The sequence below is a fragment of the Mytilus trossulus genome, chromosome 1 (genome assembly GCF_036588685.1).
Source record: "Mytilus trossulus isolate FHL-02 chromosome 1, PNRI_Mtr1.1.1.hap1, whole genome shotgun sequence".
In the NCBI taxonomy this organism is placed as follows: Eukaryota; Metazoa; Mollusca; class Bivalvia; order Mytilida; family Mytilidae; genus Mytilus; species Mytilus trossulus.
In genome coordinates, this window is record NC_086373.1 from 34,943,593 (window position 1) to 35,015,681 (window position 72,089).

The 72,089-nt window shown below is 35.7% G+C and overlaps 2 protein-coding genes across 4 annotated transcripts; one reads left to right on the forward strand and one right to left on the reverse strand.

The window, feature by feature from the left end:
• The first annotated feature begins 8,226 nt into the window (after positions 1-8,226).
• Positions 8,227-40,902, forward strand: LOC134722540 (uncharacterized). 3 transcript variants are annotated; one of them, XM_063586180.1, is made up of 3 exons: positions 8,227-8,417; positions 34,931-35,772; positions 40,349-40,902. In XM_063586180.1, the coding sequence occupies exons 2-3, from the start codon at positions 34,955-34,957 to the stop codon at positions 40,815-40,817; spliced, it is 1,287 nt and encodes a 428-aa protein (XP_063442250.1). In that variant the 5' UTR covers positions 8,227-8,417; positions 34,931-34,954; the 3' UTR covers positions 40,818-40,902. The 3 variants fall into 3 exon arrangements, with proteins under 3 accessions (XP_063442250.1, XP_063442242.1, XP_063442234.1); XM_063586172.1 differs by lacking the exon at positions 8,227-8,417 and adding an exon at positions 8,722-8,853; XM_063586164.1 differs by lacking the exon at positions 8,227-8,417 and having other exon boundaries at positions 34,523-35,772.
• A 3,844-nt stretch (positions 40,903-44,746) lies between these two features.
• Positions 44,747-54,444, reverse strand: LOC134707628 (acyl-coenzyme A thioesterase 13-like). Its single transcript, XM_063567580.1, has 4 exons — positions 54,264-54,444; positions 47,806-47,990; positions 45,978-46,126; positions 44,747-45,015 (listed from the first exon to the last, which is right to left on the reverse strand). The coding sequence occupies exons 1-4, from the start codon at positions 54,381-54,383 to the stop codon at positions 45,002-45,004; spliced, it is 468 nt and encodes a 155-aa protein (XP_063423650.1). The 5' UTR covers positions 54,384-54,444; the 3' UTR covers positions 44,747-45,001.
• Positions 54,445-72,089: the final 17,645 nt, after the last annotated feature.

Below are 72,089 nucleotides of genomic sequence, written 5' to 3' on the forward strand. Positions count from 1 at the left end.
ATTATATAATTGATATTCATGACAACACCGAAGTGCTGACTACTGGGCTGGTGATACCCTCGGGGACGAAACGTCCACCAGCAGTGGCATCGAACCAGTGGTATAATAATTATCAAAGATACAAGGATTATAATTTAATACGCCAGACGCGCGTTTCGTCTACATAAGACTCATCAGTGACACTCAGATCAAAACAGTTAAAATGCCAAACAAATACAAAGTTGAAGAGCATTGAGGACCCGAAAAATCCTAAAAGTTGTGCCAAATACGGCTTTGGTAATCTACACCTGGGCGTAAGAAAATCCTTAGTTTTTCGAAAAATTAAAAGTTTTGTAAACAGACAATTTATAGAAATTACCATATAATTGATATTCATGACAACACCGAAGTGCTGACTACTGGGCTGGTGATACCCTCGGGGACGAAACGTCCACCAGCAGTGGCATCGACCCAGTGGTGTAAATAGTCATCAAAGGTACCAGGATTATAATTTAATACGCCAGACGCGCGTTTCGTCTACATGAGACTCATCAGTGACGCTCAGATCAAAACAGTTAAAATGCCAAACAAATACAAAGTTGAAGAGCATTGAGGACCCAAAAATTCCTAAAAGTTGTGCCAAATACGGCTAAGGTAATCTACTCCTGGGCGTAAGAAAATCCTTAGTTTTTCGAAAAATTAAAAGTTTTGTAAACAGAAAATTTATAGAAATGACCATATAATTGATATTCATGACAACACCGAAGTGCTGACTACTGGGCTGGTGATACCCTTATAAACTTAACTAAGTCTATGTGAAAAAGAGACACATGACCAGATGTAGAGAAAATTTATATGTACCGAATGAGATATTCCAATTGTAAACAGGAAATAATTTAAAGAAAGCCATATTGTGGTTGATAGATGTCTTGCCCTCCATGCCTCCAAAATGTGTAAATGAGGAAATTGGTGTCTCTTTTGTAGGCAATTTCCACAAACTGCTTCCCATGGACAAGTCAATACACCGGTATTACTGACTGCTTTCTTCACAATCAAGACAACTACAATAATTTAAACATTCAGTAGACAGAAAACATTCGTACAGCTGGTTCCTAATACTTTTCCAATCCTGTAGTCTGCCATCCTTCTTATTTTCATATTGATTCTTTCCTTAAACAGAAATAAAGAATTTTGCTTGCTTTACCCTTGTCTAAAAATTATTTCATTACCTACAGTTTCATCAATATGATCAATCTCAATGTCATAATTCAGTTCTTCTTTCAATGACAATGCTGTCTGTGTCCGACTTGTTGGTGGTACAAAGGGTGACAATATTTCAACTGCGTGCTTGTCAGGTTTAATGCGAAAAGGATCTGAAAGCAAACCTCTTCTTCTACCTCTACTCGTGTATTGTGTAACTGATTTAGAAAATTCTTCTCTTTATGGAAACCATGCTGGTACTATTCAACGCGCTATTTTCTTTGAATTAAAACAACCCTTGTCAAGATTTTTGCTGTCCCCGAAATTTAACATACTGTTGTTAGTTCTACCAGCACTTAACATCTATACTGTTGTTAGAGTTACTAGTGGACTAATTTTATTAATAGATTTCCACTAATAGTGGCTGATATTGAAGGATCGGTTGGTAAGACAGATCCTTCTTGATTCCATTTACTCCATTGCTGATAATGTTGACATAAATATTTAATTATTACTTTTTGGAAACAGATTATTTTCATATGATATGAATATTGTGAGGCTTTGCTATTGCGCCAGCCAATTGGCATTTCTTTTGCACCTAAAAAAATCTTCCATTTACCTGTAAAATGGCGTAAATAAAGTTTTTTTATATTAATTTTTATTGCGCAAATGAAATATAGCATTGTGGCGCAAAGGAAAGATTGTAATTTTCAAAAATTTGCGCAAATGCAATGCGCCCAAATATTGATATTTTTAAATCTGTTCAGAAATATATCAGTGACACTCAATGTTTTGAAACCTTTTTTTTTTTTGTTTCATTTAGTTTTACTTTTAATTTGTTTCTCCTCCACTTCAACATTAATTCATTTAATCTACTAAGAAGGCTAAGTGTCTCTTTCAAGTTATATATATATATATATATATACAACTCGTCTAAACATCAACCCAACAATGTTAGATCTGTAAATTTGCTTTCGCAAATTTTTGGTTCTTCCCTCGCCGGGATTCGAACCCATGCTACTGTGATATCGTGACACCAAATCGCCTGCACTGCAGCCGTCCCGCTAGACCACACGACCACCTGGGCTCTCATAAAAGAGCTTTCGGTGGCCATATGTTACCTTTCCACGTCAGTTTTAATCTAGCGGCGTACTACAGTACATGATATATAAGGCATGAAGATGTTATTGTTACAGATCAGCTAAATTATCTATAGTAAAGGATCCTACAAATTAATGTAAGATACAGTCACAGAAAATAATTATATGCATAAGTACGTCTGAGTCAGTGACAACCCTACAACAGATGTATCCATCGGATCGCCATCAATGATGGTGATACATGGCTGTGTACATAATGTATATACAACTCGTCTAAACATCAACCCAACAATGTTAGATCTGTAAATTTGCTTTCGCAAATTTTTGGTTCTTCCCTCGCCGGGATTCGAACCCATGCTACTGTGATATCGTGACACCAAATCGCCTGCACTGCAGCCGTCCCGCTAGACCACACGACCACCTGGGCTCTCATAAAAGAGCTTTCGGTGGCCATATGTTACCTTTCCACGTCAGTTTTAATCTAGCGGCGTACTACAGTACATGATATATAAGGCATGAAGATGTTATTGTTACAGATCAGCTAAATTATCTATAGTAAAGGATCCTACAAATTAATGTAAGATACAGTCACAGAAAATAATTATATGCATAAGTACGTCTGAGTCAGTGACAACCCTACAACAGATGTATCCATCGGATCGCCATCAATGATGGTGATACATGGCTGTGTACATAATGTATATACAACTCGTCTAAACATCAACCCAACAATGTTAGATCTGTAAATTTGCTTTCGCAAATTTTTGGTTCTTCCCTCGCCGGGATTCGAACCCATGCTACTGTGATATCGTGACACCAAATCGCCTGCACTGCAGCCGTCCCGCTAGACCACACGACCACCTGGGCTCTCATAAAAGAGCTTTCGGTGGCCATATGTTACCTTTCCACGTCAGTTTTAATCTAGCGGCGTACTACAGTACATGATATATAAGGCATGAAGATGTTATTGTTACAGATCAGCTAAATTATCTATAGTAAAGGATCCTACAAATTAATGTAAGATACAGTCACAGAAAATAATTATATGCATAAGTACGTCTGAGTCAGTGACAACCCTACAACAGATGTATCCATCGGATCGCCATCAATGATGGTGATACATGGCTGTGTACATAATGTATATACAACTCGTCTGGTTGTCACTGACTCAGACGTACTTATGCATATAATTATTTTCTGTGACTGTATCTTACATTAATTTGTAGGATCCTTTACTATAGATAATTTAGCTGATCTGTAACAATAACATCTTCATGCCTTATATATCATGTACTGTAGTACGCCGCTAGATTAAAACTGACGTGGAAAGGTAACATATGGCCACCGAAAGCTCTTTTATGAGAGCCCAGGTGGTCGTGTGGTCTAGCGGGACGGCTGCAGTGCAGGCGATTTGGTGTCACGATATCACAGTAGCATGGGTTCGAATCCCGGCGAGGGAAGAACCAAAAATTTGCGAAAGCAAATTTACAGATCTAACATTGTTGGGTTGATGTTTAGACGAGTTGTATATACATTATGTACACAGCCATGTATCACCATCATTGATGGCGATCCGATGGATACATCTGTTGTAGGGTTGTCACTGACTCAGACGTACTTATGCATATAATTATTTTCTGTGACTGTATCTTACATTAATTTGTAGGATCCTTTACTATAGATAATTTAGCTGATCTGTAACAATAACATCTTCATGCCTTATATATCATGTACTGTAGTACGCCGCTAGATTAAAACTGACGTGGAAAGGTAACATATGGCCACCGAAAGCTCTTTTATGAGAGCCCAGGTGGTCGTGTGGTCTAGCGGGACGGCTGCAGTGCAGGCGATTTGGTGTCACGATATCACAGTAGCATGGGTTCGAATCCCGGCGAGGGAAGAACCAAAAATTTGCGAAAGCAAATTTACAGATCTAACATTGTTGGGTTGATGTTTAGACGAGTTGTATATACATTATGTACACAGCCATGTATCACCATCATTGATGGCGATCCGATGGATACATCTGTTGTAGGGTTGTCACTGACTCAGACGTACTTATGCATATAATTATTTTCTGTGACTGTATCTTACATTAATTTGTAGGATCCTTTACTATAGATAATTTAGCTGATCTGTAACAATAACATCTTCATGCCTTATATATCATGTACTGTAGTACGCCGCTAGATTAAAACTGACGTGGAAAGGTAACATATGGCCACCGAAAGCTCTTTTATGAGAGCCCAGGTGGTCGTGTGGTCTAGCGGGACGGCTGCAGTGCAGGCGATTTGGTGTCACGATATCACAGTAGCATGGGTTCGAATCCCGGCGAGGGAAGAACCAAAAATTTGCGAAAGCAAATTTACAGATCTAACATTGTTGGGTTGATGTTTAGACGAGTTGTATATACATTATGTACACAGCCATGTATCACCATCATTGATGGCGATCCGATGGATACATCTGTTGTAGGGTTGTCACTGACTCAGACGTACTTATGCATATAATTATTTTCTGTGACTGTATCTTACATTAATTTGTAGGATCCTTTACTATAGATAATTTAGCTGATCTGTAACAATAACATCTTCATGCCTTATATATCATGTACTGTAGTACGCCGCTAGATTAAAACTGACGTGGAAAGGTAACATATGGCCACCGAAAGCTCTTTTATGAGAGCCCAGGTGGTCGTGTGGTCTAGCGGGACGGCTGCAGTGCAGGCGATTTGGTGTCACGATATCACAGTAGCATGGGTTCGAATCCCGGCGAGGGAAGAACCAAAAATTTGCGAAAGCAAATTTACAGATCTAACATTGTTGGGTTGATGTTTAGACGAGTTGTATATACATTATGTACACAGCCATGTATCACCATCATTGATGGCGATCCGATGGATACATCTGTTGTAGGGTTGTCACTGACTCAGACGTACTTATGCATATAATTATTTTCTGTGACTGTATCTTACATTAATTTGTAGGATCCTTTACTATAGATAATTTAGCTGATCTGTAACAATAACATCTTCATGCCTTATATATCATGTACTGTAGTACGCCGCTAGATTAAAACTGACGTGGAAAGGTAACATATGGCCACCGAAAGCTCTTTTATGAGAGCCCAGGTGGTCGTGTGGTCTAGCGGGACGGCTGCAGTGCAGGCGATTTGGTGTCACGATATCACAGTAGCATGGGTTCGAATCCCGGCGAGGGAAGAACCAAAAATTTGCGAAAGCAAATTTACAGATCTAACATTGTTGGGTTGATGTTTAGACGAGTTGTATATATATATATATATATAAGTACGTCTGAGTCGGGGAAGAATAACAAATTTTGCAAAAGCAAATTTACAGATCTAAATAAAGGCAACAGTATTATACCGCTGTTCAAAACTCATAAATCCATGGACAAAAACAAAATCGGGGTAACAAACTAAAACCGAGGGAAACGCATTAAATATAAGAGGAGAACAACAACATAACACTAAAATGTAACGCACACAGAAACGGACCGAGCATCAGACAAAATCCCACGAGAATAACAAATATAACATCAAAACCAAATACATGAATTTGGGATAGACAAGTACCGTGACACGTTTTATCGCAATGTAAATTTACACTCAAAAATAAGAGAAAACAACATTGTTGGGTTGATGTTTAGGCGAAAACTGTTCTATGGATAGAACTGACTAAATCAATTCTAGTTGTAGAAATCAACTCATCATAGAAACCAGGACTAAATTGTGTATATACGCCAGACGAGCTGATACAATCGTAGAACTGTCTAAACTTTTCTCGGGTAGAACTGTCAAACTGTTCTAGGATAGAACTGTCAAACTGTTCTAGGATAGAACTGTCAAACTGTTCTAGGATAGAACTGTCTTTAACAGTTCTAGGTTATAACTGTTTTAGCTAGAACTGTCTTAAATGTGTCATACAGTCCTAGTTAAAGGCAACAGTAGTATACCGCTATTCGAAATTCATAAATCAATTGAGAAAAAATCAAATCCGGGTTACACACTAAAACTGAGGGAAACGCATCAAATATAAGAGAACTACGGCACAATATTAAAATGTAACACACACAGAAACGAACTATAAAACTAGTATAACAATTGCCCTGTTCCTGACTTGGTACAGGACATTTTGAGAAAAAATGGTGGTTAAGAATTTGTTTTTTTGGCTAGCCAAACCTCCTGTTTGTATGGCAATGTTAAATATATTAACATTAAAATGACAACATTATATGACAGGACTACAATACAAATCAGTGGAAGAACATATAAGACAGCGAAACACATGAATAATAGCTAACAAAAGGTACCAGGTTTAAAATTTTAATACGCTGGACATTCGTTTTGTCCACACAAGACTAACCAGTGACGCTCAGATGAGAAAAATTCGAAAACCACACCAAGTACAAAGTTGTAGAGCACTGAGGACCAAAAGTTTCAATAAGTTGTGACCAATACGGCTAGGGTTTTCTGTATTGGATAAGAACAGTTAAAGCAGATTTGATGAAAGGTTAGAAGTGATCTCCACTTGTTTGTGAAATGCAATCTATAATGGTTCTTCTGATTTTCAAAAGTGGAATAAGTTTTATAGATAGATCTACTTATAATTTCTGTGTACATAAAAATGACATTGATTTCCTGGTTAATGAGGTATGTTCCTTTGTACTTTGTACTGTGGTTAGTTATTAATTTGAATAGGTTTAAGTAAGTTTTCTTGCCTTGGTTGTGGCTAGATCTATTATTGGTGAAGGGTCTGTAGGTGCTTAAATACTTGGTGTAGTACTATCTAATGTTGCTGTGTCTGTTTTTATTTGTGAAAGGTCATTGGGTTCATAAATGCTGGTTGTTGTGAGATCTAAAGTTGATGAGTTTTCTGTAGGTTCAGTATTAATAAAAAAAAAAAAGAGTCAGATGAGTTTAAAGACCGAAATATATTTAGCACTTAGCTCATCGGATGGTATAATACCATCCGGTGGTGGTGTTTCGTTCAAAAGTTGTCGTATGGTTGGCTTCGTGTGTGTCTCCACATCTAACAAGTATAAAAGTCTGGCATATGCTGGCACCCAAAATTTCAGTAAGCTCTAGCGCCCAAGAAAAATGTTCAAAATTAAACATTAGAATAAAATGCTTGTGAAAATAATATATGTTAATTTGTCATAATACGTTATTAGAACGCCAAAAGGAATAACAGAATAGAAAAAAAAGAATAAGCCTATATCAAATCTTGTTTAAATTGATTCAGTTGAATTAAAACAGATATATGTCCATAATTATTAGGGTCAATAAATCAAATGTTGTAATAGTTTAATTGTTCTCTTTTTTTTATAAGAATAAAAACGGATTATTGGGGTTAAAAGCAATACCAAAAGCATTATTTAGTTTACAATGTAAATTAAACGTATTGAACTTCATTGATAATGGCAAAATTAAATATGTATATGAAAAACATTAAAACAACACGTTTAATAACTGCGTGCGTCCGAATCGCTTTTCTGGATTTACCTTCATCAAAGCCAAACATTTGAAATCCTAAGATGTATAAGTACCGAAAATCGTTGAGGAGCTATATGTCAAAATTACCTAAAATAACTAGCCAAATCCATCTAAAGCCAACTTTGCCTAAGGGAGTTGAAACCTTACTTTCATAATAGTTTCGATATTTAGAAACGGAAAATTTTATATGTCGGCTTGTTTCTGAATCTTGGTTTTTTTATTCGTATATAGATAACGTTCTAATTTAATTATTTTTTCAAATAGATATTGTTCAAATTAAGCAGCCAACAATCAACAAAAGCCCTATATACAAACAATACAAAAAAATCATTCTGATATGGTACGTAATGAACCACTACTATGTGTCACCAAATAGTAATGTATTGGGTCAATCAGAAATACTTCTAATTCACTTACGATTGTGAAAGTATCAGTGTCTAGTTACAGTTCAATAACTCACTCTGTCTCGTAACTGTTCAATAAGAAGCAAAGTCATGTTATGAATTATTTAGTTTCAAGTTGTAAAGGATATGCTTCCTTCTATTCCATTTGAAATCGCATGAAAAAGACGGTATTTTCAGTATACATAGATGGCAGGAGTTATAAATTGAAAATTATACCATTGTAAGTACTCTGTTCTTTATTATTACTTTTAATTTAAGTCAATGCAAGGCTTGAACTTGAGCCTACATGTGGCGTTTATTTGTAATTATGTTAAACTTTTTTACAATTCATTCTTCTGTTGAAGTGGAAACTTGACTCGAATTATCATATTTTTTATCGAAAGATTTAAATAAAAATATGTGAAGTTTGAATGTGGTATTACATTTATAAGAATTCCGTATTCAAATTATAACAACACGTTGTTAAACCTTTCCTTCTTTAAATATTTAATTTTGTCATAACGTAGTAATGAAAATAAATGGAACTTTAAATGTATTAAAAGGCTTTTGACTAATGAGATAGTCTTATGTTCACTTGAAGAAAAAATTGCACAATAAACAGAAGCATCTTGTCTGTAAGCGCAATGGTAAGGTCAACAGAAGGAACGCTTTTAAGGGTAAGTTCCAATTGCATTGCTAAATATGAAATTGTGTTTAAAACATACATTCGTTTTTGAAAAAAAAATATATAGATGTGCTTTTGGTTTAAAAAAAAATATGATAATTTAGATTTTCTTTACTTGAATAGATTTGACGAAAATTGTTTGAAATTGTATTTTGAAAATACTTTTATAAAATTCTAGATTGCAAGTTCGTTACATAAACTTGTCCCTGTTTTTGGTGTCGGTCTTCGATGGGCGTAGTTGGTTGTTACTCTGTGGTTTGCTTGTTGTGTCGACTTTTATCTAAATTTGACTGTGCGTTTTTCTGTGATGTTCTTGTGTGTGTTTGTGTTGTATATATGTCTCGTAATGTTATAATTTTAGCGATATTTTATAACAGTGTCATTAAAGGGGAGGGGGGGGGGGTCAAACCATAAAACCAGGTTTAACCCACCATATTTTATTAAAATGTTCTGTACCAAGTCAGGAATATGGCAGTTGTTATCAAATAGATTTTTTGTATGTTGGTGTTTTTGTAGCACTTCCGTGGTCCTGTTGTTCCTTTGTTTTTCCTCTTATAGTTGATGCGTTTCCCTCGGCATTAGTTTGTTACCCGGGTTTGTTTTCTGTCAGTCGATTGATGACTTGAACACCGATTTACTACTGTGCCTTTATTTATATGAGAGTTGGGTAAAGATTCTATAACAAATATATTATATTCTCTATGGCGAAGGATAATTGATACAAGAATATTGAGTTTTAAAAATTTAAAACTTGCTATCAATGTGTAGAAACATTCCAGTACTAACTACATTATTTATGTGTATCTCACAGATTAGACGACTTCAAAGTCTTAACTTGCGTTAAATATTACATTTATCGAGATTCGCGCTGAAGAGAAGAAAAATAATCGAACAAACTTTTAATAATTTATTGGTATTTGGCTTTCCAAACGTCTTGTGCATGGTATTCTTAAAATCAAAAGTGTAGCAAATAAACTTAGTGTAGGTATATACCTTGCATGTGAACCAATATTGTTTTAGTGGGTTTTTCACATATAGTTCATTGTGATTTATTTTTTTCACATCCACGAAAACAAGTAGACCCCACATTAGTGTGTGTCGTATAACTTGGGTCTATCTTGCCCAGTAACGTATGCCTTGTCATTTTCTTTGTATATCGTCTCTCTGAAGGTTTATTTGATTGGTGCCGTTTCTTACATTTTCGGTAAACCGTGTTAACTTTATTCTTACAAGTGACTCGTCCTAAATATGCATGAAATATTTGTCACTGGATGTTAAGCAATCGAGCAATTTTATAATTGTATACTGGGATAACACATGGTTGCAAATTAAGATCTCATATTATAAAGAATATTTTTTCTCTTTGACTAATATTTTCCTATTTTGTTTGTTTCAATTAGGTCGAATGTGGACAAACAATGAAAATGGATTGTTTTATTATGTAAATCAGCTATTTTGTATACATAATTTAATCAAGATCATAGACATTGTCAATAAAATTCTTTAAATAAGTATAAATAATAAAATTGAAACAGAAAATCATTAAATTCAAATGTTGTTTTAAAAGGAGGGAATAGGAACTGTACATCTGAATTTCATAGGTCTATATTTATAAGGGTCTGGGTAAGGTTACTGAATAGGGAGTAGTGGGCCAAAAATTAAAGAATAGAAAGAAAAATGGAACTGTACATCTGAATTCCAAATTGCCATATGTCTTTTTTTCTGAGGGTATGGATGTGGTTACTGCATAGGGAGTAGTGGGCCAAAAATTAAAGAATAGAAAGAAAAAAAAACGTTGAAAAATAAAGGATCGAGAATAATAGGGGAGGGAAGATAAATTATAAAGAATACTAAAAAATAACGAATAGGGAAATGCAACCTCGAGATTTAAAGAATATTTAAATTGAGAAAACCTCATCCAGACACTTATTTACAAATAGTTTAAACTTTTTGTGAATCATTTGTTTGATAATCGGAATGGACGTAACTAATATGTTAAAGTTTAATAAACATCGGTTCGTTGTGAATACATTAAATGTACTTAGTAGTACTTAATCTGAAAATAAACACAAAGGAGTATCATCAACGTGTCAAAATTGACGTTTACATGTAGCTGACATGTTTGACCTTAATTGACCATTTTACACCAAGTTTAAAGATTCGTAAAATTAAATATGCTCAACAGCTTTTCAACCAATGGATGTTTGTCTGACATCAGCATAAATATAAATACTCCACGTCTTGTTAAATACTCGAAGTTGGAACGAATAATGGGGACAAAAGACATAATTTTTAAATTGAGTACTGATATAGGGGAAAAAACTGGCCTTTATATAATTTTGCTTCATCTTCCAATCAAAAAGCGGCATCCAAAGATTAAGTGCATGCAGATTTGAATATTAATATCAAGTATTTGGTGACTTTTAATCATATATTTTTATTAAAGCATTTAGCTCGCCTGTATTGGTGTGATCAGCGACAAAACAAAAGTAAGTTCAGGGGAAGGTGTTTCTAACTATCTGTCCCCATTCTAAAGTATCCAACCCCGGACCTCTCCTTTTTCCTTGCTACCCAATAGAGGAGATAGACTTTTGAATTACTTATCCGCCTAAATAACTACCAAATTGTACACTTTGCTTTTCACTTAAATATAATTAGAATATGAGTAATTCAGTAAAAAAAAAAAAGGACACGTCTTCGCAAGCTAATCAATGTTTAATAAAGCAACATTGTTTACTTCAGATGTAAATTTAATATTTGCACGTTCCTGATTGCTGTTCATTGAAGCACTATGGTATTCAATTTTGTTCCAATCAAATAAAAAATCCTTTGATGCAATATGAAGCGTTAACATACTAATAACTTGATGATTACTTAATAATCTAATTTTTATTCATGTCACATTCAAATAAAGAGAATTGGAACTAATATTTAAAAATTACCTTTGACAAGTTCTTATATATTGCGTTAAAAAGTATTAAAGAAGCAATAATCAACATACCGTGAAATTAATTTATTCGAATGTACCTTTCATTTGATAACATGACGCGTAAAATAGAAAACTATGTTTGTCTGGCGGTCTTCAAATATAACTTCGGGCTATAACTCTGGGTTGACAAAAAGACGTTTCAAAATCCTTATTTTAATCGATTGTATATGGCTTCTGTTGTTAATATATAACTACCAGGCTCAAGCTAGCAGCCACTCGCTAGCAGCCACTTCGCTAGCAGCCAGTTTTCAGATATGTCTATAAACCCAAAAGTTGCATAAGATTCAAACGTACTTTAAATGTTTTTATCTATCATATAATCACAAAATAATCTGTTTTTAAATATGAGTGAGCAGCCGAAGACATTATTTAAAGTTGTTTTTTTTAAATTAACATGTAATTTCCTGTTCATTTCTTTATTCGCTTTTCATATACCAAACAGCGTGCTGCGCGCAATTTTAAATAGTGTATGAAGAATAGTAAATAGCTATGCACTTATTTAAATGCTGGCAAAATTGTTGTTACATTTTGTACATGACATCGACTTTTCCATCAGAAATTAATTTTGTGATATTGTAAGAAACAGCTTTCCATAGTCTCAACATCCTGTCAAGTAGTTCCTAAAAAGTATCAATAGTATGACATTGCAAGAATAGAAAAGTGCACTCGTGCTTTGCTATTTTTTTGTCAGACAAATTTGTTTTCAAAACAGATTCTACTTCCGAACAAGCGGAATGAACTCACATTTGAATATACGAAAGGTTTATTTGTTGTACTCAATGTATGGTGTGCACGGAAATTATAAATTAGCAATTTATAAAAGAAACCTACCTTTCGACCTATGGTGAAATTTCCCACCTGAACCTTTTGACCCATTGGACCTTAGACCATTACCTATCATTTGCACCTAATGGGTAAACAAGTATTGCCGTAGGGAATGTTTGACAGACTTTTGAAAATTCGGGGTAGGCATGTTTGACCCTTAAGACCTAAGTTCGGACCTATGTTGAAGACAAACAATGAGTTGTCCCACCTGGACCTTTTGGCCCATTGGACCCTAGCCCATTACCTACCATTTTCACCTAGTGGATAAAAAAGTATTGCCGTAGGGATTTTTTTACAGACTTTTGAAAATTGGGGTAAGGCATTTTTTTAAAAATCTAACTTTGGACCCATGGTGAGGACAAACAATGAGTTGTCCCACCTGGACCTTTTGGCACATTGGACCCTAGCCCATTACCTACCATTTCCACCTAGTGGCTAAAAAGGTATTGCCGTAGGGAATTTTTGACAGACTTTTGAAAATTTGGGGTAGGCATGTTTGGCCCTTAAGACCTAAGTTCCGACCTATGTTGAAGACAAACAATGAGTTGTCCCACCTGGACCTTTTGGCACATTGGACCCTAGCCCATTACCTACCATTTCCACCTAATGGGTAAAAAAGTATTGCCGTAGGGAATTTTTGACAGACTTTTGAAAATTTGGGGTAGGCATGTTTAGCCCTTAAGACCTAAGTTCCGACCCATGGTGAGGACAAACAATGAGTTGTCCCACCTGGACATTTTGGCACATTGGACCCTAGCCCATTACCTACCATTTCCACCTAATGGGTAAAAAAGTATTGCCGTAGGGAATTTTTGACAGACTTTTGAAAATTTGGGGTAGGCATGTTTAGCCCTTAAGACCTAAGTTCCGACCCATGGTGAGGACAAACAATGAGTTGTCCCACCTGGACCTTTTGGCACATTGGACCCTAGCCCATTACCTACCATTTCCACCTAGTGGCTAAAAAAGTATTGCCGTAAGTTAAATTGGGGTAAGGCATTTTTTTAAAATCTAACTTTGGACCCATGGTGAGGACAAACCATGAGTTGTCCCACCTGCACCTTTTGACCCATTGGACCTTAGACCATTACCTATCATTTGCACCTAGTGGGTAAAAAAGTATTGCCGTAGGGAATTTTTGACAGACTTTTGAAAATTTGGGGTAGACATGTTTGACCCTTAAGACCTAAGTTCGGACCTATGTTGAAGACAAACAATGAGTTGTCCCACCTGGACCTTTTGGCCCATTGGACCCTAGCCCATTACCTACCATTTCCACCTAGTGGCTAAAAAATAATTGCCGTAGGGAATTTTTTACAGACTTTTGAAAATTGGGGTAAGGCATTTTTTAAAAATCTAACTTTGGACCCATGGTGAGGACAAACCATGAGTTGTCCCACCTGGACCTTTTGATCCATTGGACCTTAGACCATTACCTATCATTTGCACCTAGTGGGTAAAAAAGTATTGCCGTAGGGAATTTTTGACAGACTTTTGAAAATTTGGGGTAGGCATGTTTGGCCCTTAAGGGGTAGGCATTTAGACCACCGTCTGGGCAAAGATACCAATGGAACTTCGCAAATCGAAAGCTATGGTATGAAAAATTCCAGGTGCACTGAGTATGCATATGATTACCACAACTTTCACGGACGGTAGGATTGACAATGTTAAGATATGATTTTTAGGACCGAAAAAATTGTGTCTAATAAATTGAATTGGAGATGGTGGTTGGGGTAGCCTAAATTGATCTTTTTTATTGTTGGGATGAGGACATGGATCCAATAGCGGACATGGAGCAAGTTGTTGAAAATGTCAAAGCCCTGAGAGGTATTGCCAAAATGAACCACCTTTGATGGTACATCCGGTTTGGGAAAGATCGGTTGGTTGAGTTGATTATAACAGAAGGAACAAACCTTAAATATCAGCGTCATTCGAAACCCCAGACGAGGAAGACGAGTATTACCCAGGCGAAAAAACTTGGGTTGAAAGGTGTTACAATGTAGCAGGCTGTCGATAGTGCATCCGCCAATGAATGCCTTTAAAGAGGCATTAACTACCTGGAAGATGACCCCCATTAATATTATTGATATGGATGTGCAGACTTTCCTTGACGTCTCTCAGATGTCACTGGAGGAACTTAAAACAAATTTGACATTGAAAGGAGCAAACATCAATGTGGTGCTTCACTGTACCCTTGTGAAGATTAATCCAACAGGTAATGCAGATGATGAGAACAAGGGTCACATCACTCGAGATTTTCACCGAGGCCACGATCTTGGCTGAAACCCTTGATTAGATGGGCGAATATATCGGAGTACAGATTGCCCAGTGAACCTCTGAAAAAATGGCTGAACATTGAAAGCAACTGTAAAACTTCAAGTCAATATTAACAAACACCTGCCGCTGTAAGGGGCACATTACATTGACTTGCCGGAGCCAAGAAGGCTGTAAACCATATGAAAAAAATCCCGATGAGGATTGTTTTAAGTGGGCCATACTTTCGGCCTTGCACCATGACGAGGTAGACCCAAAACAGACATGATAACACAGTACGACCGTGGCAGGAAGAGCGTAATCTGGAAAAAGATGTAGTTATCGGTCACCCTTAAGGGTATTGGTAAGTTCGAGAAGGTCAATTCAACCCTGCCAGTCAATGTATCATAAATTAACGACAATGAAGTATACCCTCTGCGCATATCAGACGTTAGTGAACAGCGGGAGAGAGACATCAACTTGCTGTTGATAAAAAAGTCTTGGCTGGTGTTGAGCCAGACTTCGGATCATAATTGTGAGACCCATCTGTGCTACAGGTGCATTATCCAGTTCATATTAAAGAAGTTCTGGAGACCCACAAAGACTGTTGCGCCAACCACAAGGCGGTTAAGACCGAGCTGCCCAAGCTAATTAAGGATGGGACCTACCAGACCTTTGACAACACTCACTCGATAGGAGTCCCTTTTGTGGTGTTCGCGGTATTTTAGTGTTTAAACCAGAAGGTTGAAATCAGGAAAGATAAACCACATACGAAAGCCTACCAAAAGCACAAGCCTTCGTGTTTCTGCTACCACATCAAGTGCTTTGACGACAACGTGTATACCAAGGCACCGGTTCTGTATATCATGCAAAAGCCGGGAGAAGATGTGGCACAGGTCTTTGTTGAATGCCTTGATAAAGAAATCAAAGCCATTTAAACCTAAAACTATCTTATGAAGCATATGGTCTTGACGAAAAAGGACAAGAAAACCACCAGGAGGCCACGTAGCGCTGGTTGTTTGATTGTTCGCTTGGTGAGGACAAGGTGAGGGATTACTGCCACTTTACCGAAAATACAGGGGCGCAGCACATAACCAGTGTAACCTGAAGTACAAAATGTCAAAGTTTATACCTGTATTTTTCACAATCTGGCCGGGTATGATAGTTATCTGTTCATTAAGAACCTGGGATCGACACCGTGCAGCTCACATGCATTCCCAATTCGGAGGAAAAGTAAATCTCGTTTAGGAAGACATTCCAGGTGAGCGAGTACAAGATCAAAGACGGGGAAATGAAACCCCTCCATCAGAGTTTGAGGTTTGGACAGTCTCAAATTTATGAGTGCGAGCATGAATAGCTTGGTAAACTCAAGTCCAACAGCAGCCTTCAAGAATACTCCGAAAATATTTGGAAGAGGAGCGTTTGATCCCGAATTGTACCGAGTGATACCCGCGTAGTCCGAAAACGGTCGGAAAATAACACTGCGCGAGTCATAGACAGGCGTAAGCTAGAAAACATTGTGTCATAGCGCGAATATTTTTAGCTGGGAAGAAGGCTTATAAAATAGAACAAGCTGGACAAGAACGCACATCTGACATTCATGCAGGGCTACCTTGCGCAGGAGTGCCCAACCTACATAGATATACGGGTACTGTCATGACAATGGTATCAACTGCGCCGGGCTCGACGCCTGCATTGCGAAGAGTACATGGCAGATAAGATTGTATACACGGGAATTGTCTGGGACGAAGCCAAGGTACATCGTTTGGCCATCATTAGTAGGAGGCAGGCCAAGGTTACACTGAAATGGTATCAGGAGTGAGACATATCACAGACTCTATTGTTAAATTGCAACCGTACCTTTATGAGCAGGCTAAAAATTCAAAGGAATGTAGGGGCACCGACTACAACATCGATGAAAGTACGGTGAACTATGTAATTTGTAGTTTGAAGAACAAGGCACTTATGGTTGGCGTTTGATTACTTGAAAGAACTAGACATTGAAGTTGAAACACTTGTAATTGACGGTATCGTGCTTTACAAGGACAATGTGCCACCAGAACGAATTTCCTGGGTGCTCGCCGTTTGTTCATAGAGAGTCAATGAGGTCAAGTGATGTGAAATCACCTTCACCAGAAATAGATGAAGGCTATGATATACCAGTTGAAGTGCCGGCCACGGACGAAAGTTTACTCTTGCGACAGAGTGTGTACCCTGTTGATTATATAGATGGGTTCAAGCAACTTGAGGAAACCGAGCAAGACGAAAAAGCATTGATGGCAGCGTTCTATTCCCTGACAAGACAAGGTATTGAATTTGGATCGCTGGAGGTCAATGGCCGCACAATCTACAAGGACAACGAGCACGCCAGGTGCTCACACAGAGTCAAGGAAGTCATGGATGAAGGTGATGATAAACCTGTTGACGTGCCGGGGAAGTCTCTTGATGAATGTTAACTCTTGCGAAAGGGTGTGTATCCTTATGACTATGTGGATGGGTTTGAAAACTCCAGGAGACCGAGTTTCCACCCAGTGAAGCATTCTCTTTACCATCAGCGGCGAGGGAGTAAGCAATTCAGCCTGTGAACTAATACGTGCATCAAGTGTGTTAAAAGAGATTGATATCACCAGCAGGAGAGAGTATCATGACTTGTATCTTAAAACGGATGTACTCTTGCTGCGTGATGTTTTTGAGAACTTCAGAGATGTATATTTGAAGCATTAGGAACTTGATCCTGCGTGATACGTACCTAACAGCACCAATACTTGCCTATGGTGCGACATTGAAAACTACCGTGACAGTTGTGAAATCTAAACTTATCTCGTACCCTGACATGCTTCTGATGCTTGAAAAAGGGATCAGAGGTGGGATAACAGTCGTGACGCAGCGGTTTGCCAAAGTCAAAAACCTTTATATCGAAGGATTCAATGCCGACAAGCCCATCAACTACTTGATGTATGCGGATATGAGCAACTATCCACCGACAGGTGACTTTGAATTGATTAACATCGACGTAACCAACCTTGGAGACCCTTTCAGTGCAGACGACCAAGGATTTATATTGGAGGTAGACTTCGAATATCTCAAGGAACTTTATGACTACCACAATGACTACTCGCTTGCCCCAGAAACTGTACAGCTGAACAAAGTAAAGAAACTGGTGTCAAACCTCGTAGACAAACTGAGGTATGTTGTACACTACGTCAACCTAAAAAGCGTTTAGACTCAAGATCAGAAAACCACACGGTTATAAGTTTTAACCAGATCATATGGCTAAAGATATGTAGATCTAACCACCGCGCTCCGAGCCGCTGCCACTTCTAACTTTGAAGAAGACTTTTCAAGCTCATGAACAATGCGGTGTCGGAAAGACAATAGAAAATATCCGCAAGAGGGTTGACGTCCGAATGGTTACAAACGAGAAAAAAAGTCAATTTACCTAGACTTATCTAAGACCTTAATGGCGGACTATGTTTACAAGTACCTAAAGCCAACCTACCATGACAAGACAACCATCTGGTACACCGACAGTATCGTTTACAATGTCGAACATCCAGATGTATACAAAGACATTAACGAACACGGGCGCAGAAATTTGGCACATTCAACTATCCAAGTGGCCACACTTCCGGTATCAAATCAGGTCTGAACAGGTAAATTCTTGGAATGTTCAAGGATGAATGAGCCGGAGTCCCCTTGGCTGAGTGTTGGATTGCGGTCAAAGATATACGCGCTCAAGGTTGGCATGCGCGAAGCGAAGAGGGCTTAAGGGTAAAGAAGTGCATCGTCAAAAATGACCTTTAAAAACTTGATCAGCACACAGTGAGGTACCGGACTATGAATACACAACTAAAAGTCATAGGCATCAGATATGTACACTTGAGTGTCACAAGAAAGCCCTATCAGCCAACGATGACAAGCGTCATATCATGTATGATGGCATTAGCACCCTTGCCCGTGGCCACTACAAAATCGTCAACCGTAAATAAATGAGCCACCACGAAGAATCAACACTGTTGGGGTGCGGTCATGCCTACTACACTACTACTCAAGGTCTGACACACCAAATGTTGAACCTTAACCACGACAGCTGGAAGGATTGTGCAACGCACTTGTCGTGTTGGTAAAAGAACAGACCGACAAAGTATTACTTTGACTCTTATGGATTGCCAACGCCCGACGAGATGATAGACTTTGTGTAGCCTGAGATCTTTTTTCAAAACTGATGAACTTCAGACGCGAGGGGATGTGGTGTGTGATCACTTATGTCTGTCCGTGTTGAAGATGCTGACAATGGGAAAATCGTGGAAAATGCAATCTTTTTGCTCTATAAATAAATGGATAAGTTTAGATCCCATGCAAGACAGTGCATATCCGTCTGGCGGATCGTGCAGCATTTCGATTTGAACGACAATCGCATTACTAGCCTATGATATCCCAAGGACAGCTCGGATGCTGTGACAAAACGGTGGGTGACCAAGCAGTTGAAAGATGGTATAAAAGACAGCTATGAGCTAGAGGCTGCGCTAGAAGCGATCGTGAAATAGCTCTCGAGGACATGAAAAAACACCTTGTCGGTATCGAGAAAAAAGTGGGAAAGTGTCTTCATTGTGGCACATGAACTAGTGATTAAAGGATGGTATATGCAAAGAAGTATGTGGATCTAAGCATGGCGGTTCTATCAATAATCTAATCAATACCATCGAATTGAAGGTGAAGTCTTATCACACGACGGACAGGAGACGGCGCGAATCGAATCCCATATCTGAGGAGGACCTGCGCAACTTTATGATAACGCAGCAGTGGTTTTTTCCCAGTCCTATGAACTAGTCTATTGCACATCCGTAGCTTTGACCCAAGAGTTGAACTCCGTTGGGTACCCTCCACTTGACGTTAAGCTCTTTCATCCCTCTCCAGGTTCTTCTACGCAAGACATTTTCGATGCGGTAGGTGTTTTGATCAGTCTTTTGAAATTCGAGCTCATAGATGGATACCTCAATGTCCTCATGGATGCACATGGATTTGGTTGAAAAGTATTTGAACATGTTGCAGTTCCAACGGTCGACAGCAATCGACTTCTCTTCATTCTCGGTGGAGTAAGCCACGATACCATGCTTTTGAAGCAGCAGCTTTTTTACATCCTTGTTGTCGAACTCAGTACCATTGTCTGTCTGTCATAGTTTCTTTGACACACGCAATTTGAATACCGTTTGGAAGGCATTCCGCACCGTCAACACCTTCTTGTTCTTGAGTGGTATCAGTCAGACATTTTTGGAGAAGACATTGATAATGCCCCAGTTGAATTTATTTTCCTTGTTGTCCCTGCAAAAACACTCATATCAACAAGGTCGGCCGCCTAGGTCTCATCCACACCACGCTACTACACCGCGTTTTTGAAACGTGCGTCGAACTGGTTTGTGCAACTCATCCGCTAAATCATCGGTCCAGCGAATTTTTATTTTCTATATACTCAGACCAAATCGAGTTGTGTACCAATGATTGGTCCGATGACGCTGTGGTCCATGCGTTCGCGTTTGAAAGTGTTGGCAATGGTGTTAAACGAGGCTAGCATAGCTTTGCCACAGATGGAGTAACGAGCGGTTTTATCCTTGTGCTGGACATAATAGAGATGTGGTGATATGCAGCCTGGTTAACTCAATTAATGTGGTTTGACCAAGCATTTCTGAGTGCAATGGGGAGCAGGCGCTTGCTAAGTTTAATCACTGGCCCGGTAAAGTTGTGTCCGGGTAGATGCATTTCCATGGGTGATCGGTTGATTACTAGTAGTTTGTCCATGAACCCTGCACCAGTTGCAGCAACAAACTTGTTGGAGACTGCATTGCTCCGCATACCTTACAATTTCCTGTTTATTTTGTGTATATTTTATTGTAAAATAAAGAGGCTATCACACAAAGGCAAGTCACCCTACTCGTTGATCGATGTGGACAACGCCTTACCATCCCCACGACACCCGAGTGGTATCGACGAGCAAAGGAGCGATGAACTAAGCCCAGGAAGCTCGACCAAACCTCATTGTGTTCGACGACTTGATGCTTAGCAAATGAAGACTACTACGTGAGTGGTCGCCACAACATTGATTGTTTTTAATTGTGACAGAACTACTTCAACTGGCCCGCAAGTCTATCCGGGAGAATGCCAATGTCCTATGCTTCTTCTAGCATGATGCTAAAAATTTCGAACAAATCCGACGAGATCACTGCAACAATCTCAACAAGGAATAGTTTGGCATTCAGTGTAAACATTGCTCGTCAAAAACCTATGGATTTGTAACCATCGATATTAAAATCACCCAGGCAAATGGAAAATATCGATGCAATTTGATGAGTTTTATAGGTATAGTATTGTTACGGTTTAAGGTATAAGCTGTAGCTTTGTACATACGACTGTTTCAGGCTACTCAGTAAACACTCTTTTCTATTTTCGCGTTCGTCGTTTACTGTTAGCCAACGCGTATACAAAGACATTTGATGATCATTGGTTATACTTATATATTGTTATTGTATGTAAATATTGTTATTAAGGTCTCTGGGAATAATAAAATAGAGTTCGTCTTCACTGTTTGACCATGGGGGGTCCCTTGACTGAACGACGGTTCCCACCTTCTGTTTATCCTTATTTCACATGTTCCCGCTTTATTACCTTGTTATTTTATTAGCATAAGGCACGAATATTGTAACCGGGGCCCATACATGCTAAGAGTAAGCTTAGATAAGTCCCGTTTGTCCATTTCCCGACTCGACAGAATGTTAACATTCCGATCGCCGCCATTTGCATCACTATGTTTATTGACGTCAGTGACCTAATGACCTGAGATCAGCATCCAATCAGCATAACGTAATTTGCCCACCATCTCCATAGGGGCACGAGACGTTGGTGGGACAGAGATATAAAAGCAAGTCTTCAGATAGACTGCGGCCCGCTACCAGGGCAGTCACTCCTCATAGCAAGGAACTTACCAAGGCAAACCAAAAGTGCCGCAGTCGATGCAATGCATGTACCTTGCTATTGTATGCATACCCGTTGAATAAATGGACCAAACCATAATTGACCTAGATGTTTTACTACGTTTACTACGATGTTGACAAACGATTAACGTACCAAAAAGGGGGGTCTCGGTATATTTTATTAAGTGTTCTGTTGGGTTTTCATGTGATTTATACTTGTAATAGTATTGATTGTTTGTATATAATAAATTGTGAAGCTTAATTAATCTTGTTGTCTGTTGTACATGTAATTAGTAAGTCAATGTTAACGAGTGTCTGTGCTACCATATTTAGATCAGTGCCTTAACCGTTTTGCCTGCTACGCTACCATAGTATTGACCATTTTGTCAGCTACGCTACCAGTATAAATTAGTTTGTAACTCGGCACCAGAGTTGACAGCTCTATATTAGAATTTACCAAGAATATAGTAATGAGTGTTAACCTTATATAAATAACTTTTACATAGGGACAACCCCGTCCCGTAACAGTATCAATAATGGAATGTTACAAAGATAACCCCTCGAATTACAAGGATTCAGAGTTTCCTAGAGTATTCATTGTCAGAGATTGAAAAGGAACTGGAGCTAGAGTTCGATTCCCAGCCTAAGAAATACGAATGGCCCAGCAAATGTAAATTTGAGTCGGCCCCGGGCAAGGTAGGAAGACTGTGTTACAAGTGTGGTTGGATTGTGTTTCATTATTTATGTCCCGATATGGATGAAAGTCTGTTGAATTGGCTATAAACATAATGGAAGATCCCAACACCCACAACAACCCAAATGCCCGCCAAGACTATTTTCGGTCATCAGTGCAATCACCGATGCAAACTGCGTCAAGACGTATGTCTCAGACACTGGAATCTTCAGAAGATGGGCATTCGACCCACGCTTGAACCATCGCATATAATCGATCGACCTTGGTCGACTTGGTATTCGAACCAACAATATGGGGGCGTTCAAATGCGTTCTTTCAAACCCTTGAAGGCGTTCGAAGCCGTTCACACCAACGCCTAGGGGTGTTTGTTCGAACGCTATGAATAAATGACGTTCATCAAAATCCCCGTCCCAAAACAGCGGGAGGCACTCTCAAAGGAGTTGCATGTAACTAAGCGGAACATTCAATCCTGTAACACTCAGCACTGCCTTGACATGATTGGACCTTTCCAAAGTGTTTAAGTCTGAGGTTGAGGCTCCGCGGAAAGCAGTTTAAAAAAAAAATCACCAAAACAATTGAAAATTTACCTCCAGCTGTGCCAGCCCTTCCTTCTCCAACGCATGAGTTTGCTGACCCTCTACCCATTGCACCACCTACAGACACCGTCATCGGACCTCGAGCACAGAAGTATTTGCAGCTCAGTATGAATCCTTTCGCCTTCAACACCCTTGGATTGCGATCTGAAAGCGATGGTTTCTTCATCCGAAGTTCATCAGTTACTTTTGACGGCGATGATATTTTCGTAGAAGGTGTGAGGTACAGAGGAACCCTTGGCCTCTGGGAACTCAGGGTGAAAAAGAAACCAGATTCGTTCGACGATGATGACCTTGGCGACTTTACAGAGATCCTGAAAAGTTCCGGTGCCATGTATCAAGGCAATTCCACCCTCTTGCGAAGGCGAACAAGAGCTTCAAGGAAGGAAATCGTATCCCACATCTACCAGAGGGATAAGTTTGGCAGTGGGCTGCCAGCCGTGTTTCTTCCTGCCAACTTCAAGGAGCTTCTCGATCGCTTGGAACTGTGTGCTGCAGCTTACCGAGCAGGAAATAATGGTGTGCGCAACGAAATTATGTCGATTATTGATGCTATGAAAAAGGGTAGACATATCAGCATTGAGGAATATAAGGCGCTTCATTGTAGCATACTATAAATAAATGTTGCAAATAAAAAAAAGGTTACGCACGAAATTACGACTACGGTGGTAGAGGACTGTTTGACACAGTAGCCTTGAAAGGTGTTGAAAAAGGGCCTCCTAAACTGTCGACCATGTGGTTGGTAAAGTGGTATAAACAATCTACTACGTCAACGCTAACAATACATACATTATGTCTGACATCCTTACAATCACCGAAGGATTGACTTTCGATGAAAGTCTCCAGGGATTTATTAGGTTCACGAATACGAACCTCAAACTGGTTCCAACCTGAATAATCAAGGTCAAAACTCAAAACTTATTATTCCATCCCGATGAAAGTTATCTTTTATTAGAGGGGCAACTGCAAAAGAACGACAGAAGTCATATGCTGATGCAGATCTAGTGTCTCTCTTTCACAATGGAATCATGTATCTCTGTTCTCAGGCCAGCTAATCGAACATATCAATAACCCAGAAGCTGAGACAGAAAACACAGGGTTCGCAGCACGTCATGGTAAAATTATTCCCAAACCTGCCAACAAAGGAGCTTTTCCATTCACCATACCCCTGAGACATATGTTCGGCTTTTCAGACGACTACGACAAGATCGTATACGTATTAAAGCATGCATTGTCACTAGTGCGCGTGATTCAGACGCCGATGTATTGCACTGAGCCGCCGCTGTCAACGATGTGGCAAAAAATATTCTGAGTCAGATCGCTTGGTTCGTTCTTCACGTCACCCCATCAGACAAAAACAAGATGCGGCTGTACAAAACCATACAAAGTAAAAGTAAAATCGACTGCGGATTTCGCATGAGGCAGTGTGATTCTATCACCGTTCCTCAAAACACACAATTCAACTGGCGCCTATCTGCCACAAGTGGTACTTAAAAGCCTAGATATACAATCGTTGCCTTCCAAACCAACAAAAGTGTGGATAAGACCCATGACGCCGCCGTGTGCGATCACTGTCGATTGCGGAACATCCATATTACTGTCAACGCTGAACGCTACCCAGCCGTCGTATTTAATGCCGGTTTTACCCAAAATAGGGTTGCCAGAGTGTTCAAGGAGGCTGCAGGCATCAGAAAGAAACTCTACAACATGGTCACCCTACTCAGTAACGGCGGCGTCAACACCGATACCTCTGATTTCACAGGCTTTTAGCCGCTGTTTGTCATCTATGCAAGTCATCAGTCCGAGCGGCTGAAAGAATCCACGGTGGAACTTCAGATACAAGACGAATTCGAGCGCAATGTTTCCGCCAACACCGAAGCCGGTTTCACCCAAAATAGGGTTGTCAGAGTGTTCAAGGACGCTGCAGACATCAGAAAGAAACTCTTCAACATGGTCACCTTCCTCTGTAACGGCGGCGTCAACTACGATACCTCTGATTTCACAGGCTTATAGCCGCTGTTTGTCATCTATGCAAGTCATCAGTCCGACCGGTGGTCATCCAGATACGAGCCGAATTCGAGCGGAATGTTTCCGCCTACATCGAAGCATTTGCACTTAAAATCTCGGACATAATCTAATGGACACAAGATGAACGTCGTGTTTGAAGCCTGAAAATAAATGAACAACATTATTTTGCAGCAATTCGTAAGTAAAACCGATCCAAAGCAGGAGTTCTCGTTCATAGTATCCGGGAACCATAGCCAAATTCATACCCGCTTCAATCCACTAAAAATTGGAAAGGATTATGAGATGTCATTGGTAAATCATGAGACCTACTACGTATACTAGTATTCTATCCCCAACATTCACACAGGTTCCTATGGCATCAACGATAAAATACAGCGACAACTGCGGCTCAACAAACACAAAGCCAAAATCATTATCGATGCAAATCGGGAAACCCTAAGAGCAACACTAATTCTCGCCAGGCACTACGAAGTAGATTTCAACTTTACAAATAGCCGCAACACCGTCTAGGGATGAGAACGGCGAATTTACACCTACGATAGGGCTATACAGAAGGGGAACACATTGTTAGTATCATCAACATCATCAGCATCCAGCTGGCAAATAGCGGTATTATCTATGGGAGTATCCCAGTATGCAGAATTTTTAAATTCTATGCGTATGGATGCTTTGAACTTTACTTTGAAACTGATTATTTTATTAGTTAGAGGCTTGGGATACCTGATGAGGAAAAGCCTTGGTAGTTAAACCTTAACCGAAACACCTTAAAAAACAACAAATATTTATGATAAAATATTGAATTGAACAAAATAGATTATGGAATAAAGTCAAATACTAAGAATATGTATTGGTATATATAGGATTGGTTCTGGACTCGTTATATCTCATTCAAGTTAATGGAAAGCAGTAATCCACCATCAGTAGTTTCTTTCCCGGTGTCGATCCTGGTATAAAGATCCCCAAAAAACACTGGTGTACTTACCAGTGACCCTGAAAACCATCAGTTGCATGTGCACTTATCTCACTGATCAGGAAGGTGACCCAATCTAAGTCCGCGGCGAACACCTCACTATCCAATTTCATCTTCTAAGGGAATAAATAAATGACTTATCACGATAATGGTTTGAAAGGTAAAGTAAATAAACTACACTGGGCTGCCAAGAAAGGTTGTCAAGTCTCCATTTGTTTGTCCCATGCAAACTTGTAATGCGAACACAAGATGTGACTCACCTCTCGGCAGGTTCAAAAGATTATCAAACTTCTTCAAAAAGGTACTGGTGTTATAAATCTGGAGCTGAGTACCACGCAGATGAAGGAAAACATGCAAAAGTAGGTGGATACCTACCAATGTTCGTAGGGTTGGCAATGAGGGCATTCCACATGGTTACAAAAACCATTCTATCTGCCTTGGGTATTGGAGACTTGATTGCTTTGGGTGGGGTACCCGTCAACAAGGTATTGGGATCATGATTTAACCTGAAACGTAGTGGTTGCAATTGAAATTTTAAGAAATTTTAATTCTAGTATCTTTGGTGAGTTTATTTGCACAGTGAATCCAAGTGTTAACAATCTCTACCTCAAACCCTCAAACGCCCGGATCACCTATGGTGATGGACTTTACTTGAGGCGTACACGTGGTCAGCAATTAAACGACGAAGCCGGTCTGATATTAGGTGCTACCAGCACCTGCAAAGACATCCCCTCCTCGGTATTCTCCTACAAATAAATGAATGATTTAGATTATGGGTACCGGCATCTAAAGATGTCTACCTCCTCAGCCTTATTCTCTCTCTGATCAGACATACCTTGTGTTTATTATGTGGCTTTTTCTCTTTTCTTTCACAAAGGCACATTGGTAGGTAATAATTCATGGTCAAATTGGCCAATTGCCCAGGTGTAAATGAAAGGTAATAGTCTAAGGTCCAATGGATCAAAAGGTCCAGGTGGGACAACTCATTGTTTGTCTTCAACATAGGTCGGAACTTAGGTCTTAAGGGCTAAACATGCCTACCCCAATTTGCAAAAGTCAGTAAAAAATTCCCTACGGCAATACTTTTTTAGCCACTAGGTGGAAATGGTAGGTAATGGGCTAGGGTCCAATGGGCCAAAAGGTCCAGGTGGGAAAACTCATTGTTTGTCTTCAACATAGGTCCGAACTTAGGTCTTAAGGGTCAAACATGCCTACCCCAAATTTTCAAAAGTCTGTCAAAAATTCCCTACGGCAATACTTTTTTACCCACTAGGTGCAAATGATAGGTAATGGTCTAAGGTCCAATGGGTCAAAAGGTCCAGGTGGGACAACCCATGGTTTGTCCTCACCATGGGTCCAAAGTTAGATTTTAAAAAAATGCCTTACCCCAATTTGCAAAAGTCTGTAAAAAATTCCCTACGGCAATACTTTTTTAGCCACTAGGTGGAAATGGTAGGTAATGGGCTAGGGTCCAATGGGCCAAAAGGTCCAGGTGGGACAACTCATTGTTTGTCTTCAACATAGGTCTGAACTTTGGTCTTAAGGGTCAAACATGCCTACCCCAAATTTTCAAAAGTCTGTCAAAAATTCCCTACGGCAATACTTTTTTACCCACTAGTTGCAAATGATAGGTAATGGGCTAGGGTCCAATGGGCCAAAAGGTCCAGGTGGGACAACTCATTGTTTGTCTTCAACATAGGTCCGAACTTTGGTCTTAAGGGTCAAACATGCCTACCCCAAATTTTCAAAAGTCTGTCAAAAATTCCCTACGGCAATACTTTTTTACCCACTAGGTGCAAATGATAGGTAATGGTCTAAGGTCCAATGGGTCAAAAGGTCCAGGTGGGACAACTCATGGTTTGTCCTCACCATGGGTCCAAAGTTAGATTTTTAAAAAATGCCTTACCCCAATTTGCAAAAGTCTGTAAAAAATTCCCTACGGCAATACTTTTTTAGCCACTAGGTGGAAATGGTAGGTAATGGGCTAGGGTCCAATGGGCCAAATGGTCCAGGTGGGACAACTTATTGTTTGTCTTCAACATAGGTCCGAACTTAGGTCTTAAGGGTCAAACATGCCTACCCCAAATTTTCAAAAGTCTGTCAAAAATTCCCTACGGCAATACTTTTTTACCCACTAGGTGCAAATGATAGGTAATGGTCTAAGGTCCAATGGGTCAAAAGGTCAAGGTGGGACAACTCATGGTTTGTCCTCACCATGGGTCCAAAGTTAGATTTTTAAAAAATGCCTTACCCCAATTTGCAAAAGTCTGTAAAAAATTCCCTACGGCAATGCTTTTTTAGCCACTAGGTGGAAATGGTAGGTAATGGGCTAGGGTCCAATGGGCCAAAAGGTCCAGGTGGGACAACTCATTGTTTGTCTTCAACATAGGTCCGAACTTAGGTCTTAAGGGTCAAACATGCCTACCCCAAATTTTCAAAAGTCTGTCAAAAATTCCCTACGGCAATACTTGTTTACCCACTAGGTGCAAATGATAGGTAATGGTCTAAGGTCCAATGGGTCAAAAGGTTCAGGTGGGAAAATTTCACCATAGGTCCAAAGGTAGGTTTCTTTTATAAATTGCTAATTTATAATTTCCGTGCACACCATACATTGAGTACAACAAATAAACCTTTCGTATATTCAAATGTGAGTGCATTCCGCTTGTTCGGAAGTAGAAATTTTTTTCAAAACAAATTTGTCTGACAAAAAAATAGCAAAGCACGAGTGCACTTTTCTATTCTTGTATTGTCATACTATTGATACTTTTTAGGAACTACTTGACAGGATGCCGAGACTATGGAAAGCTGTTTCTTACAATATCACAAAATTAATTTCTTATGGAAAAGTCGATGTCATGTACAAAATGTAACAACAATTTTGCCAGCATTTAATGAAGTGCATAGCTAATTACTATTCTTCATACACTATTTAAAATTGCGCGCAGCACGCTGTTTGGTAGATGAAAAGCGAATAAAGAAATGAACAGGAAATTACATGTTAATTTAAAAAAAAAACATTAAATAATGTCTTCGGCTGCTCACTCATATTTAAAAACAGATTATTTTGTGATTAAATGATAGATAAAAACATTTAAAGTACGTTTGAATCTTATGCAACTTTTGGGTTTATAGACATATCTGAAAACTGGCTGCTAGCGAAGTGGCTGCTAGCGAGTGGCTGCTAGCTTGAGCCTGGTTATATAACTAGTGCATTGCCTCTTACAGATATACGCAACTTATTTATTTGGTTTTTTTTCTTACGAATTGAGAAGTGTGTCCTACAATTTTCGAACACCTTCCATTATTATCAAACGAAACTTTTCTTTGGTCAGATTAGGTTTAAAGGTTTCTTACACCAATGCACACAATTTTGCCTGATAGATAGTTTTCACAATAGGCCATATATATATATATATATATGTACTGTAGTACGCCGCTAGATTAAAACTGACGTGGAAAGGTAACATATGGCCACCGAAAGCTCTTTTTTTGAGAGCCCAGGTGGTCGTGTGGTCTAGCGGGACGGCTGCAGTGCAGGCGATTTGGTGTCACGATATCACAGTAGCGTGGGTTCGAATCCCGGCGAGGGAAGAACCAAAAATTTGCGAAAGCAAATTTACAGATCTAACATTGTTGGGTTGATGTTTAGACGAGTTGTATATACATTATGTACACAGCCATGTATCACCATCATTGATGGCGATCCGATGGATACATCTGTTGTAGGGTTGTCACTGACTCAGACGTACTTATGAATATAATTATTTTCTGTGACTGTATCTTACATTAATTTGTAGGATCCTTTACTATAGATAATTTAGCTGATCTGTAACAATAACATCTTCATGCCTTATATATCATGTACTGTAGTACGCCGCTAGATTAAAACTGACGTGGAAAGGTAACATATGGCCACCGAAAGCTCTTTTTTTGAGAGCCCAGGTGGTCGTGTGGTCTAGCGGGACGGCTGCAGTGCAGGCGATTTGGTGTCACGATATCACAGTAGCGTGGGTTCGAATCCCGGCGAGGGAAGAACCAAAAATTTGCGAAAGCAAATTTACAGATCTAACATTGTTGGGTTGATGTTTAGACGAGTTGTATATACATTATGTACACAGCCATGTATCACCATCATTGATGGCGATCCGATGGATACATCTGTTGTAGGGTTGTCACTGACTCAGACGTACTTATGAATATAATTATTTTCTGTGACTGTATCTTACATTAATTTGTAGGATCCTTTACTATAGATAATTTAGCTGATCTGTAACAATAACATCTTCATGCCTTATATATCATGTACTGTAGTACGCCGCTAGATTAAAACTGACGTGGAAAGGTAACATATGGCCACCGAAAGCTCTTTTTTTGAGAGCCCAGGTGGTCGTGTGGTCTAGCGGGACGGCTGCAGTGCAGGCGATTTGGTGTCACGATATCACAGTAGCGTGGGTTCGAATCCCGGCGAGGGAAGAACCAAAAATTTGCGAAAGCAAATTTACAGATCTAACATTGTTGGGTTGATGTTTAGACGAGTTGTATATACATTATGTACACAGCCATGTATCACCATCATTGATGGCGATCCGATGGATACATCTGTTGTAGGGTTGTCACTGACTCAGACGTACTTATGAATATAATTATTTTCTGTGACTGTATCTTACATTAATTTGTAGGATCCTTTACTATAGATAATTTAGCTGATCTGTAACAATAACATCTTCATGCCTTATATATCATGTACTGTAGTACGCCGCTAGATTAAAACTGACGTGGAAAGGTAACATATGGCCACCGAAAGCTCTTTTTTTGAGAGCCCAGGTGGTCGTGTGGTCTAGCGGGACGGCTGCAGTGCAGGCGATTTGGTGTCACGATATCACAGTAGCGTGGGTTCGAATCCCGGCGAGGGAAGAACCAAAAATTTGCGAAAGCAAATTTACAGATCTAACATTGTTGGGTTGATGTTTAGACGAGTTATATATATATATATATATATATTGCACATTGTTTTTTTCGAATAAAATCAGTGTAAGGACTAATTTAAAAAAAACAAAAAAAATCTCATTTGTACAAAGAAGGTTAAAGCAGACCAAATATATTTCACACTTTAACAACCTGCAGAATAAAATATTGAATCTATTAACTTTTATTAATGGTTTGCAATACTTGCTCTTCATATGTAATACATGTGAATACAGTAAATTCAGTTTGAAACCCGAAACTGTTCATCATCTGGCTACTGCATATTAAAAAAATAATATTTATCACACAATCCTTACCCAAACAATATTATGTTTTGTATTTTGTGCATCTTTTTATACTAGTATTTGCTGGCATAAAATGGTTTTAACAACATTTGGTTTGTATTTTTTGTTTTGTATTTTGTGCATCTTTTTATACTAGTATTTGCTGGCATAAACTGGTTTTAACAACACTTGGTCTCTATAATTTAGCAAAAGTGAACCATAGCCTTTATTTGTTATATAATGACTATATACAAACTGAGTCGTTAAACCTATAAGCTTATAAGCTCTCTAACCTTTTAATCTTCTGAAAGCTCAATATCAGAGATGGTTTCTTTTCGATTGTTTGGTAAATGAAGTCCAAATTTTCTCTAAACTGTACCTTGACCTTTATGCGCTTATAAGCGCTTAATTTTTAGAGTAATTTTTGTTTTATATAATGCGCTGTTATAAATACTGTATAATAATAAATAATGCCAGGTTAGCGAATATAACGCTATGTAATGAGCTAATGACATTGTATTTGACTCTTAATCTTAACGGCATGAAATAACGAGTGCGACATATTTTAAGGCTGATTTTCATCCCCTATTGTGAAATTGACCTAAATATATATCATAGCTTATTTTCTCCCGCTATTGTGAATTTGACCTAAATATCCGACTAGGCCGATTTTGAACTTAATCCTAGGCGCATTCCAGTTGTATGTTGTTTCTGGTACTATTATATTTGGGAATACGCTCCTGTTTGTGTGTCACCGTAATGTTAAACTAACACGCTTCTATCAGTTCTAGTCATGATCATATTGTTTGTGCACGTGAAACTCATGCATCCGTGACTTTATTTGTTTTCACGGTTTGCAGTTATCCGGTTCTCCCTTAAAACAATCAAAGCTAAATTTGGTTCCTTCATTAAAACCGGTAGAAAATCATGCTCTATCAAAATCCTTTTGGAATTTGGATCTTCAATGCGTTTCAAAAAACTTGATTGACATTTTAACTCTTTTTTTTTTATAATATACCGTCGTCACACATCAGCGTATACGACACCGACGTACGCCGAGCGTGGTTTAAAACCTTGAACGCTGCCAATACGCCAGCAATAATTTGACTGAAGAGTCTTTTAAAGACAAAACGCGCGTCTGGAGAACAATTTTTTTTACCTTGTACATATGTTGAGTTTAGTCTACCCTTAATTTCATGTTCATTTTAAAGAAATAATAACCACACTTATTTATATATACTACATGTATTACAACGCAAGAAACATGTTTACTCTGCCATAGAATAAAATTGAGAAAGGAAATGGGGAACGTGTCAAAGCGACAACAACCCGACCATAGAGCAGACAAAAGCCGAAGGCTACCAATGGGTCTTCAATGTAGCGAGAATTCCCACACCAGTAGATGTCCTTCAGCTGGCCCCTTAAAATATGTATACTAGTACTAACTTGTATCTACAAATACTTGTATGGTGTTGTCTATAAATATCATCTTTCAAAACATGCTATTGGTATGCTAATGCACCTTACAGGATTAAATAGAAATAAAATATATTTTAGGGAAGTATTGATAACAAATAAAAGCGCTTTGAATGCATTCGTCGGAAATAATTGCCAATCCATATTTTATGGAGATATAAAGTCAATACCTGCTGCATATATTTGGTAACATTAAAATTACTATAGATGATAAAATGTCTATTGAATTGAAAATAGACGTTATGGTTTGAAAAGATACAAATAAGGTCAGATTTCAGAAAAAAAATCTATAGATAATTTGATCTGAATGTATCTATATGAGAAATTTAAAATACCATTGCCAAAAATAAAAACGACGAAAAGACAAACAAAAGTTGAAATAAATTCAAACGACTTCGAAAGATCTCATATTAACACAAAATTACTAGATTGAAAAGAACTCATTACAAAAAAAATAAACGAGATTCTTTATTACGGATATTCAAATGAACACATTTTAGGTTAAAAAAAGTTTCATTTAAATCGCAACCCTCCCCCTTTTAATCCCAATTATGAAATAAGTGTACATTCGAAAAGAACGTATAACAAAAACAAGCACTAAACTCTTTAATATCAATATAATAAATTACAAACACTTATCACTAGTAAAAACAAGACTGAAAGGATAAACAATACGTTATCAAAGAAAATCCACTGAACGTAACTGCATATCAAGTGAAATTTGTGCCACTGGATGTTAATAAACTAAAATATATAATGTGCTGAAATGAAAATCAAATCGTACTTCCATAAAAAAAATCGAATGATGTACATTAATCTAAGATTTACCACGGGTTTTTTTTTAATAATCACTTATAGGAAGATGTAGTAGGAGTGCCAGTCCGGAAAGTAATTTTAAAGAAAAGCCTTGTATTTTGCACCCTACTAACGCACTCAGACATTTACGGGCCTATAGGTAAATGTCTATCTTTCATGACGCCTACGTCTTATGAACGGTATCTTTATAGCTTGATTGTTGCTATTTTACTACCAAGAAGTAGATATCGCACTGTATATATCATTACAAAGAAATCCATGTTTACATAAGAGTTTCAAAGTACCATTCATGTTAAAATAATCACATAATTTATTTTATATCAATAAATTTGACCCGTCAATGGGGCTCCTGACGACTTCTAAAGAGTCATTGAAAATTGGTTAAATGTGAAACTTAAACAACGGAAAAAGCTTTTGTTTTAAAGATTTTTTTGTGTACGAATATGGAACAGTTTTAGGTCAATTTCATTATTAATAAAATCGAATGGTTATGACACAAAATTTAATCATATGATTAAAGACTTTTCTTTAACAAATGCAGGTCAATATAATATTTCATATACTTTTGATTAACTTTAATATGAAAATCCGATAATGTGACGATAGTATAAATCGTTACTTGTACCAGTACACTATCAAATATACTTTATCTATTATTAAATGAATCGACTTAGTCCAAGTAACACAATGTAACTTAATAAAAGAGTCGTACAACGGGTGAACAACACTTTAGTTCTTACCCTTGGTTACTTAGTAAAATACGCTATTGAACCAATAAGTTTTTAAATACCCGACTCCGATTATGGTTATGATATAACAAGTACTTTATCTTGTATGTATGGTGTATTGATGTTAACGGAAAATTGCAAAGTGGAAATTTGTATATGTTCTTTTATTATTTCTTGCAATCTTTCGATTGGTTTGATCGTTGTAAAGAGATTTTTAGTATGTTAAGTCATCGTTATTGTGCGATCACTGAGTCAACAACACTTCATATAGACAGTTATTTGAGAAGTTGAACTTGGACATGAGATTTTAAGAGACAGAAAATGCCAGATGAAACAGAAGTTTGGGCTGTTCCTGCTCACATAGGAACATCCCCACCATACAAATCAGACATGAGATTTCGAAATATGAAATTAAATGCGAGATTATTAGGTAGAAAGTCGAGAGAAAGGAAATTAATGCTACCGTGTGATTCTCCATTTCAGAAACGGAATCTTACTAAATATCCAATGGAATACAGCCACACGGAGTCTAGAAAAAATGCAGATGGACAGCATATTGTTCGAAAACTAACAGCTGAGAAGGTAAGGAAAGCTCAAGCTGACAGTGAGAATTTACGGCAATACAGCTTAAAGATGTTTGATAATGCCGTTGACGTCTATACTCATCGTAATGATCAAAGAAATGTTCTTTCTGAAATTCCATCTCGTGTAATGTCAGGACATAATGGACCAACACATAACGGCAGTGTTTTATACAACAAAAGAAGCAATATTATGAACTCTATCCGTCTAAGGCCACAGTCAGAGATTCCAACTAAATTCAACCATTTGAAATCACAGACAATACAACCTCAAATAAAGCAAACATTATGTAGAAGCAATAGAGAGTATACAGTGTCGTGTGTTTCACCAAAAGTGCAGTCAGCTAGGTCTGTATCAACTATATCCAACACCAGTGAGTTTAGGCTTATTCCAAATGGCTCTATGTGTTCAGAGGAATTAAATTGGGTTAAGTCAGAAATGAACGACAGTGTATTTGAAGACAATGAAAACTGCTCAAACACATCTTCAAGTGTTTCTATGGACCCTAGTTTTCTCAAAAGAAATCTGCCTTCAGCGAAGATTCATTTTTATTCAATTGAAGAGGATTCTTCGTCAGAAGAAGACGTTAATGTTACAGATGTAGTGCCGACCGAAGAACCCAAAAAGGATCTTATACCTGAACCTCAGCCTGAAACCTCTGGACCCAAATCTGGGAAAGGACGACCGAAGAGTGGGCGATCGAAAAGCAGTGCTAGTCCAAAATCAAAAGCTAAACGTGGAAAGTAAGTAATCATATAGTTGTTAATTTCTGTGTCATTTCGTCTCTTGTGGAGAGTTGTCTAATTGGCAATCCTACCACATCCCCCTTTTTATATGCATGTTTGTTAAAATATACACTGAATCAATGATTCGCATTTCTGTTGTTAAAGTCCCAGATACAAGTCAAGCGATTGATTTGAACTGTGGACCGATCTGCTATTTATTTGTTGACCTTTATACTGCTTTTTACTTATACCCAATACTAGTTGAAGCTGAAAGTATCTGATACTGTTGTAAATAAGGAGAAAGACAATATATGTTTGCAAAGAAGTATGCCTTTGTAAATTTGAAAGATTTTATATCTCTTTTGTTAAAGAAAATGCGAAAAATGAGCGATTAAACTGTACTGTTTATACTTGATAATGTGAAGTATTTGTACTAAACATTTATTGAATTATAATACAACAATCTCTTATGTAATCAAAATCAACTATTATGTAATCTTAAATAAGAAAGACCTCTTGAACTTTAAATTGCTTTGTCACACGGTTGGAAGAAATATAAGATTACCGAGAATTAAAATAACGAAAGAAGAAGATAAAAGAATGACTTAATTGTGTTTATTTTAATCAACTTATAATTAATTTTATTCAATTTTTGTGCGACTTAAAAATAACCAAATGTTTCATAACTATCGGTGTCGTATCTTGTTCCGAAAATTTGTAATCGTTTGAAACCACTTGGTTCTCGACACAGGAGTTTTTGTTACTTGGTCTGACGTAATGTTTTGATGACTTAGTGGATTTTTTCGTGTAGCCTGATAGTGTCGTTCAACCTCAAATTAAAGAATTCTCATTATTTAAAAACATCTTAAGATATCACTTTATTCAAACTTTATGACAACTCGTTAAAATTATAAATACAATGACAGATTTTTTTCAGATGAAGATATCGTCAATATATGAAGAGCTCAAATCGACTGGTTTTACTTATAATCTTAAATCGTAAAAAAGAGTTGTTTATTAGAGATAACTTTGATTCACCTAAACTAAAATGACGGCCTTTCGAATTTATCTGACATATCCGCCTCAAACGCCAAAAAATCCTAAGTTTATACTAGAATCGAAATAATTATGTCATGCCATACTCGATGCCGATCTTAACATGAGTAGGCATAATATTTGCCCTTAAATTTACACCAAGTTTTCGAAACTTTGGCATGCAATAAGGTTTCTTAATTGCGAGACATGACCGCAAAAAAAACAAAATGCATGAAGCTGCTTTTGACTAAACTATAATAGCCAATAATTTGATATAAGAGATTAGACAACAATACGGGTCAAAACTGGGTTACACTGTCAAGTTTCTCGGTCTTACAAATTATACAAAAATCTATTTAAAACTAATTTAAAAACACAAAACCTATGTTAACAAAGGGAACTAATCATCCAGAAATATATTTTATATTGATAGCTGTCAAAACATCGAGTAACATTGAATCGGAATAAAGACTGATTTAATTTATTATTCATTAAATGCAGTGTCCTTAGGTCAATTTACCAGAACACATATTTTCGTTTCTTAACTTTACATAGGTTTACAATAGTATCCTTAGGAGCTCGATAAATGTGGACCTGCAAATAAGAGCTTGATCTTGTCCAAGGCTATTTTCTTTTTTAAATAAATGTTATTTACTTTTAGAACATCAATGCGCTGCCAGTTCAGTGAGTTCATCTTCTAAATCTTTCGCAAAATTCACTATGAAATCCCATATACAAATAGCGAGATGTGATATGATTGTAAATGATACAACTACATGTATGCAGTTCAAATGACGATTATATAAGCAAAAAAAGGTCATGAAAAGGCCTTCAACAATGAAGAAAAAACATACTACGATAGTATCCATATTATTTAAAGATTTTACTTGGAAAAATAAGTTCGTCGAGTTTTCTTGACGGATGTAATTTAAAGTGGTTGGGTTAAGATCCGCGCGACAAATCTTCGTGTTTGTCATGGTGTCTGCGTGACAAGTACGTTAAAGTGACATTTATCTTTTTAACGGGTTTAAATTGTTACTAATTAGGATAATAAATATAAAGTTTCTTTTGAAATTGGGAATTGTTGAACGATTTTCTGCTTAGTTAATATTGGTTGACTTAAACGTTTAAATTTAAAAATCTATCTTCTATTTACCACTTTTAAATTAAAGGACTGTTTATTTTTTTTCTATGTCTATTAACTAGCTTTTGGAAAACTGCACATATGTCAACTTGAAAAGGTAAACCATGTCCCTTTTCTTCATCAAAGCAGTGATTTAAATACTATTATACAGTCTGTAAATGAGATTTCTGCATATTTAACGTTGCTAAAACAAATTAAATAATAGAATAAAAAATCCCCGGTCGTATCCCAATCAGAACTTTTGAATTTTAAGACTCTTAATACCCAATTAGTTTAGAAAGCTTTATGTACTTGGCCGTCTAGGAGGCTAAACTAAAATTTAAAGATCAAGGTTAACCACAAGCCATCTGCATATTTGAAATTTGAATTTCGAAAGAGAGACCATTAACATAATTATGAAATACAATGTTTAATTAATTATTTGTTGCAAATAATCATGTGACGAAAATACTGTATGGCCCATATTATAGTGTTTCTTGACGTCTTTAGGCCATCATCATAAGATTGCTTGGTAGAAATTTATTTATCATTGAACGAATTGCCACATAATGCTGGACTTGTGTTGTCAGGCTTTTGTATGCTGAAAAACTACACCAATACAAAAGTGTTTAAGAAATTACAAATTAAATAAAGCCATCAACGGGCCCCCATTTTGTGTGGGAAAGTTGATTATACATATATAGGGAATCATTGAAGCATGACTGGAGCGGTCCCCCTCAAAGGGTAGTCAGTGGACACCCTCCCCTATTTATGAAAATTTCTGGATCCCCCACTGAAAAAATAACTTACCATCAAGTTTTTTAATAGTATTATTTGGATTACAGTCACTAAATCTTGACCCAAAAGTTTCGTCGTTTCAATGGGTTAAACTAGTAAAACTTCGAATGTAACCCAATGTGCTTTAGTAATAATATTACAAAAATCACTCTTGATAAGAGTTGGTTAAATTATTGCTTTTTTAAATAAAACAGGACAAAGGGTACCCAATACTCCTAATATATCCGGATTTTTAATTTAAATCATAATAAAATTTCAATAACATAACAAAAATCCTTTGGGTGTTAGTGTAATAGGGTTGCCGTCTCATTGGCGTATACCTTATTTATTCTGTTATTCATATATTCCAATGCATTAATATTCAACTTCATGAAATTCAATGTGATACAAATACTGATAAAAAAAAAATCGTCGTAATAACTGACGTACCTCACATGTTTTACTTTGTTCTGAACGTCACCTCTCTTGCATCCGTAATCTTGTCACAATCTCTAACGGTCTGGTGCTTTGTGGACAAAGATGTGCAAGCTTAATCTTATCGTCAAAACAGTATGAATTTGTAAAACAATAATTTTGGTCTATTTTGTTAGTGACGTCACGAATAGCACCACATAAACAAAATAATGTCTGAATTCACAGTATTCAATATTTTAACGCATTCAATTTTTAAAAGAAGATATTATTTTCTTTTAAAGAGCTTGTCGCGCTAATCTTTTAACTTTGCATCGGATTCCCACACTAGAAATTTCATAGAAGATAAATATTGAACTATTGTTTTGTCACCAATTATGGAGCAAATAGTTCGTTGAATTGTGAAAAGATGAACAATGAAAAGGACTCAGGAAAGTGTAGTTCCATAGATATATTTGTCATAAAATTGTATTAAGTGGATTATTTTTATTATAGTTTGCATGCACATCATTCATATATTCTCTCTGTTCCAATATACAATGTGTACTTCATATTGTCTGCTTTTCTTGTCGACTATATATAAGTAATGTTGAATTTCGATTTTTATTTAGCCATAACTCTAATCTCATATTAGCAACTTATGAAACTGGAAGAACGGATACATATTTACTGTTTGATTGTAATTGTTAGTGACAACGACGAAGTAATTACAGCAAATTTACCATCATGCTAAACGAAGGCGTGAAATCACAATACTTTTAATTTTATACTATTAGTCCATAATCAATAAGATTTTAATATTTCAAACATGACACAAATTGATTTTAGAATTACTTGGAGTTCTATCAGCTGTTAAAAGTCAATTATCTTATGATAAAAGTTCTCACAGGAACTGGTTAGTGTACAAAGTATTAATGTTTCACTAGCGTCACTGATATCGACATTGATCTTGTTTATTTTGTCAATAACGACATACCGTATAGCGGCCCCGATTATTTTCGCAGGTATAAAATTTCGCGATTTTCATTCAATAAGGTAAACAAAATATTTTGGCGGTTATTATTTTGGCGGATTCAAAACTTTCATCACTACCTTTGCATGTGCCGTTTAATATTGGCGGAATTCATTTTGGCGAGTTTGTTCTATTTGCGACAATAACCCGCTTTACTGTAATAACATTTGATAAAAATGATTTATCCTTCTCATATTGTCTTTCTTATTTTCCAGATCACCCAAAAGTAAAAAGGGTAAAGACAAGACACCAGTTCCTGTTACCCCACCGCCTGAACCGGAAGTAAAAGTAATTGAAACTCCTCCTCCTCGTAAACCTTTAAAAGGTCCAAAGTGCTGGGTAGACGATGCAACAATTACTAGTGAAAAGGAAATACTAAACGACGATGAAATTGTTTCACAAACTTCTAAACCTGGAAGTCCAGCGTGTAAAAGTCCTACAAAATCAAACGTTAGCTTCAAAAATCAAGGTGAAAGTCCAGATATAGAAAATGTTCAAACTTTACCAGAACCCGTGAAAAAAGAACAATGTTTGGTGCTAGAGGAAGTAGAGCAATACGTTCCGAATGGACTTCCTTCCTTTATATGTCCTAGCTCCGAAGAGAGATCTCGACAAGAAGCCATTAAAGACTGGCTTGCAGGGTGTAACTTTGGATCTGCTAGTAGATGTGTACCATTATTATAGATTTTCAATAACAAGAATCTCAGTTTGCCATGTGACTTACAATTAATAAGTAATTGTCATTTATTTAGTAAAAAGTTCATTCGTTTTGCTTTGATTTTTGTTTGGCCCATAATCTAATTAAAGTTAAATTTCTGATGTGTCGTGCGTAAATCTTTATGCACCACATATCAGAAAAGGGAGAGTAATTAAAGACATAATTCCATTTTGTTGTTCTACTTGATCGACGCATTTCGTGTCGACATGTTTTGCTGCTTCTATTCAAAAGACATTTTCTGTGTCAGTGTTTGAATTTCTAAATATTTGTTTTAGTCCCGAAGTACATCTGAGTATCAAACTCATAAGCGTAACAAAACCCAAGCAACAACAAATTTTTGCGAGGGGTTCGTTATAGGTAAAACATTCTACTAGTATATAAAAAAGAAGATATGATATGAATGCCAACAAGACAACTATATAGGTCACCGTACGGCCTTCAACAATGAATAAAGCCCATACCATATAGTCCGCTATAAAAAAACAAAATGGTACATGTAAAACAATTCAAACGAGAAAACTAACGGTCTAATGTATGTACGATAATTAAATATGTAACACATCATATAGTTCATTTTCGTCTTTAATGTCACTCTTTCTGGTATATATATTTGTGTGGAGCATAAAACTTTTCTCAAACAGTAAGATCTTTACTTACTTAGCGTTGATCTGTTCAGTTTAAAATGATGACAAGAAAAACGTGTAATGTTTGCAAGTTCTCAACTAGAATCGAACCTATATCTGAACTCATTTCAAGGCTTTGTTTTCAATAACAGTAAAAGACTTGACCGGATACTGTTTTACGTGAATTTAACATTTGTTGTTGAGGAAAGAACCATCATCAATATAATGTATACAATTGTTGAGCAGTGTTCAACAAATTCTAAAATAATCTAAATTGTTTATACGTTAACTAAATAGTTATTTCATATTTTGTCATAGAATCTTCATTAGATTAAACCATTTTATTGGGTCCTTCGCGAACTGCATGAACCAAGAAAGCAAAATGGACAAATTTAAAAAAAGCGATCGAAATATACATGTAGTGTGTAGTTACAATAAAATCTTATATTTGTAATAATTTAGAATAGGGATTTGAACATTTTAACGGAAAGGTCTAGGTTCAGTCAAGTTCATTTATTGTATTTATCGTCTTTATTGATGTATATTATCATTATCCATTACCATATACTAGTGATGCATTAGTGTGTTAACGATTTTCATTTCATAAGAAGACCAAAGGTTGAGACACTATTTATATTCGACCATATATTGACATCATCGTTAAATATTTGAACTATTGGTAGAAATCGATATGAAATTAAAGTTAAAAGGAAGATATTTATTCGTATTGAAATGAACTCTGGTGGATAGATTTGCCATAAGCAATCATACCATATTTCCGTATATTTTCATTTAAAAAAAGGTCCACTTGTGAGAGCATTAACCAATCACTCCTCGCATTACAAATGGCCAGATACGACTAACGCGGATTTCGAATCCATTCTTAATGCAAAATATATATTCCCTTTTAGAAAATAAAATCAAATTGTATAAAAACCTATCAAACAAAGTACTTAAAAGAATTTAAATTTTGAGATATTCCATCAATTTCTTCGTTTCGTGATAAACCTTGTGCAAAGAATGAACACGTGTTATTTGTGATCTGTATAAAACCTCCCTATAACCCTTAGGCCAGTTGAAAACAAAACATGGTCAGAATCATACCAAGAGAAGTTTTGTAATACACCATGATGCATGTAACCTTCACACATGACGACTTCTAAACAGATATAATTTATCCTAGTTTAAATTCCTTAATTTTCTAAACTCCAGATATATAACAGTAAATCGAAATACACTAATGATAGTGCATTCTGTGATTCAAGGTATTACAACACTCTAACAAACTTGTTCAAAAAGTTTAGTCCGGGTTCATAATATATTTCAAAATATTCTTCGATGAATAATTTCTTTTTGAATTATGAACAAATAAAAGATCTACAATGCTACAATTAAAAAAATCAAAAGCCACAGCTCTTTAGGTAGTGTTCAATAACGTTAAAGCATTGAAAATGTTTTTGTTTATTATTTTGTGGTAAAATTTCATCCCAAGATTATTTTTTTTTAAAACACGCAAATTCTTTCTAATATTATCTAAATGAATTCTTCATCATCAAAGTCGATTTTATGACAAAACAAATTGGGAACTGGTGAAGCAAGAACACTAGTTATGATGAAAGTAACAAAATCGATAGTTTTTTACATCGGTAACCATGTTCGTACATTTTGAAAGAATGTTAATTAAAATACACACGCAAATGCAAATGTCTGATTTTCTTTATTCATCGAAAGAATATTGTCTATTGACAACACCTCAAACTGTTTAAATATGGATGAGAATTGATTTGAAAAACTGAGTAAAAGAATGCTTATAAGTAATTGTTCACGCCCTTGCCATCTTAATGTCGCATTGACCTTATTTTTCTGTTTATATATTCAGTTCAACAATTAAATATTTTTATTGTTTCCAGCCTTGCCCTCTGTTTGTCGCATTCGGGGTCTTATTTTTCTTTTTTATATATATTCAGTTCAACACTTAAATATTTAGATACATCTTTAAAAAAGTTGAAGATCGCTTTTTCTGGTAAAATGGTGAAAAGTCACAGTATAACTGAAATAAGTGACCCTAAAGAGCATGTGTTGCTCACCTTGATCAATGTGCAACTTGAACCACGAGAAGAATAAACATTCACATAAGGATTCAACTGACGATTTCGGCCATGTTGAATCATTTGTAGATATTGTCTTTTTTTACATTTATTTTTTTTGTATCTCTTTCAGTTACCAAGACAATATAAAAAAAATATAAAAATTGTCCTTTTTGATGTTACAACTCTTTTAAGTACTCGTCTGACAATATTTGTCACAATAAACAATTTGTAGATCTTTAAATTCTGAACAGGCTTGTTCCAATCAGTTTTTGTTCTCTCTAACGGTTTTCCAAATTAGACAAAACGTATAGAATCCCTATGGAGGATGTAAAAATAACTTATTTGTCGACAGTAACCAAGTAATGAGATTCGCTCGAAATCATATGGAAAGGGCTAGACTCATCAGATGGACACGAAGCACAAAAAAACAGGTTGGAAATAACCTTTAACAACTTCAGGGTCAATATAAGTTGAGAATTGAAATGGGATATATGCCAAAGAGACAACAACCCGACCACAAAGCAGATAACAGCCGAAGGCCACCAATGGGCCTTCAGTAATGCCTGAATACTGTGAGAATCATTCATGTCGTTTAGAACCAGCTGATTGTACCTTCATTGTTCGCTAAAGCTCATCATTCGAATATGTAAACCGACAAATGGACAACACAAATGTATTGGAAAAATACATTTAAGAATCAACTACTTTGAATCAATTAACTAAACATCTAAAACTAAATTGTAAAGTCGCACCTATTTCAATGTTGTTATATATATTACGGTTTGAATGATAACCTTGTAGTCAAATATGTATTTTTAATTGAATTTGGTTTTTACATAGGGCTATTTCTGCGTTCACACTTAATTTTTCAATATTTAGTTTTTCTTTAGGATTCATGAAAGCCTTTTTCGATAAACGTTACATAGTTGGTAAGTTTTATAAAACCCACAAAACACTAAAGTTGGTAAATTAAGTTCGACAAAAAGGTGTACAAGGAAAATTGTCGCATGGCAGTTACAAAACAATATTATGAAGAATGCATGTTAGACCTCCCGTCGAGACAAATGAACTAAATGATTGTCATAAATAAGTTCACAAGAATGTTACTTCTTTCACATATGTATAATTAGTTATCTGATTTAACAGCCAGGGGATTAACAGGTATAAAGCGGTTAAAAACAATAAATATTTATGTCTTTATTGTCACAAAAACCATAATTTATGCATATTCATTGCCATTTAAATATAAATTACACATTAAGGGTGAGAACTAACTATGCAAAACTTTGGCTCATATTGTATATAGTCTGTATTGCGCAATTCTTAGCATTTGTTTACTTTTGATTGTGTTGTCAGTACATCTTGCCATCGTTGATTCTACATGAAAACGATGCAAAAATTATCGACCAACCTGTGAGTACAGAATTGTCAGAAATATCAGAGTTTGTTTTCTGAAAAATAAAAGAATCTGAAATTACATTTTATACATGACGATCAACTGACAAGTAGAAAGTTAAAAAAAAACTTCTTTGATTTGGACTAAACCCCCATGTTGCAGTTACCATGGTACTTTGTTTTGGACTAAAACCCATGTTGTAGTAATCAATGGTAACGGTTGTTTGTAATTCATAACTTTTAGCTGAAGCAGAGACAATAAACGCGACTTGTTTACACAAGTTTCCATTACTTTGAAGTATAAAATAATACATTGCATGACCGGATATCATCTTTCTTATTGGTCAATGGCATTGCGGGTCAGCACGAGTTCACGTGTAAGTGCATTGTGGTCACTTCCTTTTATCATCAGCATTTGCTGTGTTAACTTGTGATTCTTATCAAACAATGTGTTCAAAATTCCCACCCACATACCGCCCTTTATATTATCTTTTGAAGTAGATATGTATTATATATGTTTATTAATGGGGCAGGTTTTTCTCCCCACCTTTGCTATTCTTTGTCATTTATTCAATTGACATGATATTAGTTGATGTAATTTCGTAGTAATTATGTATTATTATTTCATATTAAATATGAACTTTTATGTCAAATGTTTTATTTGCAAAATGTATTTTTTGCATTTTATGATTTTGAATAAATGACCTTTTTTCGTCAGTTTAGTTTTTATATCATATAGCAAATCAAGCTCAGACTCTGGCTTGAGTATACGTAGTATGTTTATGGTATCTAGCTGTCCGTCTTAAAATACATTATACGTATATTGAAAGATGTATGGCAATTTATTCATTGAGAATATTTGAAGAATACTCTTTGATTTATAACAATAATGTGATTTTTAAATTCGACGTGACCTTGACCAAAATTTTATTAAGTGTCCTTAATTTTGCATATGTATTCAAAGTAACGCTATTGCTGATTTTATTATCTGTATACTGTGAGATATGTAACCTCTTACCCAAAATCAGTTTTGTATGTTTCCCTGTTGCAATAATCTTTTGATTTTTATCAAACAGTGTTGCTGTTAGAAAGGCAACCCTACCACCAAGTTTGACTGTTTTGCCTTCAATAGTTATCGTCTCTCCAAGCTCTGCTTTTCTCATATAACTACCAATAGTAAAATGCATTCATGAAATTTAATCCTATATTTTTTAGTAGGATCCGACAATACTTTTTTTCAAACCTACATAAAGGATAACTTTTTACAATTCACATTATCTGTGCATTTGTTTTCAAAACAGGAGCATTGAGAACATTTAATGCTACATTGCAGCTGGGAATGCAGGAAAAATACTGCAAAAACATAAACAACGGTCCCTTGTCGTCTGCATTTGGTGGTTTCGGAGGCCAAATTGTTCAACTCATGAGGTTCAGGAAAGGGATATAAAAAAAAGAAGATGTGGTATAATTGCCAATGAGACAAGATCAAAATGACACAAAACTTAACAACTATAGGTCAAATCTATAATACTAAAATTACGAGGTCCAATTTGTCAGCCGTCATCACGTAAAAACGACGAATCAAAGAATTCAACTTTATATACAACTAATATAGTACAAAGGTGTAGATTAAAAATTACACCACATCAGGCCCTTTTGTTTTCTTCGTAATTAATATTGCCAATAATTAAGAAGTTCCGGGTCGAGTCCGATACCGATACCAATAGTATATTCACCTGTTACCTATTACCTTATCTGTACGTTCCGCATCTGACAGGCGCACCATCAAACGGTGTATTCAGGATTAATATGCTTATTCAGGATTGATATGCTATATACACGGGTCATAATCACAGGGTTGACACTACTAAATTGCCAAATTGTTACAGGTCTATTGTAGTATTTTAATCAGTAAGACTTTCTAATATAACAATAAGAATACTAAAAATCTTGACTTAAAAATAAGGCGTATAGGTACAGTTTTCAATTTGTTAGCGGGCATGACGTAAAACAGCGAATCAAAGAATTCAACTTTATTTATAACTAATATAGGACAATGCTGTTGATTAAAAAATACTCCTTTCCAGGATTTTTTGTTTTTCAAATGATTAATATTACTAATTGATAAGTTCCAGTTCGACGGGTTCAAACAAAAAGATTTGAAAACAGAGAAAACTGTATATCTTATTAATCGGCACGACTTTATCAGATGACAATACTAATACTAAAATAAGGCTTGCGCATAGTTATATACTTTAATTCAGTCACGGACCCGCGATATCACGGGTGTGTTCTAGTGTTCTTTATTTCTCTATTCTTTTAAATTTAAGTTGTTTATTCTCTACTTTTTGTATTTGTTTGTAAATTAATCCCTATTATTATTATTTAAGCAACCAATTATTCTGTATTCTTTAATAAATTATATTTTAGCAACCAATTATTCTCTATATTCCTAGCCTCGTCCATACTCTTATGTATTGATAGTCTTGTTTGTTAACAATCTTTTTTACTGCTAAAACACTTTCAGCAAATTGTTTTACATGTTCATCATGATGAAGGAAATATATAGTAGATGTTCAGCATCTTATATGTTCAAAATAACTTAAACTGTACATCTTAAGTAATCGAGTTTTCCAAAAACAATATCAGTAAAATTGAGAATGGAAATGTGTCAAAGAGACAGAATCCCGACCAAAGAACAGAAAACAGCCGAAAGCCACTAATGGGTCTTGAACACAGCGAGAAATCCCACACCCGGAGGAATAGTCCTTATAATCGTATTGTTCATAGCAATATGTTCAGAACAGCATTAACAGCAATCGACACAAGATAAATTGTTAATTTACCTAACACTAAGATCAACGCTTATATGTCTGTGGTGTCTAGTGGCAGTTGATAGTCCCCAAGTTGACACAGCGTCTACCAAGCTGGCAATAATTCCACCATGCAATGAACCGTGACTATTGGATAAGTTCTTCGGAATGGTATATCTACATACAATATTTCCATTCCCTCCGGATATAACCTCTACCTGAAACAAGTATTCTATTATTTTATAGCAACGTCATTTGTATTGTATGTTGTCATCATCCTATTTTATAATAAACAATGTGCTATAATTTTGAGTTTTGCCATGTAGTCACAGATAATAAAAAAAAAGTCTTGCCTTAAAAGATAACACACATATATTATAATTTGACACATTTTTTTCACTTGCTTTACTACTTTTGGATGAAAATTACACTTAATGCATGCATCAGTTTTTTGTATTCACCTCCATCAGAACATATTAATTTTACATTGCATGTATGTTTCCTTATGATACGTTATTTTAATTGGCTAGTAGCAATCTTTCGTCTTTTTGAAATTGACATTCATTACACAATGAAATGCATGTAACGTTCACCTCCCAAAAAAAGAGTGCACAGGTAAATTAAAGAAAAACTTGATAGAAATCGTGTTCTCATGATCCTAGCTGAAAAAATGTAATTATATGTAAAGAATGCTTCTTTTTGAAATTTCATTGGGTTGTAAAAGCGTTGACCGTGTACACATTTGTAGAATGAAATGTACTTTGGTCAACGCTTTTACACCCCAGTGAATTTACAAAAAGAAGCATTCAATTCTTTAGTGAGTAACCATAACAGTTTGAAACCCAAGAACGTATAAATACCCGAAACGCGAGGAGCTACTTGCATATGACCGAAAGGACCATAAAAGGTTGTCAAATTCATTTGATGTCAAAGGCTGAGGTACTTGAAATCTTAGTATCGTTTCTATTTTTTAATTCGTGAACGGAAATTTTGAAATATCTAGAAGTTACTATTTTGTTTGTGACACTGCCTACTCAGTGCGTTCTTATACCGATACTTACCTCCTAAAACTAATTTCTATTCTTCTTCCGAAACTACGGAAAATGGGCAAATTAAAACGAATATTATTTTGATAGAACATGCAGTAATTGACAACCCCCACCACCTCCCCAAAAAATACATCTATTTTTATGAAGATTTCGAAAAGATATTTTGTTTTAAGATTGTAACTGCTTTTTTGTAAAATTGTTTATTTTAAGGTTGTAGCCATAGTATGACTATTTTAATTATTATGTCTGATTTGTTCCACATCGTTGTAAATTTAATGGAATTTAATGAGACTGTCGTAGAAGTGAGAGGTTTAGCGCTATAAAACCAGGTTCAATCCACCATTTTCTACATTTACAAATGCCTGTACCAAGTCAGGAATATGACAGTTGTTGCCCATTCAATTGATGTGCTTTGTCATTTGATTTTGCCATGTGATTAGGAACTTTCCGATTGAATTTTCCTCGGAGTTCAGTATTTTTGTGATTTTACTTTTCATAGAAATCCTTAGCTACTTAATCAAGATTGGATTCGAGCGCACCTGACACGTGTGGGATTGGAACCCACAACTTGAGTGTTCACAGGCTAGTGGTACAGTTGTGCGAGAACTAAGACCACTAACTCGGCCTCCGAGGCCCTCCACAGGTAAACACATATATGTTCAAATGTTATACGAAACTATATGCGTGACTCGTAATAAAAACTAGAGGCTCTAAAGAGCCTGTGTCGCTCACCTTGGTATATGTGAACAAAGGAAGCAGACAGTTCATGACAAAATTGTGTTTAGGTAATTTTGATGTGTTTGTACATCTTACTTTACTGAACATTCTTGCTGCTTACAATTATCTCTATCTATAATGAACTTGTCCATGTAGTTTCAGTGGAAAATTTTAGTAAAAATTTACAAATTTTATGAAAATTGTTAAAAATTGATTATCATGATTATAACGGACAATAACTTCTTAGGGGGTCAATTGACCATTTTGGTCATGTTGACTTATTTTTTAGTCTTAAATTGCTGTACATTATTGCTGTTTACAGTTTATCTCTATCTATAATAACATTCAAGATAATAACCCAAAACAGCAAAATTTCCTTAAAATTACCAATTTAGGGGCAGCAACCTAACAACGAGTTGTCCGATTCATCTAAACATTTCAGGGTAGATAGATTTTGACCAGATAAACAATTTTACCCCATGTCAGATTTGCTCTAAATGCTTTGGTTTTTGAGTTATGAGCCAAAAACTGCATTTTACCCCTATGTTCTATTTTTAGCCATATCGGTCATCTTGGTTGGTTTGCCCGGTCACAAAACACCATTTTATAAACTAGATAGCCTAATAATGATTCTGGCTATATTTGGTAAAATTTGGCTCAGTAGTTTCAGAGGAGAAGATTTTTGTAAAAGTTACGAAAAATGGTTAAAAAATGACTATAAAGGGCAATAACTCCTAAAGGGGTCAACTGACCATTTGGTCATGTTGACTTATTTGTAAATCTTACTTTGCTGAACATTATTGCTGTTTACAGTTTATCTCCATCTATAATAATATTCAAGATAATAACCAAAACAGTAAAATTTCCTTACAATTACCAATTTAGGGGCAGCAACCCTGTCTGATTCATCTGAACAATTTTACCCCTTGTCAGATTTGCTCTAAATGCTTTGGTTTTTGAGTTATAAGCCTTTTACCCCTATGTTATATTTTTAGCCATGGCGGCCATCTTGGTTGGTTTGGCGGGTAAAAAAACACAAATTTTAAACTAGATACATCAATGATGATTGTGGCCAAGTTTGGTTTAATTTGGCCCACAGGTGCTTGAGGACAGGATCCTGTATGAGCCCCATATAGTCCCTCCCCCCTTTTTTTTTTTTTTTTTTTTTAATCATTTATCTCAGATTTTTCGATATATATCACTTATTTGTACCATATATATACTAATATACCATATTTATACTCTAAATATGCATGTTTACTATCAACGTGAATCTCGACTATAGAGCGAAGCGAAAGGTTGCCAACTCCGTTTCAAGAAATTGGGGCAATGGTCAGGAAAAATTGTTTTAAAATCTAATAAAATGTCTCTTACCGGTCTAGTCAACGAGTACTTGCTGTTCCCATATAATTATCCTTATTGAATATCAATATCCAGACATAATATATTACTGTTTAAACACTTTTAATTAGTTTTTTTCGCTGGCGGTGTTGCAGTTTTTTTGTCCATTCAACTTCGATCAACGGAAGTTACTAAACAACGACATCTGTGTGGTCTTCAGCTCAAGAAGGATAACTCCACCTGAAAACGCGGGAAATTAGATGAGTTCCGGGGTAAATGCAGGGAAAGAAAACATACGAGAATTTCGAATGTGTACATTTCGAAAATCTCTGACTTTTTCTACCCCGGAACTCATCTAATTTCCCGCGTTTTCAGGTGGAGTTATCCTTCTTGAGCTGAAGACCACACAGATGTCGTTGTTTTGTAACTTCCGTTGATCGAAGTTGAATGGACAAAAAAACTGCAACACCGCCAGCGAAAAAAACTAATTAAAAGTGTTTAAACAGTAATATATTATGTCTGGATATTGATATTCAATAAGGATAATTATATGGGAACAGCAAGTACTCGTTGACTAGACCGGTAAGAGACATTTTATTAGATTTTAAAACAATTTTTCCTGACCATTGCCCCAATTTCTTGAAACGGAGTTGGCAACCTTTCGCTTCGCTCTATAGTCGAGATTCACGTTGATAGTAAACATGCATATTTAGAGTATAAATATGGTATATTAGTATATATATGGTACAAATAAGTGATATATATATATATAAAAAAATCTGAGAGAAATTGTTAAAAAAAAAAAAAAAAAAAAGGGGAGGGACTATATGGGGCTTATACAGGATCCTGTCCTCAAGCACCTGTGATTTGGCCCAGTAGTTTCAGAGAAGAAGAATTTTGTAAAAGTTAACGACGGACGACAGACGACGGACGACGTACGCCAAGTGATGAGAAAAGCTCACTTGGCCCTTCGGGCCCGTTGAGCTAAAAAGGGTTTTGAAATTGTCTTGTGATCAGCTTTATTATTATTAACATTACAAGCTTAAGTTATAAAAGGCAAGTTAAATAAATAACATTCTGTATGACATTAACTTTTATATATTATACTCATGTAAATATTAGAATATCAAGATTGGATTCGAGCGCACCTGACACGTGTGGGATTGGAACCCACAACTTGAGTGTTCACAGGCTGGTGGTACAGTTGTGCGACAACTAAGACCACTAACTCGGCCTCCGAGGCCCTCCACAGGTAAACACATATATGTTCAAATGTTATAAGAAACTGTATGCGTGACTCGTAATTAAAAAAAAGGGTTTTGAAATTGTCTTGTGATCAGCTTTATTATTATTAACATTACAAGCTTAAGTTATAAAAGGCAAGTTAAATAACATTCTGTATGACATTAACTTTTATATATTATACTCATTTAAATTAGAATATCCACAGTATGCATTTTCTTGTTATATTAGGAAGTCAAACAAGGAGACAGTTTAAGTTCTACTCTATTAATGTAGTTGATTTACATGATCAAAATTTAAACAATTTATTCAGATGTGCCGATGATTTAAATTATTACTGTTATTACATGAATCCGACACTGGTCTGCAAAACTCTTTATTCAGTCTTATTCCGTCTGTAAAAAAAATGGTCAAAACAAAAAAAGAATTTTTTTTCTGAATGGAAAATGTTATTATTATAACTTCAATGCAATGGAATTTTTAATTTTATCTAAATATTTTGGATTGCTTATCACAGTTCTGGAGCACAGAAAACAACATGTTGCCTGGAAGCCGAATCTACCATACAACTTTAAACCATAGCTTCATTTATTCAACTCAATGGTAAAAAAAATCCTAGTTTAACTTGCGGATCAGAAGTATCAATTAACAAATTTAACCCGAATTTCGAAGCGCTAGACAAAAGTGAATTTGAAATAAACACAAAACTCAATATTAAAAAGACAGTTTGGGTAAGTCTTTAACCTTAGCAGGACGGTCGGAATTGAATGCATTGCTTGTAAGTATATTAAAGTTTTATCAGTTTAATATGTACGAATACATTTTTTTGTACTATGTGCGTTTCTACGAGTTTGGTGACTACTCTGACGGTCCACATGAATTTCTCAGACCATTTGAAGTGGTGAAACTCTTACACATAAAGAAAATTCATGATCTTAAAAACTATCTGAATTATCCAAACATTTTTGATAACCTTTAAACACTAACTTAAACCAAAATAAGAAGATTTTAATAAAAACAATATTAAAAAAAATAAAATTATCTCAAAAAGAGATGGGATTTCAACATATTTTAATGATTGATTGTTAACTGCTTCCAGTAGCAAATATTTCATGCATGTTCAGGACGTACAAGCATATACTATTTAGATTATGTAGGGAAGGCTGTCTGGTGTAAAGGTCAGATTAAACACCATAAACAGTTTTACTACACCAGATGCACAGGTTCGACAATAAATGTTAAGTGATGCTAGGGACCATTATATTTAAAAATCCAAAACTTACTCAAAATTTGATGAACTGATAAAAGCGGACATGGTTTCGTACTTGTAAAACCCGCATAGCCAAAATAATGCCTGTCGGAAAATACCTTTGTGACCATATTTATATTCCCTCATCACCTTTGAGTTTTCAATAAAATATATACTAAATACGAAAAATAATTATTTATGTAAACTTTAATTTAAACACCAAAACAACTTAAAACAAAATTAAAATTAAATAAGTGCATGCTCATTAGCCATATAAACTTGAAGATATGCAAAACCGATGATATACTCTAATAAGAGGCTGTGTAAATTTTGAACAGGACAAGTTGAAAATGATATACATGTCCCATAATTCAAAATTTAGGTATAAATTTAACATAATGCGGGGTTCACACATTGTCGATTATTGCTCCCGTTTGAGATCGATTCAGACAGCGATACGACACGAAAAGTGAAAAAGTCGGATTAGTATCCTCAATTATCTGGAATGTCCTATCATTGTCTGAACGCAGTCGTTTAAGTTCGTAACAGATTCCTACGGATCGGGAAGGGTCCGAGTAGGTCAATTGTCTAGAATTTCACTAACGGCCGGGAAACGACTAGACACTCCCGAACCCGGAGGCATCCCTCAGCTGGCCCCTAAACAAATAATTAATATTATAAACTAAAATTAAAACAGTATCGTGATCACGCCTCTGTTGTGCTCTTTCTAATAAATAAAAAACCCTATATAGGTAAGTTTATACAAATTCTGCCTGCAATATTCTTTCTAAGGAGATTACAAACGCCAATGGTTTGCTAGTTTATTTACATTGACTGAAATTTGTAGCTACAAAGGTTAAAATATAGGACATAGAGGTAAAAATAATACTTACGTCTTTAAAGATATTTTCAAACCTGTGTGGTAGGTTAACCCTTTGTGCAACAACCTCTTTTGCGTAGTTTAGTCCATCAAGGCTTTCTAATTTGCTGTTATCATCAATTCCATCAGACATTGCGATCTAATACAAAGTAAATGATTATCAGTCGAACGGGAGACTACTCCGATTATACATTTATAATTTTGTAGAATCGGAGCAACAAATTGTCACGTTTATATAAGCGTAGTTGGTATATATCACCAGATAAAACTCAATGATTTTAGAATGAAAATATGGCCAGTTATGGTGGGTCAGTAAAAGGAATACACGTTGTTTGCACTTCTAGTTCTACTACTCGATCTGCACGTTATTCGTTAAACAAAACTTGCAGAAACAAACTCTTTGTAAAATTGCTTATCATTTCTCTAGGGCATATCATCTTTGTCTAGTAACAGTTTTTAAATAACAAGTCATTAAAGATTGCATATTTTGGCGTTAATATTGAGTCACTGATAAGGTCTTTGCGTCGGAACTAAACACATTTATTCTAAAAACAGTTGTTGGCATGACACGAGTTATGTTCTTCTCATATATGTTATGATGGTATGATACTAAACCCCTAACGGGAAGGATTGTGCCTGATGTTCATATGATGAAATCATAATCTTTCAGTCAGTTTAATTGAAGTCTGGAGCTGGCATGTCAGTTAACTGCTAGTAGTCTGTTTTATTTATGTATTATTGTCATTTTGTTTATTTTCTTTGGTTACATCTTCTGACATCAGACTCGGACTTCTCTTGAACTGAATTTTAATGTGCGTATTGTTATGCGTTTACTTTTCTACATTGGTTAGAGGTATAGGGGGAGGGTTGAGATCTCACAAACATGTTTAACCCCGCCGCATTTTTGGGCCTGTCCCAAGTCAGGAGCCTCTGGCCTTTGTTAGTCTTGTATTATTTTAATTTTAGTTTCTTGTGTACAATTTGGAAATTAGTATGGCGTTCATTATCACTGAACTAGTATATATTTGTTTAGGGGCCAGCTGAAGGACGCCTCCGGGTGCGGGAATTTCTCGCTACATTGCAGACCTGTTGGTGACCTTCTGCTGTTTTTTTTTTATTTGGTCCGGTTGTTGTCTCTTTGACACATTCCCCATTTCCATTCTTTCCATTTTATTTAGTTCCAATCTATAGTCCGATCAACCCACTTGACGGAAATATGAATGAAATATTTGCCACTGAACTTTATACTAATGATGAATCAATCAAACCTCTTTGTTTCAGCAGCACATACTAAACATCGACAAGGCTCATCGTTTCTTAAAAGCTTGAATAATACTTCATTTTAGAAGCTAGTGGGATTTAACCGCTTTCCATGTACAATTAATTTCAGAGTGTCAGTTTTTTTGCTTAATAATATTTCATTTTCCATTACTACTTCTATATTCTTTTTAGAATAGAAAATGGAAACGGAGACATGCAATCAATAATCCATTAATGCAGCGAGAAATCCTGCGCCCTTAAAAAATAATGTATACTAGTTTAGCGAAATAGACGCCAAACTTAAACTCCGAACTAGACAAATGAACCTTTTTTAAACACACACAAGTAGAGTTTCATGACTTTGGATAGAAGCAAAAATGCGACAGGATTAAACGTTTTTGAGTGATTTCAACCCTCCGTCTGAACATATAGCTTATGTGGAATAAACAAACATAGTAATACACTTAGCTTGAAAGAAACCCGAGTCAACCAAATTCAATGATCTGCACGCATTTTTTTGTAAATAACACATTTTGCTCAGTTACAGGATGTATCAAAGAAAAACAAAAAGGCTTGTAGCATATAAGCAAAAATGAAAAACAAGAATACATTTTATTTTCAATAACACAATGACGGGATGTATAAGTACAGAGCCACGTCATATGTATCAAAGAAACACAAAATGGATAACACCAATATTAAGACTAAACAGTAAAAGTAATATTCATAAAGACAAATAAAAGAATACTATTAAGTTGGTATGGGAGTCTAAAATAAAAATGATTGAATTTGTTCATACTTTGCCAAATCGTAGTATCTATTGATATATGTTAAAAAATGTAATAAAAATGGTAGGTGTTCTTTAGCTACAGGTTGTGACAAACTGACACATTTTGCATAGATTACACAGGAAAAAACACCATTTTGTGATTAAAAACTAAACAAAATGATAGAATTGTGAAATAAATTAGGGAAAGATAGCTTTCGTACAATGCTTTGAGAATATCAAAAGGAAACATAGGGTCACCGTACGTTTTTTCCAGCTAATATACAAAATAGGAAAATTCCATGTAGGATCCTTCAGAAAATGGACTGTTTTAAGAGTTACCTCCCCTTAAAATTCCAATTTAAAAACATTTAAAAACAACCAAAAATAATCAACACTTGTGAAAATATTCATACTTGTAAATTTTATTCTGATAATTTATTTCTTTTAAATGAAAATTCACATTAAATAATCTTCATTCCTGAATCAATTTTTGTTATCTTGATAGAAAATCTGGACCTTGGATTATCTGGGTTTTTTTCAATCCAAGATGGCGGAAGACACCCATACCACCATAAAATGATAAACAACGTCAGTTCCCAGAATCTATACTTCAACACAATCGTGTATTATGTGTGAAGTTGATGCGGAATATTTATCAACAAGGTCTTAGTATCATCAGATGAACGTTTTTTTTTAAAGGAAGTGACGCTAATTATTTGACATACTCCTGGCTCAGACACTGGTGACGTTTTAGAAAGTATGAGTAGAAGCTGCAAGCTCTTGAAAACCCAATAAGTTGGGAAATGTATATCCCATTTGCAGATGAAGTTGGTATAATGCTACTGAGGTTGGGGACATAATAAAAGTCATTGATAATTTCAAAATTAAAATCGTCTCGTTTTTTTTTATCAAAGTCAGGATAGGAAACACAAGTAATAGAATATCGAAAGGACCGGTACCGAACTTCAATTAAAATTCATACTGTGGTGTAGTGCTTAGTGCATCGGAATACAAACATAAATGTTTCTGATTCGATACCCGTGTCGGAGAGAAAATTTCAAGGTCTGAATTTTCGGACCTCCCTTGACACTTTTTCCAAAAATAGGTCTTGTGAAAAAGAGCAGGTTAATGCAGCTATAAGGCAGCACTCGCACCAGCAAAGTGGAAAGAGATGAATATCAGTTGTAATAACTTTTTTAACATCCTCTTTTGTAATAACTTATTTCTTAATCCACTATAAACACATATGTTTAAACTAAAATTCATTACGGAAAGTCTCTCATCAAAGGGCTAAATGAAAAGCCCAAACACACATGAAAACAATTAAATACAACAGTTATTTTCCTGACTTGGTTAAGGCAATTCCTTTCGTAGAAAATGGTTTACTAAATCTGGTTTTACAGCAAGGCCGTCATCATTGAGCGAAACCAATACTTTATAAACCCAGAAAAGCATACGTTGAGAAAAAACAGGGCCCCGCAAAGTGGAAAAGGTTGCATCATCGTGTTTCCCAATCCACTTTATATAAATATGTTTTAAATAAACTAACAGGGCCCTTATCTATACTACAGTAACACTTAGAAACTTGTTAACAGACCAAGACAAACGACAATATCTTAATTGTACGATCCCGGCTCGTCAATGCCATTTCCAGTATGTGTTAAGGTTAAGCATGTTAGCTGGCGCCCAACTCGTCTAACATGGGACGGTGGTTATAAAGCAAAACATATGTACAAACTATGAAAATTATTCAGATCGACACAAAAGACATTGAAAATAGTAACCAAAGGTACCAGGATTATAATTTAGTACGCCAGCCTCGCGTTTCGTCTACATAAGACTTATCAGTTACGCTCATATCAAAATATGTATCAAGCCAAACAAGTACAAAGTTAAAGAGCATTGAGGATCCTAAATTCCAAAGAGTTGTGCCAAATACGGCTAAGATAATCAATCCCTGGGATAAGAAAATCCTAAGTTTTTCGTAAAATTCAAAGTTTTGTTAACAGGAAATGTATAAAAACGACCGCATTATTGATATTCAATGTTAACACCGAAATGTTGACTACTGGTTAGTGATGCCCTTGGGGGGGGGGGGGGGGGGGGCGAAACGTCCACCAGCAGTGGCATAGACCCAGTGGTGTAAATAGTTATCAAAAGTACCAGGATTATAATTTAGTATTCCAGACGCGCGTTTCGCATACATAACTCGTATTCGACACAAAAGTAACGATACTACCGTACCAGCAGTTCATGAAAGGAATACAAAAGCAAATACGATTCATGTATCCGTTACTTAAATATCAATCAGTACGCATCTAATGGATTTAATGTGAGGACGCCATTGCCAATCACATAATGCCGAAGTTAAAGAAACGACACAATGTAGGTCCATGAATGTGCACAACTGTAAAGCAATGATTTTTAGTTATGTACAGCCGAACATCCTAACCGAATATGTGTATCTATGAAAGAATTTTATAAATATTTTAAGTAATTTATGATAAAGAAATCTAGACTTAATTTACTGCTCTACATAGATTACGTTCTTTGTAATCTATGACATTACTACAGACACGTGCATAGTAGGCGAGTGATATGAGAGCCAAATTTACATTTTTAATGCACCTACCTAACACACGGCTAAATTATATATCACTGGAAAGCTAAGAATGTGTACTTTCTAAATATCCCGGTCGTCAAAAGAAATTATGGTGCAATTTTTTTTTAATCGAGGTCAAAGGTGCAATTTCAATTCACGGATACTCCAGTAGACAAATCGATTCAAAACAAATGCAAAAACGAAACAATTTTATAAGAATGCTGTATTACTAATGGGAAAATATATTTATATCATACTATTAATCAATTTTGGTTAATTTTAACGGTAACGCATGTTGCGTAACGTTTTCTCTCCGAGTCTTTGAAAATCAACCTTGAAGTCACAAATTGTTTCTGTAGTCGCATTTGCATTATCTAAATCTTATAATACCTCCATATCATTTGATTACACGTATTTACAAACATGTATCTGCAAATTTGATATAAATAATCCGAAACAAAATATTTGAAGCAAGGGGAAAATATAACATATGACGTATTTTTAATTGTTTAGAAGAAGTCCCATGATGAGCTGTGTGTGTACATTAAAATTGAGGAAGCGTATGGTCTCCTGTTAGTTTGAAAACCTGCCAACCGCTTCAAGATCAGACAACCATAGGGCAGATTTTTTTTTAATTATTGTAGTGCAATATGTTGAGTCTGGATCATACCGCGTTTTCATTTACATCACTAAATCAGATAAGATAAGAGTACTATAACTAACATTACTAAAATTAGTAAAGCACTACTAGTATATTTATATCAACAAATTGACGATTTTGATTTAAAACATCACAAGGAAAATATGATCACTCATTGTACGTCAAACTGTGTTTGAATTTATTTTAGTCGGCCGCCGTGTATCTTGAGATATCTAATTATTCAAACAACACTTGACAAAGAAGCTTTTTTTTTAATTAATAAAATTGTGAATGGAAATATTATAGGGAAGGTATCAAAGAGACAACAACCTGACCATAGAAAAAAAAACCAACAGAAGGTCACCAACAGGTCTTCAATGTAACGAGAAATTCCCGCACCCGGAGGCGTCCTTCAGCTGGCCCCTAAACAAATATACACTAGTTCAGTGATAATGAGGACAAGGTTATCATTTAAATATTGAACCTTTTATTTGGCTTTCTTATGTTAAAATCCCGTTAGCGTATAACCTAAATGATCGAAACGTTGGACCAATGGGATGTTGGACCATTTAGATATCGGAATATTGCGATATCGGAATATTATAGCTTCATTTTAACTTGTAATCTCATTCTTCTTATCGATCAACATATCCATACATGCAAAGACAACTGCCTTGGCATGGGCATATATCATTATCAGTAAAGCAGAGTTTTTGCTCAAAGCGGACACAAGATCTGCTATATACAGATTGAATTACAAATTGGGAGTGGACATGATGGATTTGTCAAAGAGACACCAACCCGTTCAAAAAGCAGGTAACGGCCGAAGACCACCAATGGGTCATCAATGCAAGAAACTCCCAAACCCGGAGGCGTTCTTCAGCTGGCCGCTAAACAAAATTTGTACTAGTTTGAAATGATAATTGACGTCATACTAAGCTTCGAAATATACTCAAGAAATTAAGATAAAAAATCATACAAAACTAAGAAAGGCCAGAGGCTTTCTGACTTGGGACAGGGGCAAACTTGCAGCGGGGTTAAACACGTTTTTTGGAAATCTCAACCCTCCCCCTTTACCTATACCAATGCGTGAACAGATCAAATCTTGTAGAAAGTTGCATGAAATCATACCAGACCGATGCTGCCTTTTAGCCAACCAAAGTCATACCGAATAACTTTTATTGTTTCTGTAGATCTACATTGTCTTGGATAAAGTATTGACCACAAGAAGAAAAAGAATGCCATGTAGAATTTAGGTACCATTTAACTTTTCCTAATCTCCTGAGCATTCAAACGTGTTAATAGTATAGCAAAGGTGTGTCCATAAATACGGTGCATTTGTAATAATAAACCTAAATGTAAAAGAGTAAAAAAAAATATTTAAAGATAATGTACATTCTACTTAAGCCATAGCTACATTTAAGCTTTATTAACTGCCACAGATGCGCCATCATCCAAAAGACAATACAGAAATGTTCTGAAAGCAGGTGGCATAACTTCAATTGAATAATTCAGTGAAATGTTTTTAGAAAATGAATATTCGTCTGATCGGATTACAACTTTACCGTATTTCTGCTTCCGTAAAATACTAGTAGCTGCATAAAGTGCTTGCAACCAGTTTCGCAGTCACTGCTCATATCTTTAAATTCGACATGTATATCACAGTCATTTTAAACGGGTAATTTTCCGTCATTACGGCATTAGACAAAATTATAGAGCTACTGTATACAATATTGGATATTGTACCTTGGCCTTGTTGAGGCCGTATACATGTAACTATAAATTGGCCATATATTTTTAGTTTTTGTTGAAGTTGATAATATGTTGTGTAGTTTTCTCGGCGGCGATCCTCGGGCAGAAATTAAGCCCGGTTAACTGACCAAGTAACCAGAATACGTCCTTGTGTACACCCACGTCATCTTTAATCGTCGAAATGTTAGTAAAAGCTGTTTTATGTTCAGAATTTATAAGCTCTTTACTTTCTGATTTCAAATTTTGTAGCAAATATTTAGCGATGCAAGCTTGATGCTTTAAAGATTTAATAGTATAATTATCATGAATTCTTCTGTAAATCAGATCATTGTAGGAGATGTATGTAGTTACACTCAATACAGGTTGAGTTTGCTCCTCAGAGGATACCTTATGAAGCTGTGTTACTTGCTTATAGGCTTCATACATTTGCAAAATAAACAAACAGACAAATCAGAATGAGTAGTAGATCTACTGCCCTCGTCGATATAGGAGAAGAAACTTGTCGGTAGAATTGGTACATGTAGTACAAAGTCTGTGTACAAACAAACAGAAGATAATAGGTTGTGCTTACTTTTGAAATATTGATAGCAACTCTCATGATATTTTGTATTTTCAAATGGGATGTTTTCATTTTTTTCATATTCATCGACTGCCAGTCTTCTGTAAACTTCGACATACCGTTTTTCCACTGCGGCAATACAACTGTATCTTTATTTAAGTGTTGAACCAAATAGTTTCTTTGATGTAGAAACCTGACAGACCATGCTTCTGTGTCAATCAATGGATAGGTTTTTTCTTTTTAGTATAGGAAGGGTTTCATTGTGAACTGGACTGAAAATTTGACAAGACTCGGAAGATTTTCTACAATTTTCCGATACGATTCCTTATTTAGAAAGGGGTGAAACATACAGAACTCAAAAACTATGTTTTACTTTAATTTGATCTTAATTTCGGACGGTTTTTATATATATTTAAGCTACACTGAAGTTAAAGATAGAAATAGAACCGTTTAAATATGGTTTATCGTACTCTAATAGCACTATTAAGTACACGGAAATCGACTAAAATATTCAGTAAAAAACGATAACGAAATAGATAAGGGATTCCGGAAACTATATTGATTTTATCCACCATCATAAAATTACAGAAATTCGTGATTTAAAGAAATGTTGAGATTAAGTCTTGATCTTGAACGAAAAAAAGATAACTGATGAGTAATTTGGTGTGTTCTAAAACAGATAGAGTGCGAAAGAACTTAATAAAAAATTAATTGTAGATCCGAAAAGGTCAGGATTATGAAAATTTTCGTACAAAATGTCAAATATTTAGAAGGAATGCAAAAGCATGCGGACTTACAGTTGTAAATATTGTTTTTCATTATTTTAAGAATATTATTCCTTAAATTATTCTGTCTAAAAGAAGAGATACGACTGATTTCCTTTGCTTGAAAAAAATGTCGTAATTTTATAATTTTCAACTAATTTCTGAAATAAATGTCAATTTTACAAAAACTGCACCGTACGATTTTGTGACGACCGGGCAAAAATCAAAGTTTAATCATTATTCTTTCATTTAAAACAAAAATTAGCCGTGTGTTAGGTGGGTGCATTAAAGTCCTTAACTAGACGTCTTTTTCAAATATTACACTCGCCTATAGTGAGCGAGTTTGGATATATTAACATCGTCAAATGACGACCAGAGAAGCTAGATTAGTTAATTCCACATACTGGTCCTTTCATTAACAAGTCAAATTTTACTGATATGGAGTCCAATTGTTATATCCACCTGTCCTAAAGATTGAAGAAACCACAGTAACAGCTTCAATCGCCTCATTTATAGGCATATACGTGTACCTTGAATTTGACCTTAGCGGTCATCTCAGGACAACAATCTGTGTCAAACAAGACGGTTTCAGTTTTTAAATTATGAATTTTAAATTATGAATAATCCCTTTTCTAGCCGTAACACACCAACTTCATCTTTGTATAGAGTTTTTTTCAAATCTTATTGAAGACCTTTCAGCTAAAACGGCATCGGTGTCTGAGTAAAAGGTTAACGAGCCACGGTTTTGTCCTTTTTTTTTACAAAAATGTTCATTAGATAGTACCGAGACATAACAGATAACTATTTAATGTCTATTCACAAATAATACAAAATGGCCTATATATAATAGGTTTGTAAGTTGTGTATCATTTTATTTACTTTACAGTTTTTTCTTCCTATGTTATTATGTTCTTTTTCGTCGTATGAATGTTGATGTGACTCGGTATTCATGTATCCAGCTATTGAATTATTTGGCATTCCTGGTGCTGATGAGTCTACATATGCGGTTCACAGTGCTGTTTTCATTTTGTTTACCCTTGGATTTATATTTTACTAGACTTGTACTTTCACGATAAATTGTAAATAATACTGTATTTACTATTAACTATAAAACTTTTGGTTGGCGTCTTCGTAAATTTTAATAACAACTACACCAGCTGTTTTGTTGACTTTTGTTGTGTTTATTTTACTTTTTAAGTCAGCTGTGGTGTATGTTAACACAGTTTTGGCTGCTAAATATCAATTAATTTCACATTAACCGATTATGTCTATTTAGGTTTGTCAATATAACAGAACTATAAACATCTGTCACACAATGGGAGGTTTAGCTAACTATAAAACTACATCCAGGTTTAATCCACCATGTTCTTTTGAAAATGTCTCTACCAAGTATGGAACTGACAGTTGTTTTCCATTCGTTCCGTTGCTTGATAAAGTCTAAAGTTTGATTCTGTCACGTTTTTATGGACTTCCCTTTTTTAATTTACCTTGGATTCCGTTATTTTATTTCTTTGTTATCCTTTTTTTCATTCTAAGGAAGAAAAAAAAATACCTCACTGTCCATAAAAAGTAAAATTAATCATTAAAATAAAAAATCGTCCCTTTAAGTAATCTGTTTTGTAGGTTTCCACATGTGAAATTGTAATATCCAAATCTAGCAAATAAACTCCTCATAGATACCAGGATTGGAATTTTATATTGACGCCAGACGCGCGTTTCGTCTACTAAAGACTCATTAGTGACACTCGAATAAAAAAATGTTAAAATGGCCAAATATAGTACGATGTTGAAGAGCATTGAGGACCAAAAATTCCTACAAGTTTTGCCAAATACAGCTAAGTAATCTATTCCTGAGGTAGAAAAAAAAATTGAGAATGGAAATGGGGAATGTGTCAAAGAGACAACAACCCGACCAAATAAAAAAAAAAACAGCAGAAGGTCACCAACAGGTCTTCAATGTAGCGAGAAATTCCCGCACCCGGAGGCGTCCTTCAGCTGGCCCCTAAACAAATATATACTAGTTCAGTGATAATGAACGCCATTCTAATTTCCAAGTTGTACACAAGAAACTAAAATTAAAATAATACAAGACTAACAAAGGCCAGAGGCTCCTGACTTGGGACAGGCGCAAAAATGCGGCGGGGTTAAACATGTTTGTGAGATCTCAACCCTCCCCCTATACATCTAACCAATGTAGAAAAGTAAACGCATAACAATACGCACATTAAAATTCAGTTCAAGAGAAGTCCGAGTCTGATGTAAGAAGATGTAACCAAAGAAAATAAACAAAATGACAATAATACATAAATAAAACAGACTACTAGCAGTTAACTGACATGCCAGCTCCAGACTTCAATTAAACTGACTGAAAGATTATGATTTCATCATATGAACATCAGGCACAATCCATCTCGTTAGGGGTTTAGTATCATACCATCATAACATATATGAGAAGAACATAACCCGTGTCATGCCAACAACTGTTTTTAGAATAAATGTGTTTAGTTCCTACGCAAAGACCTTATCAGTGACTCAATATTAACGCCAAAATATGCAATCTTTAATGACTTGACAACAGTATCGTAATTATATCCCTTCTTAATAAGTTTATTCAAAGGTTTTGTAAGTTTATGAGGTGAATACTGACACCTTTGTGCTTTATAAAGAATATTTCCATAAAAAATTGGATGTGAAATACCTGAACGTATAAGAAGTCTGCATGTTGAGGTATATTTACGAATGATGTCTTCTTTATACCGATGATAAAATTTAGTAAATGTTTTGACTAGTTTGTGATATCGAAAACCCTGGTGTAATAATTTTTCAGTAATACATAAATTTCTCTTCGTTAAAATCTAAAACATTGTTACATACACGAGCGAATCGTACAAGTTGAGATATATAAACACCGTAAGATAGTGAAAAGGGAACGTCACCATCTAAAAACGGATAATTAACGATAGGAAATGAAAAATCATCCCTTTTATCATAAATTTTAGTATTCAGCTTTCCGTTAGTGATATAGATATCAAGATCGAGGAAAAGGCAGTGGTCATTGTTAGTATTAGCTTTATTTATAGTAAGTTCACCAGGATAAATTTCATTAATATACATACTGAAGTCGTCATTATTGAGAGCCAAAATATCATCCAAATATCTAAAAGTATTATTAAATTTGTTTATCAGATGTTGTTTTGATGGGTCTTTGCTTATTTTTGTCAAAAATTGTAACTCATAACAATACAAAAAGAGGTCCACAATAAGTGGTGCACAGTTAGTCCCCATTGGAATTCCGATAATCTGACAATATACGGAATCCCCAAAGCGAACAAAAATGTTATCTAGTAAAAATTCAAGGGCATATATAGTATCAAAGCATGTCCAATTAACATAGTTTTTTGGTTTATTGCTACTAAAAAATGACCTAAAAGAGTTTGAACATATATATTCACATTCTGATTTTTTGAATGCCCATTTAATTAGGTGTGTGAATTTTTTCTTAATGAGAATGTGAGTCAATGTGGTATACAGGGTAGAAAAATCAAAACTTTGAACAGATTCAAAATCACCAATATAAGCATGCAATTTATCAAGTACTTCCAACGAGTTCTTGACACTCCAAAAGTAATTTATTCCACTATTTTCGAAGGTCTTATTTGAACAATTTATTATAAGGTTTTTAATTGTACCAAGTGTGCTGGTAAGAATAATAGACAATTTAGTAGTTGAACAATGGCTTGAAGACGAAATAAATCTATATTTGTAAGGGGTTTTGTGTAGCTTCGGAAGAAAATACATAGTTGGGACTTTCATTGTATTTGGCTCTGCTTGTAAAGCGGTGGCTAAAAGTTTATGTTTGTTACAGATTTCGTTTTCTGAAAATGGAGTCAGTTGGAATGTTGGTGAATTGGTGATTTCCTTTTTCAGAACCTCAATGTAAAAAAAAAAAGATTGTTTAAAATTTTTCTGTTGGTACTTGATTTATTTTAATTTCCGTTGTGTGAAATTCAGACAAATTGAACAGCGACTCATAAGTGAATCATGTTTACACAGACTACAATAGCAATCAGTACACATCTCTTACTTATTTATTGATAATTATAATGGGTTAAATCCACTTTATTTGAATTTTGCTGGATAGTTGTCTCTTTGGTAATCATACCTCATCTCCTTATTTTTATATAACATTCGTCTAATAGTTAAAATTGAGAATGGAAATGGGGAATGTGTCAAAGAGACAACAACCCGATCATATAACAGACAACAGCAGAAGGTCACCAATAGGTCTTCAATGCAGCGACAAATTCACGCACCTGGAGGCGTCCTTCAGCTGGCCCCTAAATAAACATGTATACTTGTTCAGTGATAATGAATAGGTTCTTTTCAAAAGAGTTTATAATGTTTCCTCTACTTTTGAATGTTCCTTGTAGCTCATTCATATACCTACTGTTAATGGCTTTACATCTAAAATAAACGGATAAACCTCCACACATACTTATCTGTGCCTGTCCCCGTCACAAGTCCGGAACATCAACAATGATTGTTGTGTCATAAATTTGAAAAAATGTTAGACATGTTAGATCTCAGATTGTTTCTGCCCAATGTTTTCACTCTTTGTTGACACTGGACGATTTTGAACTTAGCATATTGTAAAATCTTATACTTGTTGTGTTAAAAACTTTATTTTGCCATGTAGTTGTTGTCGATAAGTTTGTATATCTTCTGCTGCTTATTCCATATCTTCTTCATCTTAGTGCTGCATTACTGTGGAATGTGCTTATTAACTTTAAAATATAAAATCTTTAAAAATATTAAAATTGAAACTTTATGAAACTTTTCTTGTGATATTCATATTCAATAAAATGATTTTGGAATATTATTGCATATAGCCATGAATCTTCTGGAATCTATTGCATATAGCCAGGAATCGTTTGGATATTTTCTATAAGGAACATTTCAATTGATGCGATAGATACATACCCCATTTCTCCTTTATCTTAGTGTTCAATAAAATTATTTTGGAATATTATTGCATATATTAGTAGCCATGAATCTTTTGGATATGTTTCCTTTATTTCTTGAGGCTTCTTTTCAAAATCGAAAAGTTGAATATCCTCTCCTATTCTATGCAGAAACTGTCGCCATGTAAACCAGTTACTTTCTCTTACCAGAGAACATAGTTCTTCTGGTTTCTATTCTAAAATTAACTCAGCTTCTTTGATGGTATCTTCACTATGTTTTAATTGATCAGGGTCAATTTTTAAATGCCGCCTAGCGTTAACAAGAGCCCTTACATAATCATCTCTGAGTGAAGGAGAAAACACGTTATAAATCGAAGTTTGGAAAGAACTGAAAACTTTTAAACAATGAGTGCATACTAATCGAGCAGGACGACCATTACTTTTGGAGCACGGATGAAGTGTTAAAAATCCAAAAAGCAATACGGTATCACACTTTTCCAATTTCTCGTGTTTATTTTCTATTTTTGAAATTACTCTCACCATCTTGTTGTACTCCAAAACACTTGAATCAACTGCTTTAAAGGTAATTTCTTCAGTTTCATAAATGGATAGAAGAAATCTTCTCCAACAAAACTTGCTGATCTAGGCAAAACACAGAATTTTCCAGGCTGAGTTTTGGTTTCAATGAGCAAATCGCGCATCAGAACTTCATGACATTCCTGTCTCTACGCCTCTACGTCTATTTCACCAATATAATTTTCTTGTTCTTCGTCTGATAACTTTTTCCATTCAGATTTTAAATGCCAGTAACCCCGCAGTAAATTTTTAGTTTCGGTTATTTTATTGTCTTCGTCGTTCTTTTCTTCTGTCGAATTTTCACAAATATAATCTTCAAACTCCAAAGTGTTTGGTAAGCTGTCTTGGTCGCTTCTTTCTTCAATACTTTGTGATTCATTACATATTTTCTTTCGTAGTGAATTATCTTCAGATGGCGAGCATTCCCGTTTTCGTCCCCTTTTTTCAAAGTATTTTGTTTCGTCATTGAAAACCTTTTCAAATGTACCTTGATCATTCAGTCCTATATCTTCATCTTGCTGCACTTAGAAAAGGAATTCCTTCACTATTTCACGTTTTGCTTCTACAAAGCTGTTCTTCTCTGAATTTCGTAGTTTCTTCGTCCACCTAGTATGATAATTGCCAATATCTCTTATCATTTGTTTGACCGTAGGTACACATTCATATTTTTTGTCTCGTTTTCGCCATGATGGTTCATCAATAGGCTGGAAATTTAAAAAACGCTGACAGGCCATATCTTTTGGAAAAAAGTTAAACTGTTTAAAAATTTCTATTTAGAAAAACAGAAATTATTCAGTTATAATAACTTAATGGTCTGCATAACCAAAGTATGTGCTATAAAATTATGTTAAATAAAAAAGAAAGTCATTATTCTCTACATTCATAAAATTAAGAATGGAAATGGGGAATGTGTCAAAGAGAAATCAACCCGGTATTGTAAGATTAAAATTTGCTGTTATCAAATAACAAAATTACTCTAAATAAAAGAATGTATCACCCTGAAGCATAGCTTTGATATTTTTTCAAGATTATGATTTTCTTGAGGTCCTTTTTTAGCTCACCTGGCCCGAAGAGAACCACTGAATGGAATGAAACCAAACATGGCATGAATGTTCCTTATGAGGTGCTGACCAAGTGTTGTTACTTTGTAGCCGATCCGTCATTCAAAATGGCTGCCAGCGGGGGACTTAGTTTAACATAGGACCCTACGGGAAATGCATACAAATGACATCTTTTAGAGAACCACTGAATTGAAAGTAACCAAACATAGCATGAATGTTCCTTATGAGGTGCTGAACAAGTGTTGTAACTTTGTAGCCGATCCATCATTCAAAATGGCCGCCAGTGGGGGACTTAGTTTAACATAGGACCCTATGGGAAATGCATACAAATGACTTCTTTTAGGGAACCACTGAATTGAATGTAACCAAACATAGCATGAATGTTCCTAATGAGGTGCTGACAAAGTGTTGTTACTTTGTAGCCGATCCATCATTCAAAATGGCCGCCAGCGGGGGACTAAGTTTAACATAGGACCCATGGGAAATGCATACAAATGACTTCTTTTAGAGAACCAGTGAATGGAATGAAATACAACATAGCATGAATGTTCCTTATAGGGTGGTGACCAAGTGTTGTTACTTTGTAGCCGATCCATCATTCAAAATGGCCGCCAGTGGGGGACTTTGTTTAACAGGACCCTATGGGAAATGCATACAAATGACTTCTTTTAGAGAACCACTGAATGGAATGAAACCAAAAATGGCATGAATGTACCTTATGAAGTGCTTACCAAGTGTTTTTACTTTGTACCCGATCATCCATAATCCAAGATGGCCGCCAGCGGGGGCCTTAGTTAAAGATAGGACACTATGGGACATGCATACAAATGCCTTCTTTTAGAGAACCACTGAATGGAATGAAACCAAACATGTCATGAATGTTCCTCATGAGGTGCTGAATAAGTGTTGTTACTTTGTACCCGATCCATCATCCAAGATGGCCTCTAGCGAGGGACTTAGTTTAACATATGAACCTATCGGAGATGTATACAAATGACTTCTTGTAGAGAACCACTGAATGGAATGAAACCAAACATGGCATGAATGTTCCTTATGGGGTGCTGACGAATTGTTGTTACTTTGTAGCTGATCCATCATTCACAATGGCCGCCATCGGGTGACTTAGTTTATCGTAGGACCGTATGGGAAACGCATACAAATGACTTCTTTTAGAGAACCACTGAATGGAATTAAACCAAACATGGCATGAAATTTGTAGCCGCTCCAACCAAACATAGCATAAATGTAACTTTCCTAATGAGGTGCTGACCTAAGTGTTGTTACTTTGTAGCCAAAATTTATCTTTGTTTATATGATTTCAAAAACTCAAGGAGAGTCAGGTGATCGATACAGGCTGGCTCTTGAGAGCTTCTAGTTGTGGGATGAAGGCCGTGTTATCACAGAAAAAGATGGTTTGGAAAAAACAATTGCTTATTATAGCAAAACATTTTCAAAATGTGAGATAGAAAATCTAATGTGTGACTTGTAAAGAACTTCTTGCAATCGTACTGGCGGTAAAAAAAAATCTATAACTATCTGTAGGGTCACCATTTTATCGTACGTAGCAATCATGGGTCACTCAGGTGTTTGAAGAATTCCAAAAATCCAGAGGGTCAACTTGCACGTTGGTTTGAAGTTCTTGGTGGGTACAATTTTACCATAATGAATAGGCCTGGACGAATTCACTGTAATGCTGATGCTCTAAGTCAACGACCTTGTCCAGAAGGTTGCCTTCATTGCTCATGAAAGGAAACTCAAACAAGTATAGCTGTTATTGTTGAGCAGATGAAAAACTCTAAATCGCCAGAAAGCGAAAACATGGGAAAGATAAAGCATATGAGGAAGATTGTAAACATTTTGGCATCGTTTGTGTCTGAATATCAAAGAGCTGATCCAATACATCCCTTTAATAATGATGGCATATCGTTCGTCAGAACATGATACGACAGGAATTTCTCCGTGTCAAATGATGTTTGATCGTGACATTATTCTACCGGTCGATCTTGGCATGGGAAGACCTTCTAATAACTCAGATAATTCAAATAGTCAAACTGGTGATTATTTACCAAGTTAGTAAAAGAGAAGAAATATGAACATTTCATAAAACTAAATGAAAAAGTCGTATGATCATAAAATCACCATACTAAATATGTTGGTGATCATGTCTGGTCTTATCAATATCTTTGGAAAGTAGGTAAACATCCTAAATTTCAGCGACCTTGGCATGGGCCATATGTTGTTATAAGTCGTCTAAGTGATGTTCTGTACATAATTAGATTAAACCCAAAAAGCAAAGCTAAGGTTGTTCACCGTGACAAAATGAAACCGTACGTCGGGGCAACAAACCAACATGGTTCCAAAAGTTTACTAATTAAAGTTGGCTGTTTAGATGAAGCGTTATAGTTTCGCAACAAAGAAGTGATTTCAAATTTACGACTAACTAGTATAGATTTTTTTCTCATTAATGATTATATTATAATTGAATAGGAAATTTATTATTGATTTGCTATAACAGTTTGAAAATTTGTAGTAGTGAAAGAGAGAACGTTTTTGAAAAATTTCATATTCTTTCGCTATGCATCCTAAGGCTGATATTCTGAAATTGAACCAGACTTTCAACTTGTACGACACTATTGATTTTCTCAGTACTGATAGTTGTAACATATATTCCGCCTTTTGCTCTCGTATGGTTTTAACCAAGTTGATTTTTCTTTTGCAAAACAAGTGAATGTGTGCCATATGTGACGATTTGCCTTTCGATAAGAGGTGGAATTCTGAAAGACACGTGTTGGAACGGCACAGAGATTTCGGATGAAAGAGCCCTAACTCTAAGAAATTGTTTCCAAGAAAAAATGTAGTGCATGGCTGTACCATAGCTGAGATGGATATGATATG

Bases quoted from the DNA above. Each gene is read 5' to 3' on its own strand.
- LOC134707628 (XM_063567580.1), bottom strand. From the start codon at position 54,383: ATGTCTGATGGAATTGATGATAACAGCAAATTAGAAAGCCTTGATGGA. The intron at 47,991-54,263 runs GTAAGTATTATT...TACTTGTTTCAG, and splicing joins TTGAAAATATCTTTAAAGAC to GTAGAGGTTATATCCGGAGG. The intron at 46,127-47,805 runs GTAAATTAACAA...TACTATTGGTAG, and splicing joins AGCGTTGATCTTAGTGTTAG to TTATATGAGAAAAGCAGAGC.
- LOC134722540 (XM_063586164.1), top strand. From the start codon at position 34,769: ATGCCAGATGAAACAGAAGTTTGGGCTGTTCCTGCTCACATAGGAACA. The intron at 35,773-40,348 runs GTAAGTAATCAT...CTTATTTTCCAG, and splicing joins TCAAAAGCTAAACGTGGAAA to ATCACCCAAAAGTAAAAAGG.